Genomic DNA, 53,298 nt, shown 5'->3' with positions numbered 1-53,298 from the left:
TACACATATTGTTACAAGAATCCATTCTGTTACAGGTTGTCTGTATTGAATTTGCATGTTCAACTCCATAGTAGGCTGCATGCAATAAAATACTAACCAGTGCATTTTTAAATGTACTACAAGCCTATTGCATATATATCCCTGTGCATATATAAATATATATATAAATATATGCATATGTGTACTTTTAAGGGACTAATACCCAGACTAAACTTTTGTGACATGTATTGTATTTATTTACACGGCTCCACCCTTTTATAAAAAGGCTTTTGTTATAACTTTGCCTCTATTAATCATAAATTAATAATTCACTTGTTTACATATTAATGATAATCCATTTTTAGAGACTTTTGTGTTGCTTTAAGTCAAATTTATTTGGCTAGTGTATGTTTTTCTGCATGACTGTTTTTTAAAAGTTGCTCTTGAAGGGTGTATTCAACTCACTCATTGGAAAACATCTGTAAAACATCTGCATCATTTTATTTATCACCAACTTAACTTCAAATTGATGAATTACTAGAATGTGAGAAACCAATGACCCTTTATTAATTGTTCTGCATTTATCAAATGCAGAGCTCCTGGCTCATTAGAATGTGAGTCAGTCACTGGAAAAGAAATGATTTTTTTCTCCAAAACAATAGTCAGACTGAAGTCTGAACTTGTGATATCTGAACTTATATGTCCATATATTTCAGTTATAGACTCTGACTGCTGTTATGAATTATAACTCTTTTCCAGGGGGAAAGTGGTTCACAGCTCAGAAAACTGAAAAATGTCTTTTAAACAGCCTGGAAACCCAGACAATGTTCTTTCAAAAGACATATTATTTATCCAAGACACATTCATTAATAATTTATTACCCATTAGCACAGCAATTAGTTGCAACTTTGGAATTCCAGTAGGCAAAGTGGCACTAAACTAAACTAAACTAATCTAAACTAAACTAAACTAAACTAAACTAAACTAAACTAATCTAAACTAAACTAAACTAAACTAAACTAAACTAAACTCTTTCTAAAAAACATTGTGTAACAGCTCAGCTCACAGATGTGTTTTTCTGCTGCTCTCTAATCATACTGTACTTTTCAACACAAACCACATTTACAGCTTCATCATTCTTTGCTAAAACGCTGCTCTGTTGGAACACTTCTGTTTGTTGGCCTCCTCCCATCTTTCCAGACTGATTTGATCATGATTGATGGAATATGCACTAACGGGGCACCCAAACTGCTAAGTGCTTTGAAAAGAAGTGTAGCATTCAGCTTGATTAATTTATTTGTACGGAGCGGTTTTTCACTGAGAATGAGAGAAGTGTACATTAGCCACCACATGTTCAGGCATAAATGTCTGTTTACATGAACACAGACTTGTAAGGAGTTTTCCTGGCAAGTCTCCAGGGTTGGTGTAGGCATAATCTTTTATATAAAAGAATTAGTCAATAGCTCTTTTGTCTTGAGGTGCATTCAGTTCTGCAGAGGAGTCTGTCCAGGTGCCTTCATAAGTACTTGGTTATTTTATAGGCCTAGTAGGAGTTTTTAATCTGCCCTGCTTTGCACAGCTCAGGGTTTCTGCCATTGCTGTGGGCAAGAGGGTGGGAGAAATAGAAGCCCGTAGATGCTGAGAGATGGGTTTTTCAAGGGGTGCCATTGCTCAAGAGCATGATTAGGACTTGCAACTGCAGAACGATGCGGTAGACAACAATGTAAGTCAGCCAGTCTGTGCTCCAGAGGAGGGCATGCTGCAACCTGAAGCCCTCAGTCGAGCCAGCTTACAGGAGTATGGGAAACCATGTAAACAGCGAGCACACATTGATGCAAAAAGATTATGTCTCTAAATTTGTAATCTGTACTTTTTCAAGTTCTGTTGTGATATTGTCATGTGTACACCAGGCCATTGCCCTAATAAGAATGTATTCTTAGCAATTCTTAGCAATTCTTGCCTGGTTAAATAAAGGTTTACTACTGTATGTACACAATGGTTACTTGTCCAGAGGTGGGGTATAGGCATATTTAAAAAGCCTGTCATTCTCCTGCTCCTCCTGTATCTATCTCTCTAGATGTAGTGCAGAGGCTGCATGAGGGGGTCAGAGGTCAGGGCCCTGGTGAGGAGGTTACTCCTCAGGAGACCGCTCAGCTCAAATTAGGCCTCAGATTGCCGTTCACGGTCAAAATAGTTAACCCTATCCCACCTCATCGTCCCTTAAGAAAACATATGCTTTGCCTCAATGCCTCAGTCTCGTTTTAACAAACTCTGTCACCCACACACACGGACCACAGACACATGTCCAAACATCTCCTGAATAAACAGTTACGTTCACATACTCTTATTAGCACAGAAAAGAACAAGTAATGGATGTGGGGAATATTTAAAAAAAAAAAAAATTGGAAACCATGACCATTAAAATGTTTGTTTACTGCTCCCATAACTTAGAATATTCTGTGCCCCTGCTACTGCACAAAGCTGCAAGTAGGGACACAGAGAAACAATAAACAGAGTTAAATGTGGGAGCAGGACATGGAAAACAGCACCAAGTCAAGGTCAAGTCTATAACTGCTGCCCCACAGAGTGATTTAGGTGCTGCAGCCAGGGGGCTTGTCCAATAGCAGCTTGGCAGAGTGAGTTAGGGTGGGATGGTAGAGGTGTTGAGAGCCTTGCTAGTAATGACTTGCTGATGACATCAGGACATAGAGCAGAGTCTTTTCTCAGCCCGTGGGTTAAAGGTCAGACAGCCCATTCACTGACCTTGTGATTTATTCTCTGGGCCTCAATCTATTAACACAATAAAAGCTATGTGTATGCTAGGAATTCATGACTCTCTCTCTCTCTGAGGTGGGCACTCAATACTTTCAGTTTACTTCCTCAGCCCTCTTATGCCTAACTTTATCAGTGGTCAACATTTCATAAAGATGAGTCGAATGACGGTCTGTGCTCATCTTCACATGGTGTAAAGCCTCACAATAGAAAACACCTGCCTTTAAAATGCAGTGAAAGTCTTTCAGAAGCTCCACTCTCTTAAAAGAGAGTCCATGAGGACATCCTCAAAGATAACATCAGTTCTCTGCATAGCAGCGGATAGAGCTGCTGGTAAGAGCAGTAGATTACAGGCACTACAAAGCACACATCCTGTGAGCGTTGTCACTCAGAGTTGCTGCCAGGTTCGTCTCTGTACTTTGTGAAATGTTTAACCTGACTTCCTGCCGCTCCGAGCCGTAGGGATCACTGCAGTCAGCCTTAATATCTAACCTCCTCTTGCAATGGAGGAAGTTAGATTTTTAAGAGTTAAGATATGCTTTTTAGTCATGAGAGTTACTTCTTTAACTTAAAAAAAATTGTTTGAAGATGAGATGTTGGGGGACCATATTCACTTCTTTTGGATTAATGGATTGACATGACTCTTTGTACCATCAGGATGAAGCTATAGCTGTAGCAACACAACTCCACTGCTGGTAGTAAGACTGAGCCTGAGCCCTGAGTCACTGTGAAATAATGAATCTCTGGCTTTGCAATGACGTAAGTCGTACTACTCATACGTCAGGATGTGTAAGTTCACCACAGCATTTTGAGCTGTTTTAGTTAACTCTTGAAGAACTGTGACCTCTTGGAGAAAATCAAAGCAAACTTAAACAGTTAAACTTAAACTTAAACATCTGTAAGTTACTGAGGTATCGTCAAAAAACGGTCTTGCTCCTTAGGCTGCTTAACCTGGTCTGAGAGCTAAGTCGCTGTGATGTCATCAGCAGCGTGATTAAAGGAGCAGTTCAACATTTAAAGGGAAACTACTAACTAAGCAATACAAATATGGCTCTTACAGTATCTATACTATAGTATGTCATACCCACAATGATTGAAGTGACCTGTTTGTGTGTGTGTGCGTGCCTGCGTGCACAATAGTGCTCATGTGTTGTGTGACTGTTGGACAATGGAAAAAATGGGGGAAAAAGAAAAAGAAACAGACAGATTGAAGAAGTGAGAGAAAACCTTGTTTAATTTTGAGATGCCAGGAAAAATCTCTATTCATTCTTCATTTTATATAGAGGTATAAAATTGTCAATTCCACTCAGCATTTCTCTGTGTTTCTCCCTGGAAAAAGTTCTGTGTTATTTTTATTAGGAGATATGCTGCCAGTCAGGTGGGAGGGGAAGCAGACATTTTGATCAGGAGTTATACTGCAACACTGCAGCGTGCCTCGTGTTTCTGCTTCGTGTGCTGCTGTTTGCTATTTCCCATTGCAGCTTTGGGGAGATGAAACTATACCAAACTCTCAGTTTCTAGCTGGAGACATCAACTCCACCACTTCTCCCTGCGCGCCCCCTTTTAACTAAACTACACTGCATGCTCAATCTGTAGGCATCTCAGCTATTTCAAACACTCTGAAGTACTGAGGTGGAAACATGTGAGGAATCTGGATGATTGACCCTCCACTCCCCCTCCATCCACTTCTTCTATCCCTGCTCTCTGTTACCTGCTGAGGGGGAGGAGAGGACAGCGGAGGCCTGGCTGTCTGGACGAGGTTATTATGGCATATCAGTGACACTGAGGAGGAAGACCTGCTGACTTATGGAGTGATGCCTTGTGGGCTAAAAGCAGTGGGACTCACTTTGCTGTGTGAGATGGCTCATATCAGAGCTGGCCTCCTAGATGGATGAGATGTCCAGCGTGCCCACATGATGAGAATAAGAGGTTTCTCTTAGGACGCTTTGCCATTATCAAACCAATTTCTTTTGCTCCTGCTACTGATTTCTGTTCCAGTCTAATCGAACACCTATAAACTCTCGTCTCAGACTTTCTCTCAGTTTACCACATGGCTATAGAGAGGCTATATGGTTCAAATTAGACCCTCAGGCGTGCATCTACTTCTTACTTCTCTCTCCAATTTCCCCCATCCCCCCACAACTCCACGCATTTGTTTCATATTTTGCACAGGATATGACTCACCTATGTTTGATGTTTTAATTATACAGTGTCAGTGATATATTGGGAGAAAAGGGAGAGGCCTCTGTAAGATTTGGCACAGTGAAGAAACAATAACATATCACTGCCATTCATGATTAACAGCAGCGCCCTCGAAGAAGAAGACAGAACGATCTCTCTCAGTAGAACAAGTCTGGTTTGTACTCAGTCATTCTCAACAGTGAGTGTGTTAGGCTTCTAGCATTTAGAGAGACAGGGGGAGGGGTTTTTGCAGTTCTGGCCCAGTTCGTTGTAAGGGAGGGGATTGTCTATGTGCCACTGCAGTAAAAAAAAAAAAAAGAAAACTCCAAAACAAAACAAAAAGCGTTGTATAATGGTTGATTTTTAAATTTTTTTAATTTACCTTTAAGACCCATTGAGAAGCTCTTTTCCAAAGATGTCCCGGCCAAGATGAGCAGCAGCACAATGTGCGCGAATACAAACAAATTAAACATTAAACAGATGTATGATTGACTCCAATAGGGGCGTACACCACACACATTGCCTATGTTATCACATATAGCACTGTTGGGATTTGAGAAGATACGCTGGGATGACTGCAGCTGCTTAAAATAGACACAACCATTCATGAACTGCAATAGAGACGATAGAAAACAAAGAGTTGGCAGCCACTGTGGCATTAACATACTAACATCTGAACACAAGGTAGGCTACAGCGGAGCCTGATACGAAGTAGTTTGTAGAAATTTGGTCATAAACAGAGCCAGAGGAAAGGTCACTATAATCCTCTGGGCACCAGGAATGGCTATACACTCCCATTCATTTAATTCATCCAGTAGTTGCTGTGATGTTTCAGTCTGGACCTACACAGTTGACCATCCACTGCATGTTGATGTTACAGTAGCTAATCTATTAGCAGAAATGAGGACTGATCTCCGCAAGACATGGTTTAAAATGTATAGAAATGCTTGAATTTTAATAATGATTCATGTTTGTTTCCACCGAAATTCAAAAAATACAGCTATCGTCTCTATGTCATTACAATATTTTGAGTATATGATTATTTTTTGTTTGAGAAGTTCAGGTGCTGGGGACAGTATATGCCTCATACTTCCCTGTAAAGTCTGAATGTTTTTAAAGTTTCCACATTACGCTTTATAAATTGCATACTGACCACGCTCAGCCTGTTAACTAGTTGTGACGAAAAGTAGTAACAAGTACTTTTAATTGAAAGTGAAAACACCCATCTAATGTCAAACTCTACACATCAATCACTCTGCACACATGAAGCTCAAACAACTGAATTTACAATAAGCAAAACACATTTTAGACTTGAGAGGGACTTTAATGTGAACCAATTAGCTGGTCCATGGACAAAGGGAAGTAACGGCTAGTTGCTGATTAGCTCACTTCAACTGCATCTCAGATTTGCATAGCAGCAGGAGGTGTGTTTAATGACTAGTGAGTGGCTCAGACTCAAACATCACTCATCTTCAATGGCTGCAGAAATAAGAGGAATTCTCACCATTAACACGTAGTTATCACAGAAACTCTCCAGTCAGCTACCGCCTGTTGATTTCTATCAACAATGACAAGGAATCAATATGTTCATCTGAGATGCTGATGGCGAGATGTTAGCTTGTCACTCTCTTTTCCTCTCCCTCTCTTCTCTCATTCCAAACACTGCCGGCGCAGGAGGGATTAAGGAAGAAAGACGACTGAAGAAAAGATTGGAGATGAAGAGAGACAATGACAGGTTGACGGATACCACAGCGCAGGGGCATTGAGTCCAGTTCTCCGTCAAAGGCCCATGAGGTTCTGCTTGATGAGGTTTCTTTCAAATGTGGGATACCCAAGCAGTGGAAAATAAATTGGGCAACTGTAAATAGACTTATGCAGTGGGAGGAAAGAGACACACAGAGAGGGAGAAACAGTGGGGGGTATTTTGTGCCACTCTTGAAAAATGAGTCAAACTCTCCTTCCTCACCTCTCCTTCTCTCTTTATTTCTAGCCAACCTGTCAGCTCCACTGTTATCTGATGGCTTTACTGGTGGAGGCAGGGATGGGAGAGGAGAGAAAAACAGACGTAGAACTCTCCATTCACAGGCCAAACCTTTCCCTTAGGGGAAAAAACTCTTGTTAGTGCCTCTTTTCAAAATGAATGGAAGCGTTTTCCCTCCCTTGTTTAAAAAAAAAGAGAAGACTTCGGCAGTGGAAGCAAGACAAAAATAAAAAAGTCTGTGGAGATTAGAGTCTTCCACCCTCCCCTGTGTCTCTTTCAGAGCACTTGAACGCCTGAACCAATGCAGGAGACAGCTTGAAGCAGTGGGGGATGAGTTGCAGGGGGCCAGCCTTCAGTCTCTCTCTCTCTCTCTGGGTAGCTGCGGACAGATTTGTTCATTTGAAGGAAAGTTATGAACTTCAGTTACTCCAATATCTGCAAAAATGCACAATAGCACAAAAGTCTTTAACTTTAATTCTTGTCCATTTGTTTTGTTGGTCACATGTCCTGCAATACAGTTTACAACAATATAAAATGTAAAAATTCTCTATTAAAAGAAAAAGTCCTACATTCAAAACCAGAAATTAAATTAAAATGTCAGTGACCAAATATGCTAGACTTCAGTTAAATTACTGTGTTATTAAGGGATTACACATAACCCTCAAGTAAAATAAAGTTTTACTCAAGTCAGCTATATTGTTGATATAACCCTAACCTAACCCTATAACTTCTCTTTATCAAAATGTTAGTGTAAGGGCCAATTCTTAATAAATACACAATAACAGAGGTGTTCATTTCCATTTTGCCCCCAAACCATGACAATTAAACAAATTGTTGATCTTCCTGGTTGTGTGGCACATAAGACAGTTCTCACTCACCCTCTGGATGGCGGACGACATTATACCTTTTAGGGAGCTCAAGTGTCCGTGAGAGTCATGCCCGACTCAATTGGCTCAACCCTCATGCACCATCTCAGTGTAAGAAGTAAGGTGTTTGTGGTTTGTGTTAAGGTGTATCATGCAGTTAATTGAAGTGACATTTCATTTCATCCTAGTTTATAGTTTCACTCATATCGAGCAATATTGTAATGTGTATTCCACTAACTAGTCAAATGACAAATAAAAACTAAAAGTAAGTTTTTTCCTACTTCCAATTTCAACCTGTAAATTATAACTTTGTTTTATGCCTTTTACTCATAGTGTTTGATATCGTAGATGCTGATGACTACTTTTACAATTTTTAGTAAGAAAGAAAGACATTTTGTGCGATTACTTCTCTCCACCACAGCAACATCTAAATACACCGAGATGTTACTGTACGGATGCTTCGTGCATCTCTGAGCAGTGAGCGGGTCAGATGTGCCGCCTCGGCCACTGAGGGGCGTAGTTACTGCGGCCTCAGCAGCTCCGGAGCGGAGCAGGGGCCTCGGAGCTGAGCGAAGCGCAGGGCAGGCAGCGCTGCAGTTTGCAGGAAGCGGCTCGAATTACACTGGGGGTGCTCGGGGAGGGGTGGGGGGGTGACACCCACTGGAGTGAAGGAGGAGGGCAGTGTGTGGAGACGTAAGGAGGAGAGAAAAAAAACCTAGTAAACCTGACAAAGCGTCTGAGAAACAGTGCGAGGACTGTCGGAAGAAGAGAAGGAGACGCGAAAGACGCTCTTTCCAGCAGGGGAACGCACACTGATGGATTCTATGACATTTTGCATCGGACAACTACTCCCTTGTACAGTTTAACCCCCGTTCTACCTCCTTACTAGCTGCAAACTTTGTTTTTAGTTGACAAGTGCGCTGCTCGGGAACACTGGGCATGTTTTGCGCCCGTGAAGAAACTTGGTGACGAGGAGGAAAGTTTCGGGGGGACAGCGCTATGGTTTTCCGAGCTGTTTTCGAAGGATAACGCGTGTAAAGTCGGATTTCTTTGCATGGCACTGGGCTACACTGCCCCTCCGTTTTGGAATATATCCGCTGATCTGAGTTGATGCCGGTTGATTGTGGAATAGTAAGCTGAAAAAAGGCAGCGCCTCGCAGATTTTTTTTCTTTCTTTTCTTTTTTCTTCTTTTTTTTTGGTGCATTGTGGAGTTGGAGACATTCCTCCCTCTGGATTCAGCTCATGCTCTCTCCTCCCTTATCTGTGCATGCCAAAACAAGAGATCTCCGCGATTTTAGTCCTCCCTGGTAAGTATTTTATTTAGTGCTTACGATAAAACTCAGCTGGGAAATAGTCGAAAGCTTCCTCAGTGCCTCATCTGTCAAGATTTCGGCTGTCACGACTAAACAGGCTACGTAGTAGAAATGCTTTGCGCTTTTTGCTTGTGTACCAAGTTTTTCCTTGGGATTGCATGTCGAAGTGAGAACTGTTTTACTATTTATAGATAATTTACAGAGTCTCCAACAATTCCCTCTAAAGACTTTTCCCAAGTCTGTAAAAATATACAAAGTTATTCATAAAGTTTAAGATTTTATAAAATTATATCCAACAAATATAATGCAGCGTACGCTCAATTTATGGGTTGTTGTTTTTTTCATCCATCCATTATTCATTTATGATAAACTTTAAATCTATCCATGTTTAATTAAGGGATCATACAGCACCTTGCATCATCACTTTAGGACCCATTAACAAGTGTCCTGGTTATTTATTACTCTGCTTAATTTTCTACATTGCTTTTATGGTGCCAATTATCCTGTGACCGCAGTTGTTTTTTCACTGCTTGGTGCCGGAGCCCTAAATCACTGAGCAGCTCCAAATGAGCCCCCATTGTGGAAAAGCCAACTGATTTGAATTTCAATAGGAATTCAATCAGTGCCAAGAAATTTCATTCAAAGCCCGAGTTTAAATGAAGGCTGTGCTCATGTATGGAGCAAAGTCCCTCGTGTGTCCAAATGTCATGTCAGCAACATGGTAAATTAACTAGTTTTTATAAAGAAGAGCGGGTTATCTCAGCTCTCAGTGGCTTAGATTTTACCCTCTGTCTTTATTCATATGAAATGTATTTCATTTTTATTTTCACCCGTGTTTAAATACCATTAGACTAACCCATTTGATACCTATAATATAATCTGTTTTTATTGTGCTGCAGATATTACACACTAATAAATGATGTATAACGAGTGGGAGTTTCTGGGCACATGTGATTTCGTTTCGTGCTGCCTGAGTCAGACCCCGGTAATCCCACAGACTGATTGGTGCATCGAATGCTTTACAATTAATAAATAATTCATACATCCGAGCTGTCACGAAGCAGATTCAGCACCCCTAATTGCAAAGTCAAACCTGTGCGTCACTCTAATAAAGTTAGGGATGTCGTGATCCAGGCTCGAGTTCACCCCTACATCATGTGCGCGTCCACCGTCTGTGTCCCGTGTGGCCCCCGAGGGGTGACTTGAAGAAAAGCCAGGATATGCACGTTTTCATCGTCGCTCTCTAAAAGTCAAATTACATGTGTCTTTGCGGGCAAAACCGATCGATACGTCCAGCTGGAGCAGAAGGGGCGCATGGAAGCGTGACTTCACCAAACCTCCTGAGACACTTCAGCGCCGTTGAACCGCAGATGTCTGGCAAAACAGATCAGTGTGTGTGTGTATGTGTCCCAATCACAATATTGCGTTTCAATTTAAGCCTTACTGGTCTCATAATCAAGTCACGAAAATGCAATAAAAGCCCCGTATGAATACAATTAACAGGACTGCAGCAGCGGGGGCAACAGGTTTGACGCATCTGTTGCGTCCGCGATCAAACAATGTCCAGCTCATTGAAATCGGTGCCACATTGGCTTATACTGTCATTACATGACCCTTCAGTTTTATATTTGAAATTAGAGGGGAGAAACGAAGCTGCGTAGTAAAATGAATCTATGAAATCACCTCTGAATAACATTCAGCCTGAATCAGCCTGATCTTTGAGCTACATTGCAGTTGTGTGACTTAGGAGCTCACCAGACTGGTTAGACTGAATATTAATCCTCATAGAGCTATAATGTGTCTGAATTGGTTTCTCTTAAACACATTTAAATGCACATAATTACACTTTAGAGGTAAATATAGATGCAGGGTGGCTGTATGTCGTCTGCTGGTGCCTCACAGCTTCGGTATGTCTGTGGCATGGCTTGTTTGACTGCATTTTGAAACACATTGTCTCTGTTGCTTGCTATTGCTTCAAATTTCAGTCTCACTTTGTCAAAAAATGAAGTCAGCAGGAAAATCGTGCAGAAACAAATTCATTGAAATGTGAGAAATTATTCATTAAATGTTCTTTTTTTCCCCCTCCTGTCTGCTCTCTGTTCACATTTCTGTCCACCTCTTCACTCATCGCTCCAACACCACCTTCCTTTCCTCCTTTTGTCTCTCTTTTCTTTGACCTCTCAGCCCAGGTGATTGGGTGAATTCCAGTGAGTGACAGGCCGATCCGGCTGCAGTTGATGGTTGGGCGGTCTCCCTCAGATGGGATCAGTGTCCAGGGGGAGGTGGAGAAGGGGGGTATGGGGAGCGCTCGCCCCCACTAACGGGATGGCCTCGTGGGCCTGGTTGCTGGCCGCTGTCCTGCTGTCCCTGCTGACTGTCAGCGTGGCCCGGCCGCCTTTCACATCCACCAAGGAGGAGGAGGCCACTCTGGAACCTGAAGGTAAGCAGCAGGGGGACGGGAAGGGGCAGTAGAGAAGAGCCTGGGGGGTGGAGCAGGGGGAAAAACCATTTGTTGGGTTTGTTTTAAGAGAGCAGGTGTAGGTCTGTCAAGTTTGTTTACCTCCTTAAACCTGACTTTAGAGTTCTGTTTTTTTTTTTTTTACCCTTTCTTTAAAATTGTTGTCCTTATGTAACTAAAAATCAGTGGATACAAATCCATGCTGGATAAGGAGTATTTAAATGTCTATAATTTCAACCATTTAGATCAGTAACAAAATAACATTGGAAGACAGGGGGGAAACAACTAACCCCAGCATGGCGAGTCTCTTGTTTTCCAGGTGTGATTCACACCTTTTCTTGTTTTATTTTTCTTTTCTAATGTCGGTGTTAGTTCAGGTTAGACTTGAGTGTTAAAGGCAGGTTTGTGACCCCAGGTGGGTGCGAGGGGGAGAGGGTGAGCTGTGAAGGAGGGTGGGACAGTGTTTATGCTGGCATTTCTCGAATGCCCCGTTTGCCTGGAAAAAAAGCACAAAGAGAGAGAGAGAGAGAAAATGAAGATACAGCGTTTTGCTTTGCTTCTTCGAGTCACAACAGCCCACGCTTCATTTTCTCCAAAGTTTATGAATGAAAATATTTTATAAGTCATATTTTCTTGGCAAAACAATTGACTTTTAAGAAATCTTCAATTTTTTTTCTTGTCTTTTGAGGCCTCACTTTTTTCTGTCTCCAGTCTCGGAGTCTGGTCAGAGACGAGTTAGAGTTGTTGTGATGGATGTGGTAACTCGCATTCCAAAGCCTTTTGTTCCTGGGCTTTAATCAGCATACTAATTGTAAGTTAGGCCAACAACAGAGCATCACTTTTTTAAACCACCTCCCCCGTCTCCCTCTGTCTCTACACACGCTGCACCTTGTCTTGCCCTTTGCCCTCAGGGTCAGGTATTGTTACCTTGACGAGGGGCTGCCTGAGCTCTCGTTGTTATTGTTGTTCTGTCTCAGACTGTTTGGCTCCGAGCCGGTGCGCTTTGAGCCCCATGTTGCCCTGACGCTGCGCTACATGGCTGCAGAGGAGAGGAGGAGACAAGGGAAGAGTTTTCCAGAGTTACACAATTCTCCAGGAAAGTTCTAAGAGGATTTGTGCATATTTGACTTCTCCTTTAGATAGAGAGATTACAGAGCACTGGGCAGCGGTGAAGTCATGTGACTGGAGATTAAGTGGCTAGACCTGCGGGTCACATGATGAGGGATCAACGGGGCACAGAGAACCTGGCCTGCTTGTCTGATCCTGAATCAGTGAATCTGTTTCTCTGTTGCACATGGCAAACTTTTTTTTTTTACTACAGCTGTGTGTGATTGAATCAGTGTGTCCACAGCTTCAGCTTCTGTTCACTGCTCCTGCTGTGTTGCACTGCTGTCACCTGTACCACATACATGTTTAAGGAGGCAGACTGGTCGGACCCACCCTCTCTGTCCTAATAACAACACCCCCCACTGAGATGTTTAGGATTTCCACCCCCCCTCCCCTCCAGCCCACTCTGCCCTGCAGCACCGGTCACACCACAGCCTGTGTATGTGTGTGTGGGAGCAGTAATTGCTGTAGATTCATCAGATTGTATATCAGTGTTGTCTCTATAGAGCCCACGCCTGCACCCCTGGTGGCCCTGCTAGTTTGTTTACCTGTGGCTGCTGTAACAGTAGAAGTAGAGCGAGCGCGCTGGTTAAGGCCTCCACAACAGGCCTATTGTTGTCGCTGTAGCCACTTTAGTATCTATGGGAGTGTTTACCTTGTCCAGGCGTTCTCTGTTTCCACAGTGATTAAAATACCCTGACTGAGCTGATAACAATGGAACCAAACACAGCAGGTGTGTATGTGTGTGCGTGTGTGTGCCTTTAACATTGGTATTCTCCAGTCTGTGCTCTGTGGTCTGTTTAAGCCGCTCTTTGCATACAGTATAATGTGGAATAAATGTGGCACCAGGCACACTGGAACGCAGGCTGAATGTGAGTGCAGCTGACAAAAGTCAGCTCATGGTTTGGCTGTACTTTCCTGTGAAAGTCTGCCAGACTCTGTCCCCCACAAAAGAGCTCTGATCAGCATTGTGGCAAACACGTCAAAATAGTTAAAGAAATAAAGGCTGCATTATGTATTACGGATGAGTTTTTCATGCTTAGACACATGAGAAAAGTAGGCTGCTTGTCAGCAAAAGCCACGTTTTGTTTCTTGAAGAGTTTGTGGTCACAATAGGAATTTATTTGCTCTTGTAGCACATTTCTTTATTCAGTTTCCAGCTGTACGTGTGCTCTATTTAATAAGATGCATAGTCACTTTGAGTTAGACTGACTGTTTGTTTTATCAACAGTTACGATAATAGCTTTCAGTAAACTCTTGTGCATCAGTGTGTGTGAAGGTGGGATTGTGAAGGAGCTGCTGTTCAGTTTCAGTGCTATACACACAGTAGGAGTACAGCTATAAAAGTGTAAAAGTGTCAGCTTGCCCGTTAATGACACAGAGTGTGTGTGCCTGAGTGTGTGTGTGACAGTGGCGATGGCAATGGAAGTGAACTCAGAACAAACGCAGTGTGTCAGGGGGCAGTTGGTCTGAATATATGGCCTTCACACAATGACTTTTATAACCCTGCCTTTGGCTGTTGTTGATCTTGAAGGTTCAAGTGTGTCAGTGGTTGTTTGTGTGTGTGTGTGAGTGTGTGTGTGTGGAGTGTTATTTGCCTTGGCCGTTGTTGCAGAAAATACCTTGTCACTATACCGCTCAATCTCACACCTGTCTGATAAGGAGCTGGGAAGAGCTGCTACCTGTGTGAGCTTGTGCCTCAGGTCTCAGGAGGCAGAGAGGAATCCGAGCCAACCGGGCCAGAGCACAAGGGAAAAAAAATATTTTTAGCAACTAGACTGCCTGCAAAAACAGTGATGCAATTTCTTTAAAAAAAAAGTTTAACAAAATATTTAAATATACTGTGTACAGGAATTTTGTGTCAACCTCTGCAGAGCTGTAGATTTATCTTCTTTGTGCTCAACACTGAATCTCCTGTCTGCTCACTTTTCTGAGAATAATGCAGCTTCCAATATTGATAGAGAGCGGGAAAACTGTTTTATTATCTAGTTGATCCTTTGAGTTTTGTCTTGTCTGATTCTGTATTCAATATGAATCTGTAGAAGCCAAAGCAGTGTAGAGACATGCTGAGCTCCAAGGGTCATCGGTGGTGCAAACTAAAAAAGGTCTTGGGAGATAAGGGGGGGAGCCAGTGGGTTAAAGGGGTCGGGTGGGGTTCAGGCAATGCCTTGATTAGGAGTGAAAGCACTGGAGGGGCTGTTGCCATGGACGCCAGCAGGAGCCAGTTCGCAGAGCTGCTCCTTTGTCAGTATAAAAAAAAAGCCAAGGAGGGATTTAAATGTGAAAGGATGCGAGAAAAGAGGGGGAGACAAAAAAAACGGGGAGAGAAGTCATGAGATTTGGCTACGTGAGGAGGATGCAGAGGAAAGAGGAGAGTTAAAAAGGAGGGAGGAGAAGGGCAGCAGAGATAGTGTGATTTGGAAGTCTGTGTGTCCCTGTCCCAAGTCATTACATGTAGTCCACTTGTCCCGTTGTGCAGAATGCGACAGGGATGAGATGTCAGAATTGACTTCCAGCAGCATGCGCCTTTCTGCAGAATTAGATTCATAACATCATTTACGTAAGAGAGACTCCGGGGCTATCGCAAACCCCAGCCCTCGCCACTTTACCAGTGCCGCTGCCTGGATCTCGCCGTTCTGACAGAGAGAGATAGACGTCAAAGAGACATTGGTGAGAACTGCCGCATATTACTGCAGACTCTCAGACTGCGAGACTAATTATTGCCAGACAAGTCGGTGTGAATGAGGACGGAGAGATAGCGAGGAGTGGACAGCCTCAATCTATCACACCTGATAGACACTTGTAATAGCTGTCAGAAAAGAAGAGAGAGATGGGTTTTGAAATGGAGATGCGCTTCAGGGGGAGAGAGGCAAAATGATAGTGATGAAGGAGGGAGGGAAGAGGAGAAAGCTGGTCGATTGAAATTGAGCAAAAGCGTGTGTGCATGGCATGCCTGTGTGTGTGTGTGTGTGTGAGAGAGAGATAGAGAGGCTCCCGCCCCCTCCTGTGGTGCAGAGGGGGGTGAAACTTTGCAGAGATGAAAAATCTGCAGTGAAGTGTTTCAACTCTTCAACTCAGCATGCATCCCTGGACTCTTGTAAACTCTTTCCAAGTAGAGTAAGGAGTGTTTGAGTGTGTATCTCCAGGTGTGCATGTGTGCAATACAAGCGTTTATAAAGGTGTGACACAATACCTGTACTTTCTCAGTGTGTGTGTGTGTGTGTGTGTGTGTGTGTGTGTGTGTGTGTGTGTGTGTATACTTCCATGAAACAGGTTCCCATGAACAATCAGGCCTGCTGGAGGTGTCAACAGGTCTGGGAAGGGTCAGGGTTAGGTCAGCGGGGTGAGAGTGGGGGTGGGGATGTGCGGGAAGGGGGAAGGAGAGGGCAAAGCGGACAGGAGGTTAAAGAGGGAAATGAAGGAGCAGCAGCAGCAGCAGGAGGAGGAGGAGGAGGAGTTGATGGAGGAGAACAGATGGACACAGCAGAGATAAGAACATGATGAAGGCAGAACTAACACGTCCGTGCTTTCTTTAATCAGAGTCACCATTTGGAGAGAGTCCTCCTCTCCTGTCTCTCTCTTCCCCGTCTCTTCCTTTGTACTGATTTTCCCTCCTTCCATCTTCCATCCTTCCTCCTCAGACCCCTCCCTGTAGTGTGTTGGTATCATCTTCCTATGAAGTGCCTCAGTGCCTTCTATGTGCTGACAGACAGCGCTGCCTATGCGTGTGGGTGTTCAGCCTCATTTACTGACCTTGTATGTTGAAGCTGTCTGTACCTGCTAGCATCCCAGGAGATACCTACGCTGCTTTGTGCCAGTTACAACATTTCTTAATCCCCTAAAATCCTAAATTAAACAAAAACAATAAAGGAAAAGGTGTAACCACTAGTGATGTCAAAGCGAAGGCCTGCGGTGCGGAAAACCGCGTCATAAAAGGCAGTGGAGACAGCTCCCATCAATCAGCACAGGAGCTCCACCTCTTATCAGACCACACACTCAGCCCTGAATGGTGAGGGAGGGGTTAATTATTTCTGGATTGAAGGAAAGAGAGAAAGAGAGAGAGAAAAACAGGGACAATACAGGAACTGTACCTGTGTGTGTCTTCTTGCCCAGGGGGAATGTTTTAGAGGCTCGCACACATGCCTCGATTGCTGGCTTGTGGCGGAATGACTTTCCCTTCCTGTTGAGGCTAGTGTGTATGTACACTTTTAGCGCGCACACACACACACATCGGGCAGCAATGCATAATGAGGGTGGGATGTTGTTGAAAAGGTGCGTTGAGGTACAGGAAAGGCTGGGAGTGCCACTGCCTCTGTAATTACACCTATCAGCCTTCAGCCTCACGCTCCACCTAGAAGACCTTCATCACTTACGCTTTTCCACTGTTGCTATTTTTCCTCCTTGATCTTTTCAATCCTACTCTTTGTTTGACCCACTCCTTCAGTTTCCTCTGAAGAAAACACACACACACACACACATACACACACAGTTTTGGACATTTTTGTTCTGCAGTAAAGAGGAAAACTTGGAGTTTCTTCAATTTTTCTTCTCACAGCTAATGGTTGCAAAGCGTGTTGAGATCTGTCTGCGTTTGAGATGAGTGAATGTACACATTTCGTGTGTGTATATGAGTGTGTGTGCATGTGTGTGTCTGCCTCGGGGTGACTGGAATTGGCTGTGGTATATATGGCAGAAGCCAGCTTGTATTTCATGCAGGTTTTCCCCCCTTTTGCTCAACATTCAGTCACAGTGTAGCTATCGCATGGCAATAGATAAAATCCATCCCGATGTAGAAGTGCAGTCTCAGCTATGGACTCTCGAAATTCCCTTTAATTCATTAGAGATTCACCTCCTTCTCTCTGTGCTGTTGTACAAGTCAGAGGACAGGGTGTACACACATGCACTCACAGGCTGACTTGGATTTTCTCCCAGAAGTGAAGGTTTTATGCACTTTGGAGTCTAGCGGAGTTTTCTTGCGCTCTGCCTTGGCGAGCAGATCCTTTGCCGGGGTTGTAGCTCCTCCATGGCCGTGTTATGAAAGAAAATGAAGACGAGGGAGATGGAAAACAGGAGAGTCAGGCTACAGACAGGTCAAGGTTTTCGCAGCTTAGGCGCAGAGTCAAAAGCCAGAGAGGAGCCAAAACAGAGATCACCCCCCCTCTCTCCTTCCCCTCCCTCCCCCTTCCCCTGCCTGACAACTGCTTCCGTCCTGGACCTTTCTGGCTGCTTTCCTTTCTGATGGGCAGACGTACAGGAGTTTTATCACCCACTTTTTTTTTTTAGGCTGAAGAAATCTGCCTAAACTGCTCCTATACTCACGCAAAACGGCTGCTTGGCATCTTCGCTAAAAGGGAGGGTTTGTCTGTCAGCACAGCTCGTAAAGCACTGATTGTGTTTTTTTTTCTCTATATATGCTGCTCTGGCCGTAACTGCATGCTCTGAATCACACTGCACAACTTGATAACAGAACAATGGTATTTTCCAAGGGCCTCATTTCAATGACTGACTGGGAGTTTGTGGTAACAACATGTTGGTGTGGCGGTTTAATAAAATGGGCCTCCTCTTCTCTGTATTGCTCCTCCTGCATAAGTTGATTTGAGTGCATCTATTGGGGGTCATATGGTGTTTTTGTTTCTTACACTATGGCTTGTTTCTTCTTCTCCCACCTCTCTTTCCTCCTTCTTGTGCACCCTCTTCAAATCTGGCCTTTCCCTCCTCCCCCCTCTCCTTTCCTCCTTCACCCCCCACTCCTCCCCATCTGCTCTGCAGAGGCATCGAACAAATACCAAATTTCTAAGCCCACGGTGTGCTCAGTGCACCCAGGGGAAGTGCTGAAGCTGAGCTGCCCTCTGCCACAGACGGGGACCATCACCTGGACCAAAGATGGCAGCTCTCTGGGCACCAACAACCGCACGCTGATAGAGCAAGAGGTGCTGCAGATCCGTGATGCCACGCCCAAGGATTCGGGCCTGTACGCCTGCACCAGCGTGGGCAAAGACACGGTCTGCTTCATAGTGAATGTCACAGGTGAGTCAGGGATCAGATAGGACAGAACAGGTCAGGATGGGACAGGGAGTTTGAAGCAGAACCACTGTATCCAGGAAGTGGCCATGGAGCAGATATGGTTTGGGATGTCCATCCTCAATTGTGTTCTTTCTGATGGTCTTGAAAGTGTGTGTGTGGATACAGTTACTGAAAATACCCCACTCTGCATTTTCTTCACAAATTTGCACAGACACATTTGTGAAAACTTGACAGCATGAATATCTCTGCATGCAATACTGTCTGTGTAAGGATACAGCTTGCGACAAGGTAACTCAGTGGTTACTCTGTGCAGATGCCATCTCGTCGGGGGATGACGAGGACGATACAGAGCGATCGGAGGACACAGGGGCGGATGGAGAGCAGTTAAGTGAGTATGGGGGGAGCAAAAAGAAGCATGATAAGTTGTGATGTGCTGTCACTCACCAACTCACATAGAGTAGGCACCCTTGAGGAATGCTATGATATCTGTAATGAACAGTCCTTAGCGGCATGTCAGAATTTAATAGCTAAACACTTACGAGGACTTAATCCCTTGGTGAAATAATCTACTTAGCTATGTCAGTGGTTATTAGCCAAGTGCAGACTGTGACTGTATGTTTATGATTAAGGCAGGAGAGAGAGTGGATAGTCTCTATTTTCTCACAGCTGGGCAGAAACGCACGGTAGTGACACCAAAAGTCGTGTCAACTCTGCCCTGCACATGCATCTCTGCTATTCTATACCTTAGCATACCAGTCTAAGCCCATACTGTGAGACTGTGGACTGTGTGTGTGTGTGTGTGTGTGTGTGTGTGTGTGTGTGTCTCCGAGGCTGCTCCAGGGAATACAGGGATTCCTGACATTCCTTCTGCTAGTGTCTCTCAGGTAGTCAGGCCTCATGGAGCCAGCCAGCCAGTCAGTCAGCTGGACTCATCCATTATGAAAGACGCCCATCTGGACCCAGTTACCCACCTGATGGGCCTGTGTGTATGCGTGTGTGTGTGTGTGTGAAAGAGAAAGTTTTACCCTAGTTTTGTGTATGCGTTAGGATCGTGGTGTGTTTATGTAGTCACGTGCATACATGCATGTGTTCACATACACATAACTCAGTGAGGAGGAGGCTGAAGTAAAGATGAGGGCTTCCACATCTTGTTAAAATTCTCCACACGCTTTGCGTCTCACCGTGAGTCCTCCTCCTCCACTTTTGGGCTAACTGTAATTGCCTGAAATCCATTAAATATGGGGAGAGAGAGAGAGAGAGAGGGAGAGAGAGAGAGAGAAACTCAGCAAGAGGAAAAAATGGGGGCTTCCAAGATCCAGCCATTCTGGTGGTAATAAGCTGTTTGAAAACAAAGAGAAAGCTGTTCTGGCTCTACAGTCACGTTTTCTCAATGTGTGTATTTCTGATAATTTAAAACTGAAATTGTTATTAAAAGAAATGGGGGAGAAGAAGGGAAGAAAAAGAGGCAGAAGGAGGAGGGGAGCCTTGTTGGATCGGTACCAGCACTTCTCTGAGCATGGCGTGGAGCCTTGGCCCCGGGCCGAGGACTGGAGCGAGGGAGGGAGGGAGGAGGGTGCATGTAGGCGTGGGAGGGAATGAGAGCGGAGACTGTGGGGTGTAGCTTTATATTAGTGGCCTTTTTCTTCTTCTTCTTCTTCTTTTTCTTCTCAGAATGGGCCGGGCATCAGGCCCAGAGCATTTTGATTTGATTTTGTGTAGAAGAGTGAACAACACAAGTGGGTGAAAAAAGTTGAAAAGGGAGAGAGTCCAGTGTGTTTGTCCATCGTCAGCAGTGGGTGGTGTTATTGGAGGAGACATGGAAGAACCTCTACAGGGATCTGTGAGGGAAGCTGTGTTTAGGGGAAGGGTGAGGGTGGGCAGGCGGAGGGGGGTCGTGCTGATGTCATGAGCCACGTGGAGCTTTGCTTTGTGCCTGGAGTCCTCTTGTTGTTACAAAATCTCTGTCTTCCTTTATCGTCACCTTTAGTTAGAGCTGCACAAGTCAGAAGAGACCCATCTCATCAGTACAATTAAAGTTAGAGTTACAACATAAAGCATTGATTTAATACACCTGCGCCTTTACCAAAGTCCTGTTTTATATCTATATTGTTATAGGTATGTTAGTGCAAAAACCCTAACCCTAGTAGTATTTGAGTTACTGAATATTATGGCCACTTTAGGAAAATAAATGAGAGGTTTCTAAATTACAGTCACAATATTTTGAAAAAAAAAAAAGTATTGAGAGCAGCTGTAAGTTTATGAGAAAAATATGATATTATGAGGGTGAAGTCATATTTTATAGAAAAAATAAAAATCTTAATGACATTAAATTTGCAAGGTTACAAGAAAGAAAGCCCAGACACTCTGAAGAAAGTCATAATGTGTGAAAAAGGATTTGGGAAAAAAATATTTTAAAGCCATTGAACAGTCTTTACTCAGTCAGTGTCTTACATTGCGTGACCATGAGCACAATATTTGAGTGTTTTTATTTAGTCTGATGTCAGTTTTACTTCTTTGAAGTAGGTGGGAGTCAACTGGAAGAGAAAAAGTTGATTTCACACGTTTCTGTAAACCAATCAGGATTTAGCTCCACTTGATTCAGAATGTGATTATAGCTTTGGGGTTGTTTGCTTATGTTGCGGAGCCATAAACACTCCATTATCATAGCTCCACTGTTCAAAGATCACATCATTTATCTCTAATTCTGGTGACTTTTTGGATTTAGCAGGAATGCACACACAAACAAGGGTGTTTCTCTTCACTGACACTTTTTCAAAAAGGACCAGTGCTCTTGGTCTCTAAATCTCACAACAGTAGCTCTAATAATTGCACAAAGTTGCCTTCCTAAGTTCACATAGACAAATAGTGAATAGGAGGATATCGCTGCCTAACTAGAAATCATCTCAACAATGACAAACTGCTCTGGGACGCTGGTGGATTAAGCTCTCCGGAGGAAGTTAGAGAAAAAAATGTAAACTCATAGCACAGGGGTTAGATAACCTCAGCTCACCCCAGGCCAGCTTAGGATAAACAGCCGTGAGTGGGGATCCGGATGCACGGGGCTTTGGGGGTGGCGGGGGTTCCTGGAGGCCACAGCAGTTGGGCCAGTGAGAGTTTGGCCTCATCTGGAGAGAGGTCCAAGGGTCGTCTCGTTTGAAGTGCTGCCCCTCCAGACGGAGAGCATGGGAAACAGCACCGCTCACCTTTCAAGTCCCAGCCTCATCCTCGGACCTGACTGCCAGTTTGGGGTCAGAGGTCGTTTGGGAGAGACAGCAGCACGGACGAGCCGGTCTCCACCTAATCTGTCTCTGTCTGAACGGATGGAGTGATGACAGGAAGAGTGAATGGAGAGAAATGGAGGGGAGTGAGAGGTGAAGAAGCAGGAAGAGAATAGCAGATAGTGAGAGTGAGGAGGAAAAATAAGAAAGGAGGGGGGGGGGGGGGGGTGACTAATTATAGTTTGAGTGCTTAACGTATGCATCCATTCAGGAAGGAAGAGCACTGTTTACTGACTTTACTCTCCAAGTATGCACGACTTGTCCGGTGGTGCGTTCCAGAGAAAATGATGGGAGGTGTCTAATAGTATGCAGATTGGACAGGCTGGAAAAAGAGCCAGGGGAGGGCACTTGAAGCAAACTTCCCCCTGGGACTTAATTTATGTTGAAGGGTCATACAAAAGTCAGTAGTGGTCTTATCTGTGGGTATTCCTTGTGCTGCTTGTACTATACGGAGAGAACGTGATGGTGTAGAAGACCGTTTGGGTTGTTGTTTGACTTTGAGTTTCTCTTCCCCTCTGAGCCCCATCTGCTTAGGCAATCACACTCCCAGGTGCAGAGAGAAAGGGCGGGTGGGGGGCTCGGAAGAAAATCCAGCTGACGGAGGCTCAGAAATTGAGAGAAAGAGAGGGAACCGGGGAATGGACAAAACACAAGAAAGGTGGCTTCAGTAGGAGAAACGCTAACAGTTTGGCGGAGATAAAGCAGGATAAAAGTCTGTGTTGACAACTCTTGGAATGGTGTGTTAAATGTGACATTCATTTTCTCCCCTGACGGCACATAATTATTTTCCAAGGGTGATAAGCATCCCTGGCCCTGCCGTCCATATCTGGCCAAGTGACGGGCAGATAAACATGGGAGCTATGGTAATTGGAGGAAGTGGAGGGAGAAAAAAAAGCTGCTAAGTGGAATGAGATGAAATTGAATGTGATGGTCTAGTTACCCTCTTGGCAACGCCCAGGCACATTCTCCCCTCAGAGCTGATGTTTTTCCCCCCTCTGCAACACCCCGCTGAGCCTATGGGGAAAGTGTGTGTTTTTATTTAACTGTTTGAGTGTGGAGCTCTGGGTTGTGTTATGCAGACGGCAGGTCAGTCAGTGCTGCTTTTGGGGGGTGGGAGGGGGGTGGGGTGTTAAGAATGGTTCAGATTTGGCTTCTCTGCAGTCACGCTTCCAAGTATATCAGCCTCAGTCAGTCCAGGGTCCTGAAGCCAAACTGTTGAGGACATGATTAGGAAATCTCCTCCTCGCTGAACACCAACTGTTCTCTGCTCGTAGGCGCTCCGTATTGGACCTCGTCAGCAAAGATGGAGAAGAAGCTGCATGCGGTGCCAGCTGCCAACACAGTCAAGTTCCGCTGTGCAGCAGGAGGCAACCCCCGGCCCAAGATGAGCTGGCTTAAGAACAGCAGGCCTTTCCGCCAAGAGGACCGCATGGGAGGGTATAAGGTAGGATAAACAGTAATACATCACACTTTTTATCACAAATGTCAACTCGCTGCTTTCTCTTGCGTTTTACTGCTTTCTGTGCTACAGTGTTTGTGGAAATCTTGTGATTGTATTTACAAGGGACGTCAAGCCTCGCTCTTCCACTCATTCTCCGACTGTCCTTTCACCCCTTTTCCACCCTTCACTGGAGAGACGGGAGGAGAGTAGACAGAGGAAACGAGGGCAAGGTTTCTGGTGTGAAATTGGAATTGCTCATCCGTGCGCCTCCTCTCACCAGGATACTTTGCAGAGCCTCTCACTGTAACTCGAAATGGTTCTTTACCCCCAACAATTAGAAACCTAAGCCCTGGACTTAAGGGTTAAATGCCCCCAAACAGTAATGTATAGAGAAAGTAGGTAGCGTCAGGGTTGAGGTGAGTTGAGAATGCTGAGGTAACTCAATCAGGGAGAACAGGTCCCACTGGCTTTGCTCGGAGAGAAGTGTGCGATTCGAGCATGTGATTCTGTTGTTATGAAATGTGATTTACAAACACTGTTGCTGAGCTGGTTAAAGTTTAAACTGTAAGGAGCTTGATGTGCTGAGAAGCTTGCACCTCTATAAATGAGCTCCAATACACTTACTGCCAGAGTAAAGCTTACTTTGGTCACTTTAATTCCATGTCCACTTAAATGAGTATGACCTTCTATTTTCTATATATCCTGTGAATAAACGGTCTGAGTTGATTTATATGTGGTGAAAATTCCTGATGCTGCGTGTCATGGGAAAGTAAAGTTGGTGTGGTTATGTTTTATTTCCTCTTTGTATAAAAAGGCTACAACTGGTCTGAATGAGAAGTATTCCTCCACCATGACGGAGTCCATTTGGATTGCATTTATTTTGCCTAAATTCCTCTCTTTGTCTCTCTGAGCGTGCAGCATTTTCGTACTGTATATGCTCGAGGCGTACTGATAGAGTGGAACACCCGTTTAACCAGACAGCTATGAAATTAATTTATGAAAAGATCCAGTGATGCTGAACGAGTCTGAGGCTCCTGGTTAATGCCTGATGGTTTATGAGGAAACACGTCTCCCTGCCAGGAAAGTTTAGGAGCAGATTATGTTGATGCAGCCACTAATGTCGCTTCCCTTTGGCTTTCAGCAGGCTCATTACAGCGCAGACAAAAAACAGCCGCAACGTGACGGAAACGATACAGTCAGGCTGTCAGAAGCACTGTGGGCAGCTTGTTTCTCTCTTTTTGTCAACAAATGGTGGACAAAAGCTGTACCTGAGCCCAGCCCTGTGGCATAATCTCTCCATTGTCAGAAATGTAGGCCTGTACAAGCAGTAGCTGCACTCTCCCTTCAGTCTGGAGACGGAAACACTATTGTTAGCTCACACCTGTGGATTCCACACACAGGTGACGTTAATTTCACAAATAATTCTGTATACCTGTGCGCTCGAAAGTACTCTAGACCAGACAGGTGGGGTTTATTGCGTAAGATAACTGTGAGAAGAATCACACAGTTACAGGGAAATTCACAGGGTGTTATTTATCAGTTTATTTTTATCTTTATAAAAAAAATACAGCCAGCTCCACTTTATCAAACTCAAAAACTATAACCTAATCATTTATAGATATTTTTTATTAGATTTTATTCGCAGGCATATGGAAAATACTCTCACTCTGCTGGAACGAGGCTGTCATCTGCCTCAAAATTGTTTTCCACTATACTGCATCTAATCTTTCACCCTTCCATCCAAATTCTCATCATCATCCGTCTCATGTCGCTGCGTCAGTTACTGTAAGTCTACATTTCTCTCCTCTTGTATCCAGATACGCAGCCAGCATTGGACTCTGATCATGGAGAGCGTGGTGCCGTCGGACAAGGGCAACTACACCTGCCTGGTGGAGAACGAGTTTGGAGGCATCAACCACACGTACACCTTGGACGTAGTGGGTGAGTACCATGTACAAAAAACACACTGTGAGATTGAGAGTACACCTGTGGAGCCGGCGAAGGAGGAGGAGGGGGATGGAGGAAAGGGGGAGTGCAGCTGAAAGAGTTCTCACAGTGAGAATAGTGTAGTGTGTGTGTGTGTGTTTGTGTGTGTGTGTGATATTTGATGGCCCAGGTGCACGCTGGATGCAGGTGCAGGTCAAATAGTGCTGCCAAGTGAGTGGAAGCTAAACATGCATGTTTCATCAGTTTTAATGCAGTTTTTATTATATAAAATCTCTCTTTTATAACATCATTATTCATATGAGGTTACAGTTCAAATTATGTTTGACATAACTCCAGAAACAGTTATCACTAAACTATAAAAATATACATTTTCCATTTCTATTTAAAGGACCATGTCACTCAAATCACATTACTTTTCATTGTGACTGCTTTTTATTGTAGAATTACATCATTAGAGAATTGCTGACAGGGCAGTCAGTGAAATATCTTGAGCAACTCTGTGTCTGTAAATAAAAGCGTATTGTTGTTCAACATTTTACTCAGATTTTCCATGATCTGAGCCCCACAACCGTGGCTAACAATACAGAAATGATCTGCACGGCTCAATAACACAAGGGTTAAGTGGAAAAGTATGCTTTTGTTTTGTCCATGTGTGTGTAATTTGGTTTGACTGACCCTTTAAGGCCGGCTCAGAGACTGTGTGATGGGGACTCAAACCGGTAGCGGGTGATCGTTTAGTGTCCCTTTTTGAGGACACAGAGTGCTGACCTCAGCACTATCACAGCGCGTTCAGACCCAACTCAGTCAACCCCTCACTTTGACCTTTGGAGCGCAAAAAGCAGAGTGTTTTTCTGCTCAGTTTGCAGAATCAATAGACAGTGGGGACAACAAGGGGGGTTGGGATAAAGATAATAGATCAATGTGTGTGCGTGTGTGTGAGTGAGTGTGCCGCAACTTTGCCCTTAATTCTATGCAAACCCACTCTCCTTTGGCCTCACTCGAACCACTACACAAGCAATCAGTACACATCAAAGTTTATCTGACACAGTTATTCTTCTAAAGGCTGGTCAATAATCCACAGATACCAAGCACAGACATGCAGCTGCAGCAGTTTGACTCAAAAATAGATCCTTTAGAGGCCACTGGTCAGTTCAGATGTAAGAAGACTGTGTCGGTACGCAGAATTATTCTCCGACTGTCTCCATTGTCCTGAACAGACCTGCTGTAATTACACACTTCTGTTTTCATTAGTGTCTCCATGGTAATAAGGAGTATTATTTTCCTTTTATCAGATGGAGTTTGAATACCTGAGGGTTTTTGTACAACGTGCATAAGGGCGCATATACACACACTCATGAAGGTCCACACACGCGCACTCATACATGCTCCCCAACACAGGCCCCCTGCTCTGCTCCCCCCCTAGAGTTAGCTAAAGCTCTCCTTCAGACTGCATATTTCTGTTTTTTGTTCTGTTTTATTGCAGAGCAGTAAACCCCCTCCACGTCTGGCTCCACAGCCACTGCACCCTGGAAACCTCTTGCTTCATTTTCCTCCATTGTAGTTAGGGTGGACAGAGGGAGGAGAGTAGAAGACAGAGAAAAGAAGGAAAGCAGACAGAAAAGGCCGTTCTTATCAGTCTTTTTTTTTTTTTTTTTGCTAAAATGACCTGTAGGATTAGCCATTGAAACCAAAAGCAGCCGGTCTTTTCTGGTTCAAACTGGCCTCTGGAGAAAGGGCCACAGTTGGACATCCACGAGCAGGAACACATGACAAGTAGACACAAATGAGGAGTCAAAACAGACATCGGCTCTTTTCAATCAGAGCTGTGGCACCCGGTGGCAATGCGGCACTTTGTTGGTAGCCCCATGCCATCCTGTACCATGCAGAGCCCTTCCTGTGCCTGTGCCCCTACCTGACCTTTAGGGCCTTGTGTGCCAAATCGCCAGGTTACCCAGAGTTCACCAGTCTCGCATGGGACAGCATGGAATGCCACTGGTCTGTCTCCTCAACGCTTCATCCTGCCTCTATCCCACCACCGCTGCCATCAAATTACTCCACTAATGACTTAATTGATTAATGGATTCAGTTTAAAAACGGGTCACTACATAGTGGTCACAGCAAAACATTTTTTTTAAATGTACCGCAGGGTCTACTCTTTCATCCACTTCAATTCATGGAGCCCATCTCCAGAACCTGTTAGCTTCTCCATTCACCATTTCCTCCTCGTGCTGCATACAAACTCTTTGCATCGTCCTCCATGTTCTTCCCTCGTGCAGCGTTTTTGTGTGAGGTCAATGGGCCATAAAAAGAACCTTTCTACACTTGCTCATGCCCCACACACACATATGCACACACACCAATATTCCCTCTTTTAATTTAGGCTAGAATTGCTTCACAAAATTTTATTGTTTTGGGGTTTCTCCATAACTATGATGTGGCCTATTTAATCGCACCACACACCCATTCAGTCATTTGGTCTGAGATGTCAACTATGCAGCTCTAACTGGTCCAGCTAACACTTGGACCAACTATAATAATGAAGTGATTTCTTTAAAGTTAAAGCTCCAAAAGCTTATAGTCCCTACGCTCAATTGAGTTCATTTCCACACAGCTACAAATGTTCTCTGTGTGTGTGTGTTTTATTTTATTTTATTTTTTTACCTCTGTCTATTTTAGTAAATACCAACCATAGCAGAATGCGTTCTGTTTGAAGGGTTTTACAAAGAGAGCACCGGATGACAGCGTTAGATTTAAGTCGATCATCCCTTTCTGTTTGGGTCAGATCAAGAGAGTGAGAAGGCCTGTGAAAGATGGAGTAGGAGAGAAAAAAAGGGGGGAAAGAAAGAGAGACAATAAACAAGGCGAGCACTAGGAATGTGCAGGAAGGAGGAGGGAGAGAGGAAGGAGGGGTGGGAATCATCTGATCTGACAGATTTCAGAAAGATGGAGGAGGAAGATGGGCAGGCAGACATATGGAAGAAGTCTCTGCCTCCTAGATTCTGCACTCTCCATCTGTTGAGCCTTTCTCCTCCCTTCACTTAACCTCCTGCTTCTTTCTCCCTTTTTTAGTCTTTCTTCTTAAACCCAGCCTCTACCCTTCATCACACAGCCTCATCCTCTGACCATCCCCCATCACCCACCCCCAACCCTACACACACACACACACATGCACATGAATTCACTGCACTTACCTTCAGGCTTTGTTTTGGAAAGCCACTGCAGCGCCCCAGGCTTAGTGATGTCATTTTGTGTGTGTGTGTGTATGTGTGGTGGCAGCGGGTGGGTGCTGTCAGTGTGGGGGTTGGTGGGCTCCTCAGTGTGGTTGTGAAGGCCGGGTAATGTTTTGAAAGGGGGCATTGTTCAACAGGTCTCGCTCTGTTTGGATTCGCAGGCCAAATGTTTGCTTGTAGAAGAATGCAGATAGCTGGAGTTGTGGGGGTGCTACGAAGGTGTTTCACTTTCAGCACTGGCACATAGTTTCACTTAATCCCTCCTCACTCATATGCAATATATGGTATGCACCCCACTTCACAGAAGTCCTCCTCCATCTCCTCCAGTTCTTTATCTTTTAGAGATAAATGCCTCCTCTTTGTTTTGTGTGAAGCCTTTAAATGCCTCAGAGATAAGAGAGAGGCAGCACAGTCATGATTTTACCTGCCAGGGTTTCTGGGAAACATTCTCACTCACCGGGAAAGAAAACAGATTTGACCATATAAGAAAGGCTAAATTTGTGAAACAGTGACTGTGCAGATTCCTAATACCTTGTATTACACTTTGGGTATTGACGCAAATCTTTTCCGTACTCTCGACAGAGCGATCCCCTCACAGGCCTATTCTCCAGGCTGGTCTCCCTGCCAACACCACTGTTCATGTCGGGGAGGACGCCCGCTTTGTCTGTAAAGTATATAGCGATGCCCAACCTCACATCCAGTGGTTGAAACACATCACACAGAACGGCAGTCGTTACGGCCCTGATGGACACCCCTATGTCCGAGTGCTAAAGGTACATTTTTCCACTTTTTCTTTTGACTCTCAGTCCTCTTGATTTTGCTTGATGTGTTCTAGGTTGCAGGTGTTTCGGATGGTTTTCAAAAGCTCTTATGAGGAACTAATCATTACATTCCCTCCCTTATGAATGGATATATTGAAACTGATCCATTTACAGTACCTGAATCATGATGTTTTCATGTCTGCCTGGTTAACTCTACTTGTTTGTCTGAGTTTTCATGTTCAAGTCTGAAGTATGTGTGTGTGTGTGTGTGGATTGCAGCGTTCTGGCATTAACAGCTCAGACGTGGAGATGCTCACCCTCAGCAACGTGACGGAGGACGATGCTGGAGAGTATATCTGTAAAGTCTCCAATTATATAGGCGAGGCCAGCCAGTCGGGCTGGCTGACTGTCATCCCAGGTAACCCTTGAGACCTGACCCCATCTGCCCTCCCTCCCTCCTGTTGTGGTTTCCTGGGCTTCTTCCCAGACCTGCTGTGCTGTGGTGGTCCTACTGGTGGTCTCTTGGTGGTCCTGGGTTTCACAGACCTTCTATTCCCCTAATGTTGACCTTTGTGTTTCAGCTGCTCCCTCCGCTGCTGAGACTGGTGCAGCCTTGGAAGCACTGCTCGGACCTGCATACCAAGACATTGAAATTGTCACAGCTAGCGTTCCCCTCTTTAACTTCTCTGACTGTCTTGCAAGCTGTGACAAGTTGGTGTATGGTGTTGCAGTGCAGTGCTCTCCATGTTCTCTGTGTTTGTTTGTGCACGTGTCCAATCCAGTGTATGGATTGGACTGATCTCTCTCTAGGTTCTGTTGGTGACGGGAACCTTTTGGGTTTTTAGTTTTGGTGTTCTCCTATGTTTTGCTGGGCTCTGTCTGTGTCTTTGTTTATGGAGCCTCCTACTCCTCACCCATGGAAACTCCCAACATCCTTTGCTCTAGATGAAACCTCCACGATGGACGCCATCCAGCTCCTTTTATTCTCTCCTGGTGTTGTGGGTCTCATTTTTTTTTCTTTCTCTCTCTTTCTGTCCTCCTTCATCTGTCTCTGTGACTCTTATCTTCGACCCTCTCTTTCTTCTTTTCCACCTCCCCCTCCTCCTCCTCTTCCTCTTCCTCCTTCTCCTCTCTCCCAGACCGCAGGCGTTAACACCACAGATAAGGAGATAGAAGTTCTCTACTTGCCCAATGTAACAGTTGAAGATGCTGGGGAGTATACGTGCTTGGCGGGTAATTCTATTGGGATCTCCTTTCACACTGCTTGGTTGACGGTGCTTCCAGGTATATACACTTGTATACTATGCTCTCTTTTTCCTATTCCTTTCTTTTTCTTGCTCAGTCTTGTATAGAATTGTTACATTATGTAATTTCATTGACCTCTTTGGGAGACATGTCCTCCCCCTGCTTCACTGCTCAAATATCAGATAACTGATGTACCAGCACGGTCCACATCCAATACATTGTAACTTAGAAGTGGTGGGCATATATTCTATAATATTATCTGGAACTGTTTAAAGTTCTGAGCAGATTATGGGGTAGTTTGCTGACAACTTTTTTATAATGAGACGGAAGTGGAGCTCCCAGAGCAGCTCGAGTGTCTCCAGACTCCAGAAGCAGGGGAGGGTTAGTCTCCCGCCTTCTTTCCTTCTGCTACATCTCTCTCCTGCTCCTTTGGGAAAACTCTCTCAGTGCCACATTTTGGTCCTGCATGTCAGAGAAATCAATTTTTCTTTCACATGTATTTCACTTACGCCTCAAACTTTCCCCCCTCCCCTTTTCTGGCTCTGATAATTGGCCACTTTGAAGATCCTTATTTCTTCTTGAAATAAAGATCGAAAGGTAAAGCTCAACACTTGTTTCGAGTTGGCTTGACTTTCTCAATTATCAGGGCCAAACCTCTCAGTGTCTACACAGCGAATGACTCATGCATGCGAATGTTTGTCCATTTATGTGTGTTATCAACTTGTTTTATCCTATTTTTGTCGGTTGCTGTGTGTCTGGGCTGTAATTATGCATACCAGAGGATCAGATATGGAACTCAGTGTCAGTGTCTCTCCAGGCTAAACAGACGAATTCTAGTCAAAAGTAGGAAGGGCATTAAATGAGATCGATGAGAGTGAATGACTGTCTGCAGCCCTCAACTGGTAGGAACGTTCCCTTAATATTGTAATGAGACAATCGTTTTGTTTTGTCTGTAAACAATACAGCATAATGATTAGAGGCAAGTCTTTTCTTCTGGGACTCTGGGAGTAATATGTGATATTTATTGCACTCGATGTGCTCCATGTGCACTGAAGGCGCCATGAAGGCTGTGGCTTCTGTGCGCGCACTATGGTTTTTGGACCAGCAGATACGAGGAGAAAGGATCCCACATGTACTTTCACCTCCACTTGGCTGACGGGCTGCACAGTATGCTGTGCTGCACAAGGGCCCAGTTTGTGGTCCGGAGCTATGCATTATGGAACAGTCCAGTTATATACACAGGCACACGCGCACACACACGCACAGACTCTACTCATTTCCTCAACAGGAAGTTCAGGCCATATACAACCACAGAGGGACACCACGCTCCATTGTTTGCGATCTGAAGTCAAGCGCATATTGTTCTGTCGTACGTGGGTGTGTGTTTGTGTTCGTGCTCGCGTGTCTTCACCATTAGCGCAGAATGCAGACATATGCAGGCCTGGTTGTACTGGCTGAGTGAAGTTTTAAAATCTGTTGAGACTCTGTTCAAGCCTGTTGGATAACAAATAGGTAGGCTGCCGGTGCCCTGGAAAAACAAGAGAGAGGAGGATGCTACAAAATCATTTCTGTTTAGCTTGCCTGCCGATCGTTATTACATTTACGCATGAGTCATCTCCTAAGCATCTGTCTTTGCGTGTGCCTGTCTGATGCCCATGTGTGTCTGCTCAAATGAAGAATGTGCCTGTGTGTCAATCATACACGCGTGCAAGAGTGATCAGTGCGAGCCTTCCTCTAACTCTGCTCGCCTGGCCTCAACTCTCCCCCCTTTTTTTTTATTTTCCTCAGACCTCGAGAAATCTCCAGGGCCCTTTTCCCCAGACTACGTGGAGATTGCAATATACTGCGCGGGTGTCTTCCTAATCGCCTGCATGGTGGGCATCGTGGTGGTGTGCCGCATGAGGAACACTGCAAAGAAGCCGGACTTTGGGGGCCAACCAGCTGTTCACAAATTGAGCAAGCAGATCCCTCTGCGCCGCCAGGTAACAGAAAGTAGATAAAGAGTTCTAAAGGCATCTAACACCCCTAGAGGAGAAAAACACACACTGCACTGCAGACATGCTGCAGAAATACAACTACAGATCATTTACATACAGTAAATGTATGTAGGAGAGTCATGCTGAAAGAAATAATAAAAGTTGCATGGTTGATACAATACTTATACATATAATACTTGGATTTATATATACATATAAAAAAAAAAAATAATAATATAAAAAAAACCCACAGTTGTGGTATTTTAAAGAAACCTCATTGAGAAGGCATGCATTTTGGAGCAGGTTAGTACTGCTGCCTGAAACTGCTGCCAGCTTCTTTTTGTTCTGTGTGCGAGCCATGCTTTTCCCTCAACAATCCAAAAGGTACAAAAAGTGTTGGATTACATTCTGCGGAGAGACTGATTCCTGTGTCAAGGTAAGGTTAGGGTGGAAGGAGGTGAGATGAGCCCTAAGGGCAGAGGCGAGGCCGTGTGATTAACACACATTTTGTCAAAATAACTGTTGTTGCTCACTTAATTATCACTGAGATGTAATCTCTGGCATTCTGACAGACTCTAATGTTAAAGCAAAAGCTATTGGAATTAAAACTATATACTACACATTAATGTGCCATCATTACCAACAGTGCTGATCATTTCTGTAAAAGCACCACAGCCATTCAAACGTATACACACATTTACTCTGACTCCTCTAGTGATGTCTTGGAGCTCTACGGGCCTATGAACCCAGAATGTGGTGATCAGCCAATGTCTTTCTTCCTGTAGGTGTCTGCTGATTCAAGTTCTTCAATGAACTCCAGTACGCCGCTGGTACGCATCACAACAAGGCGGAGCTCTGCGCATGATGAGCCAATCCCTGAGTACGACCTTCCTGAGGATCCACGCTGGGAGTTTACCCGAGACAGGTGAGGCTGTCTGCTTCTTACGCACATGATTACTCACTTCTTCATGTGACTGCCTATTTTACCAGTATTTTCTGCTCACTGGTTGTAATTATGACCCAATCCTGATTGGACATGTAACTTTGTACTGACAAAATGCAAAGGACATGCATATAAATCTGATTCAGTCACTGTGTGAAGCTTAACTCTTGGTCTTTTGGCTAAATGCTGCAAGCAATATTACAAAACAATGACCATCTGCCTGATTGTTTCTCAGCAGCTAAATGATCTGATAACTGTTACTGTAGTTGGAGAGTGCCAATAACACTTATGGGCAGCAGGCAGTAACTGGTGAATAATGGCTGTGGTGGCTGAGATAAAGGCTACTGATTCATCTCTAGCGGCTGTAAAATGACCTGAACTTGGCACCCTGCCCCCAGCCTCATCATTACAACTGCTGCTACATCACACTCTCACTCACACACTGTCACACATACACACATGTTTTTTGACTCTATGGAATGAATCTGTGCTAATTAGTGGTTAGCACTCGCAGCTTTCATCTACATGTTCAGGCTAGGAGTGTTTGCTCAGTTTCATACCAGAGGAATTAGCACGGCTGAGGTTTCGGTTAGTCACAGTTGCAGTGGCCAGTGATAAGCTTCAGGGTGGATTTAATAGGACAGCAAAGGTTAGAGAAGTTTAATACCCACTCGAGGCCTCTGGTTTTGAAAGAAAAAGGGAAAATCCCAAAGCATAAACACGGAGGCCTGTCTTTTGTTAAAATGGTTGTAAAAAAAGCGCTCGGATCATAAATTTTACCATCACTCATCAGTGAAAAAAAACGTTGTGATGATGTAATGCTGGATTCTGTGTGCATGCTGAATGACACTCTGGTGAAAAAGTTTTGATTTTAATTGATGAAAGGAGATGTTTTGTCTGGGCTGAATACGTCTCTGTGCGTCTCTCTGTTTGGGTCTTTATTCCTCGCCTGTCATCCCAGCGCCTGAGGGATCATGTTGGGATTGCAGAACGCTGAGGAATGCAAACGTTTGCAGTTTGCATGGAGGAAAAATAACATTGATTATGTGTGGCTGGATGGACAGAATGGTTGCCATTGAGCGTGGCGAGTGTGCGCGGACAGACAGGGGATTGTGTTACAGTGCACAGTGTGATTCTTTACATAGCCAGGATACGGGGCCTTAGGGGGTGGGACCAGCACTTGCCAATCACATGAAAAGACAACAAGGTATACATGAGTTATGGGGTCAGATAGGTGCCGTGGTTCTGATGGAGCTGAAGGAGCATGAATGTAATTTCTTCACTATATAAATAAGTGTAATAGGGTTTGGACATTGAGTTTAACACTACATCTATTGTGACATTGCTTACAATAAAATAGTGCTTAAATTTCCATCGAGAACTGTGGTCAGACCCACCTGTCGGGCAACACAAAGCCAGCATACGATCCATCACGGGCTAATGTGTCGGAGCTAAGCTAAGCTCTGTGTAATTACTTGTAAAGAGTGTATATTGGAACATGCCAAGGCAAGGGTAAACGGTTTAGAAATGAGTGCCTCTCCCTGGCTTTATCAGGTGATTATCGTTGCCATGTCTGCCTTCCTACCTACTGCCCTGGCACGGGCTGCAGTCACCGCGCCAATAAAGCACTCACACAGACACAATCTGATTGAAACAGAGAGACTGATCTAGTAAAGAAAAAAAAACAGGGTGAGGTTTAGAAACTGGCGTGTTGCCTGGTTTCATTCCCTATGTCAGTCTCAGCCGCTATCTAACCTGTTTATTTCTGCACAGCGAGGGAATCGATCCCACAGTCAGATCAGGTCGATGAGTTTTTGTTGTAGTTTAATGTTTCAGCAGCTAATCAGCTTCCTGTCTGTTTCTCCTTCTCTCCCCCTTTGTGTTTGCTGTCTGGTGGCTGCAGGTTGACCCTGGGCAAGCCCCTAGGTGAAGGCTGCTTTGGCCAAGTTGTAATGGCAGAGGCCCTGGGCATCGATAAGGACAAACCCAAGGAAGCTGTAACTGTCGCAGTCAAGATGCTGAAAGGTAAGCGTGTCCACTGTTGGTGCACAGTCTGACCTGTGTGTAAAATCAGTACACTGGGATGTACACTGCTTCATTATGTCTTGTGGGCAACCTGAGTACATTTTATGGGTGATTTATGCTCCGGTGAGGGTTCAGTGAAGGGCAAGGCAGAGCCTAGGGCTGCCATTATTATTTGTTATTGGTGGCTGCTGAGTGACGGCAAGGGGGGAGGGGTGAGTTGGATAGGTAAGGGTTAGGGGCGGTCACATACCTGACCCCAGAGCAGCAGCTGGCTGGAGCTCAGTCAGCACCCACACAAAGAGGCAAGTCACACTAGCAGCACTGGAGTGATTAATGAAAGCTGCATGAGGGGGCACTGGGTTGGTTTGGGACTATGGAGGTGGAGGGGGGGTTGGTGGTGGTTAGATCAGGTACAGCAGCAGGTTATTGGACCTACTTTGACAATGGCAATCTGCACTTCAGGTAAGGTAATGGTGCAGAGGAATGCAGGCAATGCCATTCTGACTGTGTGGATACGTCTACTGGTTCAATCAGTGCCCTGTAAAAGGAGCAGATAATGAATCCAGATTGAGCGTCTTTAATTCCTCCTCCTCCCTCTCCCAGACACTGAAAGGATGCCTCTGTAGTCTGTGTGAGGAGCTTCCCCAGCTACTGTAACTTTAGCCCACATTGTCTGTCAACCGCACTTAATCAGAAGCACCTACAAAACAAGGTGTTGTCTGGCAGAGCAGCCGCAGACTCAAAGGGTTAAACACAAAACAGGACAGGTGTGTTTGTTTTGCTGAGATTTTCTTGACAACTTCCAATCCAAATTCTTCTGTTCTCAGATGACGCCACAGAGAAAGACCTGTCTGACCTGGTGTCAGAGATGGAGATGATGAAGATGATCGGCAAACATAAGAACATCATTAATCTATTGGGCGCCTGTACACAAGACGGTGAGTGACCTTGAATAGTTAATGGGTGGTTTTGCACATGATTTACAGATTCAATGTAGATGAAGTATTTTAGAGTTGAACTTGAACAACCTTCTTAACTCTGTATGAAATATTGCATTAAAGGTTGCCTCATGGTTCAAACAAGTTTATGAAATGTGTCATCAGACCACATCAGAGCCGGCACAGAAGTAGCTAGAGGCCATTTGTATGTAACATGTAGCGGTTGGATTTTAATTGGATGAGACTACATACCTGAGCACACCTGTTCAAACCATGATGAAAATGATTTGAAAGTGAAAGTGATTTGGAAATGGATAAATAAATAAATAAATTCTTGGGTGCAGCACTGGTCATTTGGACTTACCCTTGTTTTTGTACAGGGTTCCTCTCAGAGAGAGCAACAGATTTAAAGTCTTAAAATTCAAATGAGAGCCGCCGGTTCTCTATGTATTCCATTTAAAATTCACCTTGAATTTAGTTCAGTGCCCTTTCCTCTCAAAGGGAATCATTTATGACCATGTTCAAAAGATAATCTGAGTCTTTTCTCCGCTGCAGGCCCCCTCTATGTGATAGTTGAGTACGCCTCCAAAGGCAACCTGAGGGAGTACCTCCGAGCCCGTCGGCCTCCCGGCATGGAGTACTCCTACGACATCGCCCGCGTCTCGGACGAACAGCTCACCTTCAAAGATCTAGTCTCCTGCACTTACCAGGTGGCGCGGGGCATGGAGTACCTAGCATCACAGAAGGTAAGAGGAGTGCGCACGCAACCGCACACATTGTCCCGTCCTCACATCAGTTCCCCCTCCCTCCGTTGGTTGCCCCAGACGGATCTCTGTGCCAGTACAGGGTGTTTGATGTGCCGTATCCAGGAAGGTTTTCTACGTAGGGAGCTTGCTTGTGCGTCACTGTGGGAATGTTGTCTCCCAAAAACACTACTCTGACCCCCTGCCCAATCCCCACATTGTCCCTCATTCCACAACAAAAGCCCTTCTGTGTAGGAGAATTGTGAAGTTTTCACAATAGGGGTACGGCCATGTTGTCCAAACGCAGCCTCACGCTCCCGCTCACTGTTGGAATGTGACAGAGCATACTGTCTCACACGCACACACACATAGACACACAAACATACATGTACATGCATGCACATGCGCACTGACTTCAACCATATATGTGGCCAAAGTATGCGAGGAATCTTTACTTATCCAGACATGTTCATGTTGGTGCAGTCAGTGTGGCGTCATGTTATTCAGTGGAGTGCTGCCTGTGTGCAGGAGATTTCTGGATGATTACATGCACCACAAACATTTTAACACCATGCCAAACAAAGTATACACCTGTTTCAGACGTGATTTATTTATACAATGAGGTAACTGTCTTACTCTCTTCTCCCTCACCTTTTCCACTCTGTGACCTCTCTTTTTTTCCCCACCCCCTCTTATTCCTCACTCTCTCCATCCCAGTGTATACACAGAGACCTGGCAGCCAGGAACGTCCTGGTCACAGAGAGCAACGTCATGAAGATTGCTGACTTTGGCCTGGCCAGGGACGTCCACAACATCGACTACTACAAAAAGACGACCAATGTAAGTCCTCAACCTGCACGCCGCCGATTGAACGATGTGAGCTTTGAGAGAGAGGAATGTCTTTGAGAGATTAGTCCACCCGTCTCTCTCTTTCTCTCTTTTCTCTAAATCCCTCCTTTCCCTCATCTTTCTTTTTCACCCTCTCCCTCGGCTGGTGTCTTGGCAGAAGCTGAGGGTTCCCAGGCAGCCTGTGAATGTAGTGCTTCTGGAGACTCTGCCTTGTTTATCCCTCAGTCTCTTGTCCCTGGTTCCACAGACACTTACACAATTAGCCAGAAAGAGAGACAGAGTGAGAGTGAGAGAGAGAGTGGATGGGGGGGGGGGCTTAAACATAATTGACATCTCCATAGTGTCTATATTTCCCACAGCAGAGCAGCATTGCCCGCACATCCTCATTTAGTATGCATGGTTGCTTTTTCATCGCATGCACAATCATGCTGAGAACTAGCTGACAACAACAACAACAACAATATGTGATGATGATGATGATGACGGTAATGATGATTAGGACAATGACAGCAGCTACAATGATGATCACTGTGCTACAATGACGATGTGTTAAACCAATCTAGACAGAGCTATCATTGTAGATGTATTTTTTTTTCTCCTGTCTGATAGGAACAGAACAGCCCCTAGTGATCTTGTTATTGTTGTGTAACCCTGTGAAAAAGTATTATAGGAGCACAATAAAAGTTTTAATGTAAAGAATGAACCACAGGCACAATTTGTATTATTTCATGTGTTTAGCTTGTTGCCCATGAGTAATTACAGCAGCAAATCTATTTAACAAGGATTTATTTAAATGCAGCTTCTCCATTAAATAATTCTGAGTGTCCGATGAGATTATTCTTCCCATTAGGCTACTGCACAGATATTGATCAAGGTTGCCTCGTCTTGTGCAGTGCTTCTCAGCCAGTGTTTTGATAGCACATAGAGATAAACTCTCTCCTTTATATGTGACCTCGTTTATCAGCTCTATTGCTTTAACAATGTAAATGTTCCTCTGGGAAATCCTCCTCCTCCCAGACAGTGGCTCCTGGTGCCCAGCGCTGTATTCCCCAGGCTTTCCAGTAGTAATGAGATCTCCCATCAGTGAATCAATTCAAACACCCATCATGTATAGATGTTGTCTGACCTCTTGCCTGTGTGTGTGTTTCCTGCAGGGTCGTCTCCCGGTAAAATGGATGGCTCCAGAGGCGCTGTTTGACCGGGTCTACACACACCAGAGTGATGTGTAAGTGTATATCAAACTGCTTCTGTTTCCCACACCTCAAAAATGCTGTATACAAAATCATCTGTGATGCGGTAAAGATTCTTTTTTTCATCTTGTATGAAATCTACTGCTGCTGCCTATTTTGAGCTCTAATGTGGAGCCCAGCTGGTTTCCTGCAGCCTGCAGTCAGACTCAGAGGGTTGTTTTTCAGGGGTACGGGAGAAGGGAGTGGGGCGAGGTGTTTTTTGGTGCAGTGCTGGTAAGTGTTAGGTGGGGGATGACCAGCTATAGGGGGCCAGCACTGGCCAGTCTGTGGCAAAAGTGAGGATTTCACGCTAGACTTGTAGTCAATGCCGTGTTACTAATCTGACCAGCTTCAAAGAGCCCTAAGAGGAACCCTGAGCCCACCAGCGCCTCCTCCCCCATCGCCTCATCTCATCCTCCGCTCCTCCGACTTCGACTCGGAAGTCTTCCCTCCTTTTGGGCCTCAGCACATGTCTGAAGGCAACAATGCTGCAGCCCTGCAGTCCCCGGCCTCAGCCTCCCTACACCCACCCCCTTTAAACTGCTGCCATCCCATCTTCACTCTTCATTCAGCAACACTTTGAACATGTGGCTCATCGTTTTGGAGCCGTTCCATGATCAAAATAATCTTTCCCCCTCCCCGTCTTTCACCCTCGTCGTTCTTATTTTCATTCATCTGGTATGCGAATTGCTGACCCGTCTCTGTCTCTGTCTTTTTTTAAGTTCAAGAGTACTCATTCTAAAAACAGAACAAAGGGAGAGCGTCCCTCTCTTTTTGGTGTTTGAGTCTCATGTGTTCTGACAGCGTTGTTTGAAGTTTCTGCTTCAGACACTGGCGGCGGAAAGTGTATGTGGCAATTAGATAAATGCCTTTCATGATGACCCCTGGGAAAGGAGATTGTGTGTGTGTGTGTGTTTAATACACCAGTAGCACACTAAACATAGCACTCATCCAGTTAAGCACTTGGATAGAGAATCTGTCTACTGTCCACATTTGTGCATAATATGTTTGTGCACAGAAATACTATGTACCCACTATGTGCACACACATCATGCCCTTCATGTTTCATAGCACAGTGACGATCGATAATCCGGGGGAGTGCATGGGACGGAATGGGGGGGGGGGGCGGGTTGCCGGCATGAAGTGGCCGCTGTAGTCTTTTCTCTCAGCTCACTGCTAATTATGTTTCATCACTCACTTTTAGTAATTGGCTTTTTCACAAAGCGTATGACGAGAGAAGGAAGATGAGGAGAGGTGTTGCGGAGGTGGAGGGTGGCGGGCTCACGCTCAAACATCACCAGCAGCGCAGGGCGATCCATACATGACATCAGATTAAATGAATACATGAATTCCAAATGAATCTCGCTTTCTGCTGTTTTGACAAATGGCCCCGGGGGACTGAGCTCCGGCTGGTGAAGGTAGTATGGGTAAAAGAGTTGTAGCTCGAGCCCAGAGAGACGATGTCAGTGGTCCCTAGACACACACACGCACCCCCACACACATTGACAAGAAAAACAAATGTATACCTTCAGCTCTGGCTCTTTCATCACATTTCAAAGCCTCGATTTCTTCATGTTTTGCTCAGATCCACTGACGTATGTACATGTATTGAGTTGTTTTCTGGCATTTATATTCATGTCGCTCTCAGTCGATATCATAGCTTCAGCAGCAGAGAACATTCACTCTAACTGCTTGAGATATACATGTAACAAGGTATGAATGGCTGCATAAATGCACATGTAGTAAGCTTGAATGCCTGGCCTTTTGAAGTGACCCGTTGCGTGTTGTCGGCGCGCTTGTTTATTTGGTGAGTCACAGTTGGTTTCCGGTGGACACGAAGCTGCACAATCCTGCAGGCAGACGAGCAGAGAGGAACATTTACAAAGTAGCACAGAAAGGAGAGATGAGTGTGTCAACAAGTGGAGAGATACAACGCAGTGATAGAGGAGAGACCAAACCTGGGGCTGGTTGTGTAAACAGATGGAGGAACTGATAAGCGCCCGGCCTGCCTGTCCGTGCTCACTTGTCTGGTTGCAACACTAACATTGCCTGTGGCTGTCTTTGTGTGTTTGTTCACATTCATGTTTGTGAGTGTGTTATAATGCAGCCTCTCTGTGTGTGTGCGTAAATCAAGCACACTGTCAGTGCAAGAGTGATTCATTTGCAACGCTCTGGATGTAAACATGCAACACAACAGCGAAGGAAATCAGCGGCAGGGATTCACTGATACTTAACCACCGGATGCCGCGATGAGGAAGCAGTTAATACTTAATATTCGTGAGCTGTCGCTTATCCTCTCGCTCCTCTTTTGTTTGCCGTGGGTGGTCTACTGTTTGTTTTGGTGTGGTGTGACTGGACAATGCCAGCCTGTGTGACCGGCCAGCCGGGGCACAAAAGCCATCATTGAGATCAGGGCCAGAGTGGCACTGGGAGCGGGTTTGCGCCACAAGCCACCGGACGGCAGAAAGAGGGCATTGACACCACTGCTCTCACACTGTTCAAGTTGTATCCAAACTTTGACTTAATGACTTTATGCAAATGATCTGTAGGATAAAAGAAAGTGACATTTATTGGGCCTTCCATGAATCCTAGTGTTTTCACTGTCATTCTTAAAAATCACAATGTATATGTATTTCTGTCTTTCCAGCTGGTCATTTGGGGTGCTGATGTGGGAGATCTTCACCCTTGGGGGCTCACCCTACCCTGGCATTCCTGTTGAGGAGCTCTTCAAGTTGCTCAAAGAAGGCCATCGCATGGACAAGCCTGGCAACTGCACCAACGAGCTGTAAGTTCCGCCCTATCCACCAAACTGGCATCTTCCCTAACCGAGCTTGTACTCGAACGCACACTTAACTCTTACAACGAGACAGAGCGCCATGCCACTCTCCATCAGATCCATGACTCTGAGGCTGTGTGTCCACTCTGTCAGGCCTCTGCACAGCTGTGACTGGCTACTATCAGTGTCTCCTTTCACAATGAGCCCTCTTGCAGTCAGCGGACAATGGCACAGTTCTGCCGTGGTGCCACACTGAGAGGGTTGAGGGAGAACAAAGTAGAGAGAGCAGCGCATGACACACACACATTGTGGTATTTAAAAAGAACCAAAGCACTGGGAGGCATGTTTGTGATCAGCAACAGCCCATCAAAATATCAGAAATTGAGACAGCGGCAGAGAGTGCCTGCTGTTTTGATTTATTCCTTAAAATGCAGACACCTGACTCCAGAGGCATAAATCATTTCAGTTGAAATTAAAGATGAAGTGGAGGTAGATTTTCACAGCTTGAGTTTGAACAAACTGAATAACGGCTACAAAACTGAATTACACTGTTCTCACTCCCTTCAGCCACTGATTCTAATTTTCTTTCTCTCAGGTACATGATGATGAAAGACTGCTGGCACGCCATCTCATCCCAGAGACCCACCTTCAAGCAGCTAGTAGAGGATCTGGATCGCATCCTCACCCTCAACACCAATGAGGTGAGTGCAGATTTCTCATTCTTCTTAAAATAATTCCCGGATAATAAATTCCTGGATCCCGGGTGGTCAGAAACCATGCTACACAAACCCTATCATTTCCTGGCAAAGTCGAGTCTGTTTCATAACAATAAAATAGAATAATATGATACATTCCTACACACAATAACATGTTTCTCAATCCAAACTAAATCCCACTCCTGCCAGTGCACGCAGGCCTCAGCAGCATGTTGCTGAAAGCTGTACGAACGTTAGCCTAAATAGTGACCGAAAAAAATGGCCGGATGATTTGATCCAGGCCCAACGTGGCCGCTACGGCCCAGTGAGGTTGCCCAATCATCACATCCATGGCTCGCTCCCTACGATGGCCTCCGCTTCTTTCCATTCCCCTTCCTGTCTTGTGTGATATCCGCATGCCGACCTGAAAAGAGGCCTGTCGATGGAAAGCTGTCAAGACTCGTCTGCTCCGGAGCTGGAACTTCATGAATTTATGCCAAAAAAGTCCAACTTTGAGTTTGAACTTTTGAAATGTAATAAAGTGCCTTTTTCTTGCCTCCCCCCCCTCTCCTTTCCCTCTGCCCCAAACCGCTGGCAGATGTGGAGGTCTTTAGTAATGTGAGCCTTCTCGTGTTGAGCTGGGAAAATGGAAGCCAGTGCTCATTTTCTAGAAAACCCCAAGAACTCTTCCTCCTCTCAACTAGTCCCAATAACAGCCATGAAAGACAAGGAGGCGGGAGAAGAGGGTGCTCAACCGACATGAAAAGACCAAAACAACTTTACAGCACTGGACCAAGTCAAAAATTAATAACAGCATTTCTTGTTGTTTTTTCAATCTTTCTTCATCTTCATTTTTTGGCCTTCAGTGTTATGTTCTGCCAGTGATTTTTTCTCCCAGCCCTCTCACAGCATTTATGTTGGGCGTTTCAGTGTCAGATGTCACATTTGTTTGGACTGAACTGGAGAGTGATGTGAGGGGATGCTGTAAAGACGGGGAAGATGCCGCAACTTTGCCCCAGTTCTCTGATCCAAACGTATCCTGTTTTCCACACAGATCTGTTTTGTAGGAGACCAAAGCTGCAACTAGGTCAACTATCTATCTCCAACATCCACTGCATCAGCCAGCAGTCCGACATTCAATTTATGACTTATTATTCCTGAAAATATTTTCATACAGTATCCAGTTTAACATTATTTTTTTGGCCCTGTTTTATAAATCTTTACAGGGTGATTTTTTTATGATTTAGATAAATATCATAATGAAGGTGATACTCTTCGTCTCCCCCTCTCTCGCCCTCCCCTGGAAAGTCCCTGTTCTGTTTGACTGGGTTTCAGCATTATATTGATGTTCTCTTGTTTGCTCTAGGTCTTTCACAGCCTCCTTCCCTTTTGTAACATATAAGCTTGTGTAAATGATCCCACCCAACCCTCTCTTTCCTCTGTTCGTTTCTGCAGGAGTATCTGGACCTGTGCGCCCCAACAGAGCAGTATTCCCCCAGTTTCCCCGACACCCGCAGCTCCTGCTCCTCCGGTGACGACTCTGTGTTTTCCCACGACCCCTTACCGGACGAGCCCTGCCTCCCCAAGTACCAGCACATAAATGGAAATGTCAAGACATGAGCCCCCACCTACCCCTCTCTACCCCAGCCCCAGTCTTACCCCTCGACATCCCGAAACACACGTAGCACAGACACATTCTCTGACACCCACCCAACCTACTGCCCCACCCATCACCCCTCTGGCTCCCAGTGGACTAATGGACCAAGACGGGACTGGGCCGGTGGCAGCGCTGCTGTCGCACACTCATACTGCCATGGATACACACAAACACACGTTACATACTGTATACTACATGTTCACATGAGGTCTTAAAGGAGAGGCCGGGACCCTGCAGAAGCTGTTTTTTAAAATGACTGAATGAAGTGACGTTCACTTGGGACCCTCCTCCTCCTCTCCCTTCACATAAACACTCAGACTGTTCAGTTTGGTTCTCATGTTTGTACCCAGAGAGTCTTTTTTTTGTTTTTTTTTTGCAATCAACGGCATTACTTGTGTGGTGATCCCATTCCAGTGGCTGGCATTCCAAGACTGTTCTTTGCTCCTGGAGGAATGTATGGATCAACGTGAACTTCAAACAAGGGACTAGAAGAGGATGATGAATAGGAAAAAGACTGAGAGACAAAGCTCTGACTAACAAAACAGAGGAATAGGAGGAGAGCACATATAGAGACTGCTCTCCTGTTTATTTTGTAATATTGATGCATTTCTTTTTCAGTTCTCTTGATAAACCTTCCCAATTATTCTGGAGAAAAAAAATACACAGTATAATGTATAGTGCTGGGTATATTTGTAAATATATTCAAATATGTATAAATATATATTATATATTTACAATGAATTATTTTTTGTATGGACTCCGAAATAACCCCATCCCTCCCTACCCTACTTTTGAGTTTGAGGCAGGTATGCTAACAGGTTATGTGTACTATATTTCTCTTCACACAGACACACACAGACACACACACACACACACACACACACACACACACACACGTACAAGACACGGATACACACTTTAATAAACACAAACACCTGTTTTACTCTCACTCAGTAACACAGTTGAGTATTGGCTTTCAGGGACTGAGGTAGCATGTTAATTTATTGACTTATGTGTTTTTGAAATAAATCGAAAGAGTCTGGAAAAAAGAACAAAAACAATATGGCAGAAATGATGACATTAATGATGCTGATAATACATAAATAATTCATTAAATTTATGGTAATTTAAAATGATCTTTCAACAGTAACAGAAAAAAAAGCTATTTTTAGTAGGTTTGAAAGATCCACGTTTTTGTAAGTTTTATATATGAATGTGAATTTTAAGTTAAATTTTTAAAAAAGTGTACATTTTATAGTCAGCTAATCCCTTTCTTATGTAGATGTTGATGCCATTTCTATCCAGTCATTTTACTCTTTCTTAGCTTTGCTTTAGGAAACGAGATTGATTTCTGGATATTTACGTACAATTGAAAGACAAAAGATTTTGGAAAAACCTAGTAGCAATCCGCTCCTTCATTTAGACTTAAACATAGACTCCAAATTTACTTGACAGAATTGAAAGCTGAAAAACAAAGTATTAAATCATTCAAGTGTTTTTTTTTTTTCTACTGGACCAACGTTAAAGATGTTTCTTTTGCAAGTGTTTATGGCACATTTGCGAAATAAATGATGGAAAAATATATTATTGTCTTCGTTGAATGTTTAAGTTGCCTTAAGGTTGAGGTTGCGCATTTTTGGCAGCAAGGGGCAGAGAATTTGTTTTATTTTCATAAGTTGAAAGAATGTGTTATCATTAAACTGCACATTCCTCTGAGCTAAATGTTTTTTCTTAGTATCTGATATGGGTGGAGATGGCGTGGCTGTCATTTTTGAAGTTCTCAGAGCTATTTAGGAGAAAGTATTTATGCTTATGTGCTTTGATACTTAATCTAAGAGGGGGAGAGGTTCTCTATATATGTGATTAATTCAGAGAAACTGAACAAATCTGCAGAGCCTGAGACACACTAGGTTTTTTAAACTGGGTTTATTCTGATAGGAGTGGTGTCATTTTACGTAAAAACTACCATGGTGTTCCTGAAAGGTTAAGACTTCATGCAAAACTGCAAAGCTCAGCACAAGCACAGTAAATGTGATCAAGTTAGATTCTAAACTTATGCCAGCGCTCAAAGCAATTTTGTTAATGAACAGGGAACTCATCACTGTCAGGATAGTGTGGCTGTGTGTCTGGATCTTTGATCAGACAAAGAGTCTTTGTTAGTCTCCTGGCAGACTAATAGGTGCTCTGATTAGCTGATTGATTTCTTTGTTTTTTCTCTTATCAGAACAGATTTAATTCAACAGAGTGAGTAGTTGATTTATCTGATTTGATGTAAGTGAATCAAAGTTGATCTATTAGCGTGTGTGATTGATAGTGGCAGTGGTCGTATTTAGTAATGGTGGTACACAGAGACGGTACAGTAACAGGCCCACACGGAGGTCATGGCATTGTAGCGAGTCAGTCAAAAGTTAATCAGCAACACTATACACATCATTCTGCAGGGGCGTGAATGTCTGTACCACATTGGTGGACTGACCAACAGACTAAAATAACTCAAAACCAATAATCAATCATTCATAGCAGCCAAATAATAATCAGAAAGTCAAACACCTTATGATTGTTAGATATGTTGCTGAACTTAAACCAGTAAGAGGAGGGTAATATCATGGCTTTTTACAGTGAGCATATCAAACTTGAAAAAAAGTGTTCTTTAACATAAATCTGGATCCCCTCTATAACCAAGCTTCAACTTGTTTTGAATAAGCACACACACACATCAGTTCCATGTCTTCCTTCACCAGACGTGTCCCCTCATGTCTCCGGAACCTGAAAAGGGCTTGGAGGGAAAAGTCAGTCAGAAAACATTCCACTTTTTCCATAGAATAAGGAGGAAGAAAGCAGCTAGAGCTGGAGGGGGATTGGAGGGGGATTGGAAAGAAAAAGTGGCAGGATAAACCACAGCTCCATACACCCTCATTAAAGGAGGGAGCGGGAGAGAAAGGCAGCCGGATATCCACACTGGCTATTGCACACGTTTATCAGAACGGCTGTCTATTGTGCTGCAGGCTGATGGCACACACAGGCAGGAGATGAAATCGAGGATTAGATTGTTTCATCTTGACAAAATGCCCCCCTGAGCTGTCACTGCATGTGTGTGAGACAAACACACTTTATCTGATGTCACTAATGTGACGCAATGGATCCTAAAGTTTGGAGCGAACCGTGCTCTCTTAGGAGGTACTTTATCACTTGTGGTTACATATTGATAATGGTGTGGGGGGCGAATAAAGAGATGGATTACCTATGACCTCAGTCAGCACTCAATGATCATGTGAGGGCAACTAACACAGAGAAGTCGATGTAAAGTACGAATACTTGGTGTCTTTGCTCCAGGAAAAACAGCAGATTCTCATTTATCGACTCACATCAATAATAAACTATTATGGTATTAATTTAGATCATGTAAATCACCCTATATAAAGTTGATCATACTGCACTGCACCATTAAAAAGGTTCATTGTCTTTGCCCTTCATCAATGCATGCACAGTTCCCTCATGTATTTGAATTACAGTTTTGCATAACATTTCATGAAGGAAAATACTGTTTGTTTGCAGCGCAGGTATGTTGTCACTCACTGTGTGCAGGAGGAATGTATTCTGATGTTTTATTTTCCTCACATAAATGCCCCAGGAACTTATGGAGCAGTGATACTTTTTTTTGCCCTCCACTGATAAACCCACAACGCTCAGTCAAAGCCCGAAATGAATTTTTCATTTGGAGGGCTCTTTCCTTCAAGCTTTCCTAATGCCCTGACGATTAACCCAGTGACCCTTAAGTATTAGCTCTGAATGACTTTAGGGAGATGGGGCAGTAGCTGCAGGACACAGGAGGAACAATTCATGTTGACGGGTTGAATCATATATAAGGTACAAATGTCATCTTTTTGTTCCAGCAAAGTCTAACAGGAGATTTCATTTGCCAGAGGACAAAACCTGAACTGAGGCAGTGTGTCAGAGTGACAGGCTGACATAGATCTCAAGGGTAGCCTGACATTTTACTGGTAAAAGTGATTTTCATTCTGCTTCTTCCTGTTCCTCCGAGTCCTCCTCTGCGTCCTTCGTCATAGTTCTGTCCTCCCTCGCTTAGCCATCTGGTGGGGCCTGGTGTGTTTGCACAAGGCTCGGTCCTCTGGAATGTCAACATGAGGCTTAGTGTGAAGCCAGAGGAACCCACGTCCATGGAGATAAGACCCCACCAACCCCAAGGGAGGAGGAGGGGGTCAGAGGGTGGGAAGCTGGTGGGCGTACTTAGACTTAAAGTTTAACAAAGCTGCCAAGTGACCACGATACCCACGGCTTAATCCTGAACGTTACGCACCAAACTCACAAAGCCATGCCTAAGAAATGAGGCGGGAACCTGGAGAACCAAAATCTCATTTCTGGTTGGAGACATCTGTCCTCCCCTGTGTGGTAATCTTATTATTTTATTTCCTACATATGAAGCAGATATTGTACTAAACTCTTTGCCATTGACCAATGGGGTCAGAGTTTGTATCTGTCAAGGAAGGCTGCGCTCTGCAACCTACCATTTACGTTGAGTAGCAGTTAATGAATGGTTCATCGCTAGGTCAGTGCTCATGAGAGGGAGGGGGTCTACTTGTGTTTGATTAAGGGCATGCAAGGCACCATGTCTGGTTCTGCATGGAAGGATAAACAAGTTGAGTGTGTGTACGTGCATGCGTGAGTGACGATGTGTGTGGTTTGTTGCCACATGGGATCTTCTAAACAGTCGCTAATGGCGCAATTGTGTCTGAGCAGTTGTAAGTCACAGATTCCACTTCCAGTAAGTTTATGAGCTGACTTTGCAATGTCTGCCGGTCTGAGGTAACAGCTCTCAGAATGGAATCAGTGGAAAAAGAAGAGTTGAACCTAAATTGTTTAGAGGAGGATAACAGGGCAAGATTGACAAACTCAACAACTGACGTCTCTGAGTACAGCCTCGACTGCTTTTGTTTGTCGACTAAGCAAAAGACCCATAGAATGATGTGCCCCATTTACTGGTGTTTAGTCAGACCTAAGTGGGTTAAATATTGCACTCTCTAGGAAGGAGAGCTCATGTTGATCTGTACACAGAATTTCACATTGAAAGGATTTGACTGCAGTCCACACTGGTGAGGTCTGCTACACTGGGCTAACGTGGCAGCCTTCATAGCTCTGGGTGTGTGCTATAAATGAGCTTAGTCATAATGTTCCCTGCCCATTTATGCCAATCACAACACTCACCCCATCGGTCAGCTCTATTCCCCTGTGTCTTGTCTTGCAATGATGATGTCATTGGTGACATCAAACGCCATAAACCCTGACGCACGCTAATAATGTCCTGCCAAGGTGTCAAACATGGGTTTTCCAATGGTGAGATTTTTTTATTTTATTCTCTGCACAAACAAAATGCCTCATGTAGTAAAGATTCATTTGGGCTCATGAACGCATGTGCCTCAGGCAAAGTTGGGTTTTATGAGAAACTGAAATAAATGCAGCAAAGGTCAAGATATCTGACATTTACAGTTGGAGAGCACACTGCCTGCCCTGTGTGTGCGTGGGACTTGCATTGCTAAAGTGCTGCTGCTAACATGATTCAAAAAAAAAAAAAAGTTAACGGGTAAGATGTCAATTTGATTATCAGCAGGTCTTTTTGAAACACTGAATCACATGAGGCAGTGTGTCCGCCAGTCATCATGAGCGCCAAAATGAAGACTGTAGTTCTTCAGACTGACATCCAGGTCATCACTTGAGTAAGAGCCACAGAGGACATTATCGGTTTTCACATGCGGAAATTGCTCCATGTGACCAATGAACTGATTTTGACATGTAGAATTGATGTAGTGCACCTTTAATTTAGAAATCTGACGGCTACCTGGGCTGTTGTTCAATTTTTTTGTGATTATAAAATTATTTCATGTCTTCCTGGATTAAAACTTGAGGTTAATTCATCGATGTGCTGTTTCTTGTCATTCACAGGGCTTCATCTCGTGATAGCAGCTATTTATTATCTGTTTTTCTCTCATGCTTGCACTGCCAGCTGTGTTTGCAGGAGCACCTGACCAAGCCAGAATTGCAGCGGAAAGTCCAGCCCATGTTTCTGCAGTTTATTTACATTATTATGTTCCTTGGAGTTGTGTCTAAAAGAAGTTAAGAGAGGAAAACAGCAAATTCAGCGGAAATGTGCAAGGCCAAGTTTAGAGACAAACTGCAGTTCTTCCCTCACATAAGTTCAGCTGAGCTAAAGGTGCAGTATATTACCAACAGGAGGACAGAAAGGTGGCTGTTAGTGTGTTGCAGACAGTCTGTTGCCTGCTGGCCTCCATGTCAGGAGACATACTGGATGGAGATATATGGCATGTGTACACACAGGACAGTTAACCACTCCCGCACTGTTACTGTCATGAGTAAACACAGACCTAGGCCAATAAAAAAAGGCTTGTTAAAAAAAAAGAAAAAAGAGTGTGCCCATAAATGATGTTTGATTGAAACTGTGCAGGAGGGCAGGTCCTCAGAGCTATGGCTCCCAGGAGTCCACACACACACTGGTGCTGGAGGTGGAGAAAGAGGAGGAGGGGATGCGAGAGCAGGAAGTGGAAGAAGGGAGGTTAGGATTGATTTAGAAGGGAGTTTAGGGTTTTTTTTGGTCTCCACTAGTAAAGGTAGAGGAAAGACGTGTCAAACGAATGATTCAGAGCAACAATCCTGCCTCCACAGGGGTCATTACAGTTTTAATATGTAACTTTAAGTCATTCAGAGCAAGATGAATATCTTCCTGGTTACATACCATAACCCAGGGCTCTCCCAACTTTTCTTGGTCTGAGCAATCTCGAGTAAAGTTTCCCATCGGAGTTCAGGAGGAAAGTTTACACATACTCAGCTGCAAATGTTGGCGCACACCTTTGTCAGGTGGACTGTTTTCACAATCTCAGTGACGAATGATCACCCTGACAATGCCATGGTGACAGACAAGGGATATAAATCACATGGGAAATAAATCACCGCGAGACCCTCCTCCCCTTTTCACCTGCATCACTCTTTCCAGCTAACAAGAAGTCCACTGTTTCTGTGAATGCCAACACAGCTCATTTCCCTTCAACCCCCCCCCCCCCACACCCCCCACCCAATTTGTCAATTTCAAATATGCTTTCAGCGTTTTGTTGGTTCTTTTTCTGCCTGTGTTTGTGTCTCCTGGCTGCCCCCCCATCCCCACCCTTCACACACCCATTAGCTCTTTTTTTTTTTTTTTTTTCCTGGTCACTTACACCCCGCCTTCCTCAGCCTGTCTCTGACTTAAATGGCTGGAGTGATTGTGTGCTGCTGAAAGTTTGGAGGCAGGTAAAGGGAAACTTCTCTCTCCCTCTCCCGTTCTCTACAGTAAGCAGGTCATTAAACAAAAGTGTGCAGCGAGTGACGTGCCTCTATACCTGCCCGTCTGCTCAGAAACAACAAGAGCCAGCTCTGTCCTGCCCGGGCAAGACGGGATAATTATAGCTCCTGACTTAATCACTTACAGTACCTCAAAGGCCTTTTAGTTCCAGTGCTTCTTGCCTCTCTGCCTCTCTTTTCTCATTTTGCCGCCACTTGCCAATTGTGAAGTGTTGCGACATTATGGATTGTTACTGTTTTTCAACCAGAGACAATGACGGGCGTGGGCAGAGTGTTGCGGTTGAGGTAGTTTGTACATGCACATAGAGGCAAACAGTTCAAAGTGTGCTGCAGGCTTAAACTCTGAGGTCTGGGTTCACTCGCAGGTTAGTATCCACCTCCTCTAGGCTCCACACATTTGTCCATTTCTCACATTTTCCAGAAAAGAGCGAGTGAGTCGAAACTGCTGCAGTAAGTCCGAGTCTGTGTCATGGATCAATACAATAAAGATCAAATATTTTTTGCTGCTGTGCCTCTTCCTCCCCTGCTTACTGAACTTCTATACTTTAATATCATGCATGCACCACTCATAATCTGAAGTCTGTCTGCCCTCATCCATGTGTCCCAGTTGCGAACATGTGAATCGGTAGATTGAACCTCAGCCCGTTTTTTGCTGTGAATACATCCCCTCCTCGGCTCCTTGAGGTGGTTGGGCCCCTGCCGGAGCACAGCAAGGGGAGGGGGGGGGGGCAAAGGAGAGAGGGCCCCTGAAAAGGTGCTTTGTGCTGGTTTAGAAGGGCCCGAGGCTTTAGCCTGTCAGAGGTTGTGGTTCTAGGCCAGCAGCCAGGCCTTCAGACCCTCTCGCTGGCAGGGACTGAACTACCATCTGGAGTGACGGGCCCTTCCTGAACTGCTGCGTGAGCTGCACATAGCCAGGCTGGGCTGAGCTGGTTAGGCTAGGCTGAGACACACCACAGAGGGCTGCAAAAATAAACCTTTGGTACTTTGCTGAAATTCCTTGGCTTCAGAGCCTTAACTCCGAAGATGATTCCCATGGGAGAGTGGCAGAGTGGCCTCACACTGAGCAGCAGAGTACACGACAGACCTACTTTAGAGACCTCACTGCATAGACTTCCAAAACAAATCCATGACTATTATCTGGCTTGTTGATGATTGTGTTGGATGGTTATGAGGATGATAATGATGTTTGAATTGCGCTCAGAAACCAGCTCAGGTTGCAGTTGGCTGCCCGTGCAAAATGCCTTGACAATTAAAAAAAATGAAGAAATGGTGTGAGATGAGTCACTATCATCAAAAGTGATTTATTATGTTTATGGAAGTCTGTGCCCTGGCTGTCATCAGCAGACGCAAGAGGGGAATGATCAGCACACTTCATGGTGCTGCAAACAAAATTAAGCAAAGCGGCACAGACAGGCAGACTCCTGACTAACCCGTGCTTTCAGTGGGTTTGTTTACCTTTCGGATCCAGACATAGTATATTGTGCAGGAAAAGTCTGACAAAAGAGCGAGAAGTGC

The 53,298-nt window shown here is 44.5% G+C and overlaps 1 protein-coding gene across 2 annotated transcripts; it reads left to right on the top strand.

The window, feature by feature from the left end:
* Window positions 1-8,366: 8,366 nt before the first annotated feature.
* Window positions 8,367-45,997, top strand: fgfr2 (fibroblast growth factor receptor 2). 2 transcript variants are annotated; one of them, XM_083988367.1, is made up of 18 exons: window positions 8,367-9,087; window positions 11,278-11,533; window positions 18,428-18,685; window positions 18,996-19,070; window positions 23,235-23,404; window positions 25,219-25,342; window positions 29,161-29,351; window positions 29,619-29,757; window positions 32,373-32,566; window positions 33,346-33,485; window positions 35,407-35,528; window positions 36,356-36,466; window positions 37,022-37,212; window positions 37,927-38,049; window positions 39,213-39,283; window positions 41,935-42,072; window positions 42,659-42,764; window positions 44,214-45,997. In XM_083988367.1, exons 2-18 carry the CDS (start codon window positions 11,353-11,355, stop codon window positions 44,376-44,378), a joined length of 2,499 nt encoding a protein of 832 aa, XP_083844493.1. In that variant the 5' UTR covers window positions 8,367-9,087; window positions 11,278-11,352; the 3' UTR covers window positions 44,379-45,997. The 2 variants fall into 2 exon arrangements, with proteins under 2 accessions (XP_083844493.1, XP_083844492.1); XM_083988366.1 differs by lacking the exon at window positions 29,619-29,757 and adding an exon at window positions 30,479-30,623 and having other exon boundaries at window positions 8,422-9,087.
* The last annotated feature ends 7,301 nt before the right edge of the window (window positions 45,998-53,298 follow it).

The sequence above is a fragment of the Trachurus trachurus genome (genome assembly GCF_905171665.1).
Source record: "Trachurus trachurus genome assembly, chromosome: 15".
Classification (NCBI taxonomy): domain Eukaryota; kingdom Metazoa; phylum Chordata; class Actinopteri; order Carangiformes; family Carangidae; genus Trachurus; species Trachurus trachurus.
This window is presented reverse-complemented; position numbering and strand designations above follow the sequence as displayed.

What these genes read in the sequence shown, in the direction of transcription:
- fgfr2 (XM_083988366.1), top strand. Translation starts at nt 11,353, where the DNA reads ATGGGATCAGTGTCCAGGGGGAGGTGGAGAAGGGGGGTATGGGGAGCG. An exon ending in TTGGTTGACGGTGCTTCCAG is followed by an intron (nt 30,624 to 32,372) that starts GTATATACACTT and finishes TATTTTCCTCAG; the next exon opens with ACCTCGAGAAATCTCCAGGG. An exon ending in AGTACCTAGCATCACAGAAG is followed by an intron (nt 37,213 to 37,926) that starts GTAAGAGGAGTG and finishes TCTCCATCCCAG; the next exon opens with TGTATACACAGAGACCTGGC.